This window comes from Azolla caroliniana, unplaced genomic scaffold, assembly GCF_043228905.1.
Source record: "Azolla caroliniana isolate FFs.n. ecotype wild unplaced genomic scaffold, voAzoCaro1.0.p SCAF_6, whole genome shotgun sequence".
In the NCBI taxonomy this organism is placed as follows: domain Eukaryota; kingdom Viridiplantae; phylum Streptophyta; class Polypodiopsida; order Salviniales; family Salviniaceae; genus Azolla; species Azolla caroliniana.
In genome coordinates, this window is record NW_028230441.1 from 13,153,373 (window position 1) to 13,225,461 (window position 72,089).

General features: G+C 43.4%; 1 protein-coding gene across 4 annotated transcripts; it reads left to right on the top strand.

Annotated features, from left to right (window-relative positions):
• The first annotated feature begins 18,414 nt into the window (after positions 1-18,414).
• On the top strand, positions 18,415-41,579 carry LOC147863157 (uncharacterized). 4 transcript variants are annotated; one of them, XM_087320966.1, is made up of 19 exons: positions 18,415-18,826; positions 18,948-19,005; positions 24,626-24,793; positions 24,881-24,940; positions 25,091-25,206; positions 30,740-30,812; positions 31,054-31,101; positions 31,258-31,379; positions 31,462-31,575; positions 35,636-35,703; positions 35,789-35,859; positions 35,993-36,035; positions 36,153-36,256; positions 36,345-36,527; positions 36,638-36,704; positions 40,334-40,402; positions 40,751-40,856; positions 40,949-41,005; positions 41,399-41,579. In XM_087320966.1, the coding sequence occupies exons 1-17, from the start codon at positions 18,429-18,431 to the stop codon at positions 40,774-40,776; spliced, it is 1,788 nt and encodes a 595-aa protein (XP_087177092.1). In that variant the 5' UTR covers positions 18,415-18,428; the 3' UTR covers positions 40,777-40,856; positions 40,949-41,005; positions 41,399-41,579. The 4 variants fall into 4 exon arrangements, with proteins under 4 accessions (XP_087177092.1, XP_087177090.1, XP_087177091.1 ...); XM_087320964.1 differs by lacking the exons at positions 40,334-40,402; positions 41,399-41,579 and adding exons at positions 37,973-38,719; positions 39,617-39,688; positions 41,121-41,194 and having other exon boundaries at positions 40,751-41,005; XM_087320965.1 differs by lacking the exons at positions 40,334-40,402; positions 40,751-40,856; positions 40,949-41,005; positions 41,399-41,579 and adding an exon at positions 37,973-38,754.
• Positions 41,580-72,089: the final 30,510 nt, after the last annotated feature.

Here is a 72,089-nt window from a genome sequence, read left to right on the forward strand (position 1 = left end):
AAACGGGTGAAACGGCCTCCCTCCTTGACCTATAAAAAAGAGGGAGATGAAGGGGATAGGGGGACATCGCACACTAGAGGGGACGAAGTGCTGTCGGACTAGGACCGAGCTCTTCTCCTCTGTCGTTCTCCATAGCTTTCTTTGCGCAGGTTCTCGAGAGGCTGATTCTGCTCCGTGGAACGCCCGTGTGCTTCCGACAGAATCTCCATCTTGCTCCCTTGTGTGCGTGGGTGATCAGGCGTCGGCACCCGTCTCGTCGACCTGATCGGCTGTAACCGTTCGAGTCGTCTGCATACATATATTTATTTACGCGTCCTTATACCCTATCTCCTGCTCAATTTGTGTCTCTTGTGTTGTTGGGCTGCGTTCCCGCGCGCTTCTTTGTCTATACGTGTGTGAGCGTCTCTCTCTCTCTCTCTCCTTGCGCTTCCTCACCTATTCCTCGGTCCAAGACCCCAGTGGTCCCGCCTTGTTCTCCACGCACGCACGTACAACGCGACAATGGTCTGAAGCAAGCCCCTTGAGCTTGGAATGCGAAGATCACGCACCGGCTGCGTAAGATGGGGTTTGCGGCCTCAGATTTTGACTCTTCATTGTTCATCTGGAACGGTCCGGTTTGCATTTTGCGTTATGTAGATGATTTAGTCATCACCGGACACGGACTCATTGAAATCGGCCAAGTGAAGTCCTAGCTATCGGACACATTTGAAATGAAGGACCTAGGGGACCTTCATTATTTTCTTAGGATAGAGGTGATCCGAACCCCCAATGGCATATTGCTCTCACAATGCCATTATGTGTTCAATATGTTGTACAAGTTCGGCATGACTAAATGCCGACCGATCTCCACACCCCTGGACCAGAACCTGAGGCTACGTCCCGACTCTGGACCGGCCTGCGATGAGAAACAGTTCCGACAAATTGTCAGAAGCCTCATATATTTGACAATCACTCGACCCGACATCAATTGCCCGGTTGGAGTGATCAGCTAGTTCATGCAGAAGCCGACTGTCGAGCACCTTCAGTGCGCACACCGGATACTCCAGTATGTTCGGAGATGTTCGGCCTACAACATCTTGATGTGCCACACTTGAGGGGGAGAACGGGAACGGGAACGGGAACGGATGGCACGGGACAAGGAGCCGGAGAGGAAGAAAGAACCAAGGGGGGAGATAAGCAGAAAAAGGAAGTTGAGCCGACCGAAGGAGTCAGCACATCCGAACAAGATGGAGCAAGCGGCAGTGGCGGCAAAGTCAAAAAGGACAGAGCCGATCGGAAGAAGAAGGCCAAGACCCGGACGTGGTCCGATGTCGTGAAGGGCCTAAAAACGAAAGACGAGTTGGAGACTACCAACTCAGACAAGATCTGGAATGAATTGGAGGAAGCCGATTCGATTCAAGATTCGGAGAAACCGGATCAACTAAAGGCCAAGCAGACGAGAAGGCAGCCTAGTACGTAGGCATATTTTTGGGAGTCAGTGATAGTCGCTCATGTGAGCATTGAAGTACCTGTTAGTACTTATGTCAATCCTTTATGGACTTGTAAAAAAGTGCTCTCTTAGCACATTCTATGTACAGAATATTGAGAGTATTATTTTGAATAGAGTTTTATGTTCTGCTCTCTCTCTCTCTCTCTCTCATGTGTATGCTTATTCTCTGTGTTAAGCTTCCATTAAACCTTCTTCTCTTTATTGCTATTATCCGGCAGAGCCGGCTTGGCATAAGCTTCCGCACGCTAACTTTCACACTCTTCCATGCAAGGGTGAAGTCTCTACTCATGAGCATGTGATAGAGTTCCCAATATTGAGATGCTTCCCAAACTCGTCTTTTACGACGTGTCATCTTGCACATCTCTTTGCGAGCCTGTTCTGAGGAAATAGTACCACTAAGTCGCGACACTTTAAGTTTTCTATACAAGTCTTGTAAAAGAATACGATTGTGGAAGCTAAGACAAAATTGGCTCGTCCGGATAGCAAAGGAATACAGACATAGGTTTAATGGAAACCTTACACGGGAGAGACAGAGTTTGAGTAGAACATAGAAAACGTGTATATTCCAAAACACTAAAAACTCTCTGTACATACAATGTGCTCTATGAGCACTTTTATACAAGTCCTTAAAAGGACTCACAAAAGTACTAACAAGTACTTCAATACTCATACAAGCGATTGACACTGACTCCTAAAAGTGTGCCTACGTACTAGGCTAGATTCATAGGCCTCTAACGGCCTACCGGCTACAATCCCATCACCAGTTGTCTGATCCGGTTCCTAGTTCTAGACACCGATCCGGTTCTTCGTTCCGGATTCCGATTCGGCTCTGGCTTATTCAGTCGATCCCGATCCGGTTGAGCTTGTCCGCTCAACACTCCCCCTCTAGCTCAAGTTGATGTTTGATCGCAGTATCTATGTCTGTGGTAACTGGTCTTCTCCTCCGCCTCCTCCTGGCGTCCTCCCGCCTACCTTGCGCTCCTCGTCCGGTCCGGTTCTGCTACCTATGACACGTATGGTTCCACACACCTCATACCTTCTTGGTCGTCTTGTCTGCTCCCTTAGCCCTTGGCCTCCAATCGATTCGGCTCCTCCGAAACGAACATCTCAAACGAATCGGTTGTCTCTAATTCGTTCCCGCTCTTGTCCGAGTTGGCTGTCTCCAACTCGTTTTCGGTCTTTAGACCCGCACAACATCAAACCACATCCATGTCTTGGTCTTCTTGCCCTTCTAGGCTTTACCTCCCCCTTTCTCGGTTGGCTCCGGCTTCGGTTTTCCGTTCCGGTGGCTCCCCTTGCGTCTGGTCTCAGCTTTCCCAATCGACCCATGCACTCCGACTTCTTAAGTCGGGCCGGAGTCTAAATCGGTTTCCGACTCGGCTTTTTGGTCATCTTTCTCATTCCTCCCCCTCAAGTTCAATATATGAGGTATTGCACACCCACTACACCAGAAAATTGCCACAACTTGTCTAAGCCGAGGGGTTTGGTGAAGATATCGGCCACTTGCCAATCCATCGAAGCATGCAGCAGTTCCACTTCACCAAAGAGAACGCACTCTCAGACAAAATGATAGTGCACCTTGATGTGCTTAGTCCGGTGTCGTGAATATTTTCGGCAACGGTATGAAAATTGTGCGCAACGAACGAAATCGAGAAGGTGCAATGTGCACGTGTGAAAGGGGTGAAGGCCACATGCATATGCTAGCATGTTGTAAATAGGATTGAAATGAGAATCGTAAAAGAAAAGCTAGATGTAAAGTTAAACATGTGCATGTGTGATGTGCGCTCAATTGTAAATATAAAGCCTAGTAACATCTAAGTGCATACGTAAGGGTGAAAGCAAGGCTTGAACCTTGCACCTCCAAGATAGGAGACAAATTAACTTACCACTAAAGCCATTACTAAGTGCTTTAGAATTTGTATATTTTCTTTTTCATATTCAGTATTTTGTAGGAAGCAAACATATAGAAACCGTGGGCACAAAACCATGGTTTTAGCCCGTGCTTTTAACCCATGGTTTCAGCCCGTGGGTTTAGCCCATGGTTTTTGCATGGAGAGACCTATAAAAGCCTATAGTTGGGCTTGTGTAAGTGAGGCAAGGGATGTAAATAAAACAGAAACTTTTAATCAAAGATCCGAGTTATCCTAATGGTGATGTATCTTGTCTCGTAAAACTAAAGTCAAGGGTTCAATCTCTATCTTAATCTCTCTCTCTCTCTTCCTCCATCTATCTATCTTCAATACTTTCTCGCTTATGCAGCTAAAAACATTGAATCCTTCCGGTCCAGGACCCCGGTGGTCCCGCTTCATTTCGCGAACACGCGAGGATTTCCTTGACACCGTGCATGAAAGACGAGGTTCTTTGCCAACTGGATGATGATGAGGTTCTCACGATAGATCATCGTCGGATCAGACACCTCCACTCAATGATCTTTCAGGAGCCTCTTGAGACGATGAAAAGCGAAGAGTCTGATTTCGACGAAACAAACCCATCTAAGGCAGTCTCTACATGATCTTCGTGTTCCAGGCGCGCGGGGCTTGCTGGAGTCCATAGAGGGACTTCTTCAATCGGCATACAGTCGATGTATTCACTATGGACTAAAATCTGGGGGGGTGAACCATAAACACTTGTTCGTCAAGATCACCTTGCAGGAACGCATTTTTCACATCCATCTGATGTAGATGCCACCCCTTCGCTGCTACCACCGCAAGCAAAATACGAACAGTCGTTATCCTCACGACCGGCGTGAAAATCTCATCATAATCGATGCCTTGTTGTTGCACGTAACACTTGACCACTAACCGGGCCTTGTACCTATTGACGGAGCAATCGGTGTTGTATTTAACCTTGTATACCCATCAACGACTGATCGGCTTCACTCCTTTCGGTACGCCCACTAAATCCCACGTCTCATTTTCCGCTAGGGCAGGCAATAAAATCCATGGATATACTTTCCCACTTATTACATCCCTTGGAAATTCCCAATAATAAGTGGGAAAGTATATCCATGGATTTTATTGTTAGCCTTCCTCGCACCCAAAAAGGCCATGATGCCATATGGGTCGTGGTTTATAGACTAACTAAAATGGCCAAATTTATTGCTACTAATACCACGGTAACAACTCCTGAATTGGCTTACCAATTCGTTGACGAGTTATTTCGTTTTTATGGGTTACCAATGGATATCGTGAGTGATCGAGATCCAAAGTTTACTAGTGACTTCTGGACGCAAGTCTTTATGAAGTTAGAAACTACGTTGAGCATGAGTTCCATGAATCATCCTCAATCCGATGGACAGACAGAATGAGTAAATCAAATTATTGAGGACATGCTTCGAGCATACATTGCTGCAAAACCAACAAAATGGGAACGTTATCTCCCAATTTTGGAGTTTGCTTATAACAGCTCCAAGCATACGTCGACGGGATGTAGTCCTTTTATGTTGATGTATGGTTTTCAACCACGAGCCCCGATTGATGTTAATATACATCATGATGAGTTGCAAAGTACGCAAAACTTTATTCGGGATATGCAAGATATGTTGCATATTGCATGACATAATATAAAAACATCTCAAGATAGAGCGCGTTTTTACGTCGATCATAATAGGCAACCTCGTGTATTCAACCTTGGACAGAAGGTATTTTTACGTGTACTTCACAATTCTAAAACAATGTCTACGGGTAAGTGCACAAAGTTAGCCCCATAGTTGTGTGGACCTTTTCAAGTCCTCAAACACATTGGTTTGTCAGCCTATGATCTCGCTCTTCCCGATGGCGTTGAAATTCATCCATTTTTTTATGTAAGTCGTCTTAAAGAAGTTCTAGGTTCTGGCGACAATACAATTACAACTGAAACTTTGGTTACTTCTGAAGAATTATATTCTAAACCACATGTACCAGAAAAAATTCTCGATGTTAAACAAAAAATCTACATACTAAAATAATCCGAGAATTTAAAATTAAATGGATGGATAAATCTATCAAAGATGCCACATGGGAACGCGAAAATACTCTTAGAACTAACTTTTCATTGCAAGAGTGCAATGTTTTAAAGAGGGGGAGTATGTTACGAGCATGACCATATAATATCCTGTGGTGAGAATTTACCATAGTATTCTATACACGTGGATAAGTGTGAGGGTTAAATGAGAGTGTAAAGAAGGGTAGGATTACTTTTAATCCTCGGGATTGAGACAACCCATTAGGCCAAGTGTGAACTTGCCTTGGGGCCTTGGGTATCAATATAAATATGAGGCCTAGCTACCCTCATTTCATCATCTTTTGACTATGTCGAGACTCTAACGTTGTGGTGGGTCAACTCTTGTAGCGAGCGCGCTAGCACCAAGTATGACTCGACGCCACGACGGTAGTATGGGACGCCGATCGAGGCTCGAGTCCGTCTCGATCCCTCCGCTCGGGGGTGGTCGAGTGGATCGGCACATGCTATTGGTTTACTATCTTGATATAAGACAACAGCTATAACACATGTCCTTTCGATCTCCTTGCACTTAGTTGTGTCTACAACCTTCAAGTTGTCTGACTCCTTCGACTTTGTCATTTCAACTTGTTTGGCCATGTCTTTGTTTGACTTACCTTCTACTCCTCGTTCGACTCCTCTTTACTCGCTCGTTTGTTGTAGTCCCATATGTTTTCTTAGTATGTTGAAGCGTTGATCTGGGAGAGGCGTGGTCAGGCTATTGGCGATATTCACCTCAGTATCCACCTTTCAAACTTTGAGCTTCTTGTTAGTAACGAGCTCCCAAATATGATGGTACCTCACCTCAATGTGCTTCGTCTTACCATGGTATACCATATTCCGGATTAGGTGTATTGCGCTCTATAAGTCACAATGGAGAGTTGGCACCGGATGGTTGATTCGGCTTTTAGTTGAAAAGTCACATGTTAGTTGGTGCAACCAGATGGCTTCTTTGGTTGTTTCCGATGCGGCTATATACTCGGCCTCTGTTGTTAAGAGTGTCGTGTAGTCGTGTAACTTCGACTTCCATGATATGGCGCTGCCACCATAGGTGAAGACTATAAAGAATTGGATATGATTCTTGTGCAGCGGAAGAGATGTGTGTTATGTGTATGTGTGAGAGGAAAGAGAGAAGAGAAGAGAAAACACAAGATAGATTAGATAGAATGGAAAATAGAATACTCAAAAAGAAGATGGATATTCACAAGGAGAATATGAGATACAAAATTGTAGCATCACAAGGAGTCACAACCAACACTATATGAAGTAGGAGGAGGGTGCTTTATATAAGGTCACCCTCTCTCTTCATTAACTCACTACAACAACTACTCTCTCTTGGGGAATATGAAGACTCATAGTCTTGGGGAATATGGAACTCATTAGTTATGTGCCATAGAATAAGATTATATGACACATAGTTAATGTGTAGAGAGTAGTGGTGTGACTCTTAACCTTTGAGTGATCATAGATTCTCAAAGGGTGTGTTCACGCGTTGCACTAGGTTGAGCTTGATTCTCAACACACCCCGTCAAGCTCAAATCGGGTCGGTTCCTTTGGAGTATATTCCAAAACACTAAAAACTCTCTGTACATACAATGTGCTCTGTGAGCAATTTTATACAAGTCCTTAAAAGGACTAACAGAAGTATTGACAAGTACTTCAATGCTCATACAAGTGACTGACACTAAGTCCTAAAAGTATGCCTACGTACTAGGCTAGATTCGTAGGCCTCTAACGGCCTACCGGTTACAATCCAATCGGGCTCTCCAATCCGACTCCTGGTTCTGGATACCATCTGGACACCGATCCGGTTCTTCGTTCTGAACTCCGATCCGGCTCTGGCTTATTCAGCCAATCTAGATCCAGTTGAGATTTTCCGTTCAACACTTCCGTTCAAGCTCAACTTGAGGTCAGATCGCAGTGTTTGTGTCTGTGGTAGCCCGTCTTCTCCTCCGGCTCCTCCTGGCGTCCTCCCGCCTGGCTTAGAAAGAATAGGAAATAGAATACTAAAAAAGAAGATGGATATTCACAAGGAGAATATGAGATACAAAAATGTAGCATTACAAGGAGTCACAACCAACGATATATGAAGTAGGAGGAGGGTGCATTATATAAGGTCTCCCTTTATCTTCATTAACTCACTACAACAACTACTCTCTCTTGGGGAATGCGAAGACTCATAGTCATGGGGAATATGGAACTCATTAGTTATGTGCCATAGAATGTGATTTTATGACACATAGTTAATGTGTAGAGAGTAGTGGTGTGACTCTTGACCTTTGAGTGATCATAGATTCTCAAAGGGTGTGTTCACACGTGCCCCCTCAAGCACATTCATGAAGAATTTTCTGTTTTGCGTTTGGTAAATCTGGGACACAGACCTTTCCACTACAGTAGAGCAAACCGTTTGTAATGTGAAAGGTCACCTTCGAGGGTAGGGTGCTACTAACGACATCTAAACCAGATTCGGCTTTCGTCTAGTATTTTGAGAAATAACTGTCATCAAGGTATTTCCCTCGAAGGTGGTCTAAAAGTTCAGATTTTATTTCCGTGAAGCTAAGCATGTTAACTTCTTTAATGCGACTAAGAGCCTCTGCAACAATGTTCATAGAACCCTTGCGATACCGTATGGAAAAATCAAAATCTTGCATAAGGTCAGCCCAACGGCCTTTACAACCAACAAGATCTGGCTGGTCACAAAAATACTTCAATGATTGATGGTCTGTTGTAACCACAAATTTATTTCCATAGAGATAGTGCCTCCATGTTTTAAGTGCATGTATTACCGCAAACAACTCTTTCTGTTGAACGGAATACCAAGATTGAGCAGCATCAAGCTTCTTACTTTCAAAAGCAATAGGCACCCTTGTATTCGACCTCCGTGCTCGAAAGTGCGACGGTAGGCTGCTTCTTACTACTCCAAGATATTGCTTCGTTGCCGAGTGAGAAGACAAATCCGGAGGTCGGTCGTCGATCGGCTCTGTAATCGGCCTAGTCACATCCGTATACCTTCAAGTTGAATTGGTGTGGTCGATTTGTAGAGAATACCAAAATCCATTGTGCCTCTCACATATCGTAATACTCGCTTAGTGCAATCAAAATGAATATCCCATGGAGTTTTCATGAATTGGCTAAAGAGACCGACCAGATAGTTGAGGTTGGGTCGAGTGATCATGAGATAGATGAGGCTCTAGATCAGTTGTCGATACTGAGTCGGCTCGCACTCGTCTGTGTCGGAGTCAGCATCTAGTTTGAGGTTTCGATCGAGAGGGGTTGCCACATATTTGCACTCAGTCATCCCAAACTTGTATAACAACTTGAGGATGTAGTGTCGTTGAGAGATCATAATGCCGACTAGAGTCCGAATTACCTCGATGCCAAGGAAGTAATGGAGCGCTCCTTCATGTCCGTCATCTCGAATTTGTTGGAGAGGAGGGACTTCACCTTGTTGATGTCGAGTAAATTCTCACCTCCAATAACTAGATCATCCATGTATAGGATGATGACAATTGGGCTTCTAAAGTCGTTTCGTACGTAGAGGGAGTTGTCAGATTTTGACATTCGAAAGCCGATTTGATGAAGATTATTGCATTATCTTCGAATGCCAAGCATGCGGTGCTTACTTAAGGCCGTAGAGAGGCTTCTTGAGTTGGCAAACGACTTAGGGATCGATGATGGATTCGAAGTCGGGTGGTTGTACCATGTACACCTCCTCTTCTAATTCGCCTTGAAGAAAGGTGTTCTTGACATCCATCTGGTGGAGGTGCCACCCTTTCGTCGTTGCAAGTGCAATTACGGTCCGCACAGTCGTCATCTTTGCCATCGGGGCAAAGGTCTCTTCATAATCGACTCCATGTGTTTGTGTGTATCCTTTTGCTACAAGTTGAGCTCTGTAGCGGTTTACGGAGCCGTCGGCATTATACTTCACTTTGTAAATCCATCTACAGCTGATTGCCTTCTTGTGCAGTGAGTGGGGGACGAGATCCCATGTCTCGTTCTTGCATAGTGCCCGCATCTCATCTTTCATTGCTTCGACCCATCGTGGATCCTTGGCTGCTTCCGAAAAACTTTCTTGTTCTCGAACTGTCACCACCTTCATCATAAAGGCATAGTGGTATGCCATTTAATCGTTGTAGCCGAATCGGCTAACAAGATTCTTCTCACAGGTGGAGCGACGGAGTTTTTCATTTTTCACGGCAGTGGCTTTCTTTACGCCAGGTGTCCTCATGATAGGTACATTGAAGCCACCGAACTCACTGTCGAGGGAGTGAGTCGATTCATTTCCGTCGAATTGATCGTCTTCATATTCCAGCATTTTCACCTTGCCTTTGTCCATCTTCGGACTAGGCCGAGATGTGCTTTGGTCACTCGGGGCCTCTTGTGGCCCACTAAGACTTTTCGTAATGGGCTTTCTTCGAGCATGTGTTCAAGTCGATCTCCATCTTCTATCTCTTTTTCGGCGGATTCCAGGTTGACTAGAAATTATTCGGGAGGAGTCTGCTCGGGTTCGTACCATGATGTTGATTCGTCGAAGACTAGATCTCGATTCACACGAACCTTTTGAGTCGAGTGGTTATAGCACGTGTACCCCTTTTGCTCCAATGAGCATCCTATGAGGATACATTTCTCCGACTTCGGGTCGATCTTTTGTCACTTCTCGTCGGGGATGTGCACGTATGCAATGGAGCCGAATATCCGAACATGTGATAGATCCGACTTCTTTCCGAAGAACTTCTCGTGCGGGGTAACCTCATGCATGCCTGATGTTGTACATTGATTCAAGGTAGACGATATTATTTGCTGCTTCGGCCCAATACGACTTCGGCGTGTGCTTTCCGTTTATCATGGCCTGTGCTACTTTGAGGATGTGTCGATTTTTGTGTTTGGCTACTCTGTTTTGTTGTGGTGTATGTCGACACAAAAACTCTCGCCTAATTCCTTCTTTCTGGAGAAAAGCCAAAAATTCGTCGAAGAAGTACTCTTTTCCTCCATCCGACTGAAGACATTGTACATGTCGACCTGTTTCCTTTTCGACTCCACTCTTGAATTTTTGGAAGTGTCCAAACACTTTGCTCTTTTGCCGCATGGGGTAGATCTAGGTGTGCCTAGAGAAGTCGTCGATGAAGGCCACATAGTATCGGCATCCGCTGAATGTAGTCGTTTGAGTTGGTCCCCATACATTGGAATGAATTACGTTGAGTACGCCTTTGCTCATGTTCCTCTCCTTCGAAAACGGGTGCCAATGTTGCTTGCCGAATTGGCAGGTTGCACATATGCCTTCAATCTCTTTCGCTTTGAAGGTCGGGATTCCAATGATGACTCCTTTCGATTGCATTGCCTTGAGCTTTTGGAGGTTGATGTGGCCAGTCCACTTGTGCCACAACTCGTTGTCGGTGTCGGCTTTGGTGCCTTTTGCAAACATGGCCGATTTCATCTCGTGCGAGTCGAGAATGAAGATTCGGCCCTCTCTTCATCCGCGAGTGATGAGTCGACCTTCTTTCTCGATGAAGCAACTGCCTTGATTAAATCGAACTTGCATCTCTTGCTCAACAATTTGGCCGACGGAGACCAAATTCGTCGTAATGGTTGGTACATGCAAGACATTCTTAATGTAGTTTTGGTTAACTTCTTTTCCGAATGGAACATTGCCAATGTGCGAATCGGATGAGTAGTGTTGTCTCCGGTTTCAACATAGCCAGGTCGATCCAGCTCTCGAAGTTCTCAGAACCATTCTTGATGAGACGTCATATGGTTTGAGGCACCGGAGTCGACAAACCATACGTCTTCTGGACCGGAGGCACGAGTTGAAGTAGAAGACGACATAGAATTTTCTCTATGTCTCATCACGAACATTCCACCATGATTGTCATAGTCGAAGTTGGTGGCGTAATTGGTGAGTTGTCGACTAGTGGAAACCAACTTGTGCATCTTCTTTCGGCACTCTTCTTCGTGGTGGCCGATTTCGCCGCAATATCCGCATTCGATCGAGTTTTGTCGGCTCGAACCGGAATGGAAGCTCCCCCTTCTTCCAAAGGTTCCTTAATGACTTTCGTCTTGTTGCCGAAATTGGGAGTTGTTTTCGTAAGGCGAACCTGGTCCGCCTCGTCCTTGGTCGAATTGGCCTCTTGCTCAGTTGCGTCCTCTTCCTCCGTTCAAATGTGTGTAGAGCATGTGACCTTCCGAGGCGTTGCTCCTCATTAGAAAATGGTTTTCTTCAACCAACAACATGGATTGAAGATCGAAGAAAGAGAGAGGATTCTCCCATGCTAGTATGGCAGTCCTCATCGTGATGAACCGTGGTGCAAGGCCGCCCGAGGCATATTTGCACCATCTCATCACAAAGCTCCTTGATCTTCAAGGTGTAGCTTGTGATGGACATATCTCTTTGTTGGATGTCGTTCAACTCTTTGTGGAGTTGAAGCTTTCTTGCAGTTGTGTTGACCACAAAAATCTTATGTAGATTCTCCCACGCTTCTTTCGGTTTCTCGAATGTAGCCGAGCATGTGATCATGAACGCATGTCCCCAAGCAATACATCACTCAGCTTGCCACTTGCTCCCATGTTGGGTAGTTGGCGTCTTTCGGGTTGGGTTGATTTTCTTGTGCTCCTTTGATGTAGCTCCAATATCCTTGGCCGACACGGTATTGGTGCATCTCGTACTCCCAAAATCCAAAGTTATTTCTATCCCACTTCTCGCTAGGGAGAGCGCTCCCCATTTGAGTATTCATTATGTCGATGAAGCTTTCTTTCTTCTTTTCCTTCTCTCTCGAACACGAGCTATGTAGTGGCACTACGATAACGATGGACCAGTTATTCTCGAACGTCAGCATAGATCACAACACACCTGGATGGGCTAGATTGAGCTACCAAACCACTCTGATACCATGTAAAGAATCGGATATGATTCTTGTGCAGCGGAAGAGATGTGTGTTATGTGTATGTGTGAGAGGAAAGAGAGGAGAGAAGAGAAAACACAAGATAGATTAGATAGAATGGAAAATAGAATACTCAAAACGAAGATGTATATTCACAAGGAGAATATGAGATACAAAAATGTATATTCACAAGGAGAATATGAGATACAAAAATGTATATTCACAAGGAGAATATGGAGAACGTAGGAAAACGAACGTTATGCTAGACGAACACGAATTTTACGTACTATGGGACTCTAGCATAGAATACATTTCAAAATCAGAATATTCTAGTCATTATTATATTCTAGAAAATTGTACGATATATTCTATATGGGTATATTCTAGAGATTTTTGTCGAGTATATTATGTTACGGGCATGACCATATAATATCCCGTGGTGAGAATTTACTGTAGTATTCTATACATGTGGATAAGTGTGAGGGTTAAACGAGAGTGTAAAGAAGGGGAGGATTACTTCTAGAGATATTCAATCTCGAAACTTGTATAAATACTTGTAACCTCCTTGGTTCCTTTCAGGGGATTCAACACCAACCATTGACATATCAATCTAGTATTCTTGTTTCGCCCCATCTTGTCTCCTTGGTCTTTATCTTTGTATTCATGCTCTTGTGTCGTTCCCAACTTCTTAAATTCCACGCTCTTAGCCCCATCATTCGTGCTCCGTCCGAGTTCGCGGTTGGTGTGTTTGTGACAGTCTCGTCGAGTCACCACCATTGCATACATGAGACTTCCTACTACCAATGCATAGATTATTCTACTCATGAGCTTTCTCTCCTCTTATGTGGATGGAGAGTCTCTGTCCAATCGTCAGAATGACATTGGAAGCGGTGTTGGTGCTAGTTTCACGTTCTCCATATTGTAGTGCCTCGGCACCTTTTGGATGTAGTCGAACTGGGAAAGCCGGAGGAACTTTGTCATCCGATTTCACTCTATCCCTAGTATGTGTCGAGCTCATCCGAGTTCCTTCATCGCATTCTTTTTGTGAGGGTTCCGCTTTAGCTTTCCAACTTCGACTTGATCGTTGTTGTCGATGAGCATGTCATCAACATATAGGATCAAGTAGATTTGGGACTCATTGGCTAGTTGTTGAATGTACATACACGGGTCGAAGTCGGACTAACTGTAACCAAGATGCATGATGTAATGATAAGGTTTCGACCAGCCACAACTGATTCACATGAATGCGTATGCAGGTGCAAAGATTGAAAAGGTAGAAATAACAGAAGACGAAAATGAAAGTATAGAGACACAAGTATTTTAACATGGAAAAACCCTTGAAGGAAAAACCACGGGAGTCCACAGACTCCGAAATGTATCACTATGGGAGAATGAATACAATAAGAATCTACAAGGTAATGAACTTGAGTTCTTCTTCATCAGATCGACGGTTACAGAGGAGTATCTCTCTCTCTCTCTCTCTCTCTCTCTCTCTCTCTCTCCCTCTCTCTCTCTCTCTCTCTCTCTCTCTCTTATTCCCTCTTTTTTTACAAAGGCAACAACCTACAACAACTATATCTTCATCATCAGATTTTTTTTTTTTTTTTTTTTAAGGAAGATACACCTTAGTATATTACTTGAAAAGTCTACATAAGAAAAGCATAAGGAGACATTTCATCATCGGATAATTAATTGCCCTAGTTGTATTTATACTAATACAACTTTAGGACTATTTATAATTCTAGCCCAAATGGGTGCAACAAAACTTGTTTACAAATATGCCCTTTTCTAGACATCTCTCCAGATCCAATGTCGTTTCTTCATCGAATCCAACTAATCCGGCTCACTCTCCTCATTTGGTTGGTTCCACGGACTTCACTCCGGTTCGTGCTCTCCTTCTCATTCGGAGGGACCTATTTCCTAACGTGTAGGAGTCAAAGTTTTGGTACCACGTCCTTGATGCTTGTTTTTAGCCATAAAGGCTTTTCTTCAGTCGATATATGAGGTGACCTTCCTCTCCCATCGTCGTGAAGCCTGCCAGTTGAGACATATAGATGTCTTCTTCCAAGTCTTCGTGTACGAATGTCGTCTTTATGTCTAGTTGCTCGAGCTCTAAGTCTTCTGTCACCATGACGAGCAAAAGGGTGGTCATCTTGACTACCGGCGACAAGATCTCATCGTAGTCAGCCCCGTATTCTTGTTTGAATCCCTTGGCAACGAGCTGAACTTTATATTCGGGCTTCTCCAAATCAAATACATATTTGTATTTGAAGACCCATTTGTAGGGCAATGACTTCCTTCCAATTGGTAATTTGACCAACCCCCATGTCTGATTCTCTTTTATCAAGTCCATTTTGGATCTCATGGCTTGTTGCCATGTTTTGACATGCAATGTGGTTATAGCTTCCTTGTAGGAGCTTGGTTTGCCTACATCCGTGTAATTGACGTAGTCAAGGCCTGATTGATAGAACTATGTCAGCCTTCAGACTTGTCTGAATCTCCTTGGTGACGATTTTGCTAGTTCAAATTCTTCAATCAGTTCTGGTGTCTGATTGACATTCGTTGAATTGTCGTTGTAAGGAGTCCATTGGGATGATCAGTTGTGGTAGTTCTCTTGCATTGTTTTCAGATCCACCTCTCCCTCGGGAGTTGACCAATTTGTGAGTGCCTTGGCCGATACGGATCAACCAGTGATCAATTTAGCCAATTGGGCTCTAGTTGGTCTTTCAGCCAATTCAAAGTCGGCTATTGGACCTTTTTTCGATTCAGATTTGATAAGGGGGTTGATACTCAATTTGGCTTTAACATTTTGCTCATTTTCCGATTGGGATTGAGTAATCGACTCATCCTCATCTGATTCTTTCCCGAAAAGATCAAATGTGACTCTTTTGTTGATTTTTTTACTGGGATCAATCGGAGAGAATCAAGTCTTCGTTAAAGACTACACCACTATTCCGGATCAGTTTCTGGTTCTACGGGTCCCGTAGTCGATATCCTAGTTCTCCATTGGTTCCATAACTGAGAAATATACATTTTGTTGAATGGGGCGCTAGCTTGGTCCTTTTCTCCCACTGGATGAATGCATAGGCTTCACATCAGAATATACGAGCCTATTGTAGATCAGCTTCTTGTTAGACCATAGTGCATGAGGCACTTTGAGCCGAATTGCACTTGATGATGATAGATTTATCATGTATATTGTTGTCTACAATGCTTCGGCCCAAAATTCCAACTTGAGTCCGGAAGGCAAGAGCATTGTTGTCACTCTCTCTTGGATTATCCGGTTGATCTGTTCTGAATGGGAGTGTAGTGAACGATCCTTTGGTGCCGAATCTCTTTGTCAGATAGGTATTGTAATGATATGGCCCCAAAAGAAATTGAACCCATGACTTTATGTTACACGGTTCGAGGCCATACCACTAGGATAACAATTATAATACTAAACATTTTTATTTTCATTGCTTATTTCATTATAAAAAAATTATGTATACTTTAGATTACTCTATAACATTCTATAAACTTCAGGAATACTCATGATCATACTATCAATAGAGGCATATGGTATTATTCAGAACCAATTCGGTTCAACGCTAGTAATTAAGCCTCTTAGCTATCCTTGTACTCTTTCCATATAATATATTCTCTGTTATCATACTTCTTTATTCCACTTTATCTCTCTCCTTTTCTCTCTCGCGATTCTCCCATAATCTCTCTCCCTTCTCTATATATCTCGTACTAATTTTGATAGTACTATCTCTCTCTCTCTCTATATATATATATATCTACTCTATCTCTAGTACTAATCCTCTCAGTCTCTAGTACTACTCCTGACATTTTGAACTGAATTCTCCATCATCTTATATTCCCTTCCTCTAATATTAAATGGCAATTGTTAGCGCACAAGAGTACCAATTTACTTGTAGAAAGTACAATGGAAATATTGTGATGATGATGATTGACTATATATTACTTTTCAAATGTATTTGGGATCACATGCGTAAATTCTCACTTGGTGAGTGGACACCGGAGTCCAATCATAGGACTTTAGGTATTGACCTCAAATGTATGCATGGGTTTGATTCTGAAAATGCTAATGAAGATAATAAGCAATCACACTTGAGCATGAACAATAAACCAACCCCCATGTATTCCAAGATGGCTAATGATATGTTACAAATGACAAAGATACAATATTGTGCCACATTAAAATGCAAATGGAAAGTCATTATCAAATGCACAAATAAATGTTTTCGACCAACCACACGTCTTGGAAATGCATAAAGCACACAAGCTTCAACTACATCAACATCACTTCCATGACCATTGTTCATCCCCCCACTTTCACTACCATGGCCCTCACTATTCAAACTCCCTTATTTAATGCATTTGCATCAACACCATCCTCCCTACCCCCAACTATCAATTAGCCGAATACTCCATAGTCTTTTGATTAGTGTGATGATGATGATGTCATACTTACCATTGTTGAGCTCTCCCCTCTGGATAATCTGCTTCCAATCACCTCACTTATGGGTTCATTGTTAAGAATATGTCTCTCCTGTGGGAGCAGTTGACTGTTTGGTTGAGTAAGAACTGACAGTCGAAGACAAGGAGTGGCCGACTATTAGTCGAAGACAATGAGCCGATTAGTTGGGCTGAGTCATAGCCGACAGTCAAAGACATGAAAGAGTCGACAATAGAAGATGGAAGTCAATGACAAGATTGACTAGTCAGGCCGACCGGATGGTCGACGACAAGGCCGAGTAGTCGAGCCAACTAGACAATTGACATAGGAGTCAGTTAGTCGAAACGCCTAGTCGATCAGTCGGTTGATTAATTGTTACTGTTGTTATTATAATGCCAATTATAGTAATAGTGACTATATTTATAAATATTCCATACTGTGTATAAGTATATATATACCTGGGGCAAACATTATGTATGTAGAATAGAACATAACGACACGATGTGTAGAGCGTAATAAAGTGAGAGAGAAGAAGAGTAACGCGTGAGAGAGAGCTCGCGCATAGACACAGTCAGAGAGGTGCTTGTTGTCTGAACCCTAAGGGGAATACTCTGCTATGCAGAGGTTGTAATCTGTTTTCCTTCTCTTGTACACCCACTATTATAGTGAAGATATGTTCTCCCGTGGTTTTCCCTTGGTTTAGGGTTTCCATGTAAAACCTGTGTATTTTGCGTACTATGTATATTTTGTCTATTTGCTGTTTTCTGTTTCCGCGTTGTGTATTTCTAGCAGATCTATCTCGTCTACTTACGGTCCATTACTCATCATTCATTTGTAGACCCCTTTGTCCCATAGTTGTGCCACGTATTGGACGTTTAACCCACCTAAAACATATAAATATCCATGATTACAACACTTAAATTATGTGTGTGTTTTACGCTTTCTACCTTGCGTGTGATAAGGACAACAATTGGACAAGATACAATCATCGAAACCCACACCATCGGCTTGAGATGGGAAGAGAACATAGTCATTGGCAAACATGAGAAATGTGGGTCCATGTTATATCTAGCCACATAGGAATCCCTCTATAAAACATGGAGACCAACCCAACATAAATCCAAGTTGCATTGATAATCAATATGAGGAATGCTCTCTGCTTGTTTGGGTCTCGTTGACCATAAAACTACAATTAGGGAAGAAAGAAGCTTCTTTTTCCATTTCTTTTCATTTCGACTTTGGCTTTTACTTTCTGCACCACAATTTTAAAAAATATTATGAGGAGAGTCCTCTCTGACGACGACTGTTGGTCCCCATGGGTCATGTGGTATCCCTCGGGAGGTGACAGATTTTGATAGTGTAAATGTATGTACATCGTTATGGTCACCTCCCCGGCTTCAAAGTGGTGATAAATAATATAAAGGTAAGGAGTTGATAAAATAAGAACTAAGATGAAAATGTTTTCATCTCGTTTTCTTTTCTTTGTCGACCCAAAGTAACTAACTCGAGTCAAGTCAAGTCAAGTTAAAGAAGAGATTGAGGGCACTCACTTACTCTTCTTTTATTTACATTACTTTGTCTGTCTTGTCTGTTTTCTGAAGCTGCTGCCTGCATTGCATGCATGCCTGCCTGCCTGCGCGCGCCTGTTTTCTTGGAATCTCCGCCTCTTCCTTCCTCTGCCTCCTCCGTCCGCGTCCCGTCAATGCGGTCTGAGAGAGCCACCAAGAGGCTCACAGACGAAGGCTCCGGCGCTGTTTCTTCTTCTTCTCCTCCTCCTCCTGCGCTTCTTCCTCATTCTGGCAGTATCGCTCTTCCTCCTCACAACATCCATCACCATCATAACAGCAACAATCAGGGGAAGCTTCTGGACCAGTTCAGGGCTGCCTTAGACCACAAGGAAGCGCAGATAGAGACCCTGAGGCTTCGGTCAGATGGCCTCCTCAAGTCTCTCAGGCTCAAAGATCTCGATGTTCAACATCTGCAGCAAGCTGTGGAAGATCGAAACCTTGCTATAATCAGGTATTACTTCTTTGTCTCTATCGCACTTGTTTTTTAAATTTTTTTTTTGTTATTGTTTGTTCCAAACGTTATGGTATATGACTTGGTCTTTTTTGCTTGTTATATGACTTCCGTGTCGTAGTCGGGAAAAATTGATAGATCAGACAAAACAACGACTCCTTTTTCAGAGAAAATCAGAGGTGATTCTTCAGTAGACATCTCGTAAATCTTGAGAAATTTGCATTTTAGGAAAATTTTGCTTTTCATTAATGCATAGGATGAATCTGTTTAATCACAAATTCAGAAATTTACATGCACAAAGCATCCATAATGATTTCTAATATTTTTCTATTCTAATGTAATGCAATGAAATATGATTATCATGAGGAGTTTGTGAATAATGTTACTCCGAGAATCGTGTTTATGCCACCATTTTTACTCACCCAAGTGAACCAAGGAATGTTACCGCCCCATACTTCCACCCCATAGAGAAGCACTGATGTCACCAAAGTGTTGAAAAGGTGTTTCTTGAAGACTTAACACTTAACTTTTCCATGTCAAATGCATATGCTCTCTTTCCTGCCTTTAGGTGGCAGTTAACACATTCATTCTATCTATGTTTTGAAGGACCTTCAAGGCCAAGGTATTTAAAGTTTTCCACAGTTTCAGGTGGCTCATTATTGTACATAGTTCGTGGTGTATCCTTATTTTGGCTTGTCACTATCATAATCTTTGTTTTAGAGCTATTGACAGTCACCTCTGTATCTTTGTAAAACTCTTCCAATGCCCTCATAAGCTGTGTGCATCTCCTAAAGTGTTTGCAAAAAGTACGACATCATTTGTATACAACAAAAGCATAATGACTACATTCCCAATGACAATTTCATCCTTAGCAAACTTGGCAATCATTTGTTCTAATTCATCAAATGTATAAACCAAATAGAGTTGGAGAGAGTGGGCATCCCTGCCTAACACCAATAGTGCTATTAAAATTTTTGAAATTTTCATTGTGCATACGCACACAACCTATGACCTTCTCATAAATTTGAACAATTGCAAGCGTGTATTCTTTTGTCACTTGAGTTCTTCCATGTGTTTCCAAAGATGGTCACTAGGTACCATATCAAAAGCTGTACTGAAGTCTATGAAGCAACAACAAACCCATACCTCTCAAGTGACTTTCCACTATTAACACTCAAAGAGTGACAAGGAGATCGATGGTGCTATGGTGTTTTCGAAAGTTAGCTTGTCTATAAGCTCTCTTTCCATTTTTTTAGCCCAATGCACTTACCTTTGATTCTGTTATACATCCAAATAATTTTGTCATTAGTGAGTTGACCATGATGGTTCAATAATTGTTTACATAACAAATGAGCTTGGGGCTACGTGCACAACAAATTGCAATTGCTTGATTTATTGCAACCCCTTTGTTATGTTTTGTTTGGGAGTCCATTTGTGTAGCCTTTGAGTGACTTGTAGCATGAGTAGGAGTGATGGGGCGTAAGAAAGTTGTGATTGTGCTTTGTTGATGAGCTTGTGTGGTTGTGTTGTTGTCCTTCAACAATCTCTCTTTGTGTCTCTTGAACTCTAGCAAGAAAAGCTCAAAGCACTGTTGCTCCTCATATTCCATTATGTTGTGTGATGGGCCAAAGCCTTGCTTAAATATGCAATGGTATCTCCCTTTTATTTCATTAAAAACACTAAAATGACAAACATATTTTCTTTAGATTTCCACTCCCTAATGATACAATTGGCAAATTCTATCTTCTAGAGGTTTTTGTGCATATCGGCCTATCTCAATCTCTAATTGATGTGATGAAGTTCACGAATGCTGTATCATGGCACACAATTTATATTATAGATGTATGTCCAGATATGATGGTCTCATGATGATCTATCCTTCGATGCGTGCAAAAAGTGTCTTATAGTGATCCGTGTTGTCTTGTTTTCCAAGTTAATAATGCCAGTTCAGATCACTCTATTATTTTCCACATTGCTCATTATTTTGATGGGGGCAATCCAAGGTATATTGGAATGGAGGCAGCTCATTTATGTTTATGCTATGTGACTCGAATCATTGTTGCATTTCAGCATACCAACAATGAATGCATTTGTGGACTATTGTAAAAGTAATAGAGTCCAATTGGAAGGTGACCTCTATTGTTTCATCGTCAACACCCAGACAAGATGCAATTGATTCTTGGCAAGACCAAGATGGTTGCGTGCATGCTTTCATGCTCTTCAACATGAAGCCTCAAGTTGCTGGTCAATTTCTTGGCAAAGATGACGAGACAGCAAAAGAGTTGTGGGATGCAGTCCAACAAAGGTATCATAGAGCTAATAAGGTTCGAATGATCGCTTTAGGGAACCAACTAACCAATCTTCAAGTTTCTAATAGCCCTAATATTATGGATTAGATCACACATTTTGTCTCACTCCAAAAGCAGGTTGTGTCCTTAGGAAGCAAGGACACTGAAGAAGAGTTTGCACATTGCTTGATAATCAAGCTCTCATAATCTTTTTGAGGCATTTTGTGACTATATTTCCATTTTTCCCGTTACGTTCTCTTTGTATACCTCTGTAGGCATGTTACAAGATAGGGATGTGAGGCAAACTAGCACCTCAAGTTTTGGAGAGACTCTTCTCCATGTTCAAACCAAATGCAAATGGAATGCCTCTCATAATAACAGCAAATCTTCATCGTAACCAACCAACAATCCAGCCCACAAGGAGCCTGCTTGGAAGTTTCATCTACGACAACGTCTTTATGGAAGTTATGCTTTGGTAGCTCAAGAAGATCATTACTTGGCACCTCAACTATGACTCTTCAAAAGCTTTGTTCACCTAAATGGTATATTGACTTCCTCATTTCAATGTCTCCAATATCTCCAATGTCTCTTATGTGGTTAGGTTAGTATACATGGGAAGCACCACTGCACCTTTTCCTTCTCAAGCTACTCATCATGCCACATCTATTTTGGAGTTAGTGCACATTTATTTTCGTGGTCCAATGCGGCACACAACTCTTGGAGGTGTGGGATATTTCATTCTTATAATTGATGATTTCTCATGCCAAGTTTGGGTTCACTTGTGTTCAGCCAAATTTGAAGCATTCTCTAGGTTTCAAGAATGGGTGTCTAATTGACGCGAAAACCTCCTAGAATGTTTGAAAAATCAGATCTGACAATGGTGATGAGTTTATTTCAAATGCCGTCCATAACTTTTGTTCTCAAAGAGGTGTTGCTCGTCAGTTTTCTGTCTCCAACTCTCCGCAACAAAATGGATGGTAGAAAGGAAGAACAGGCCTGTTCAAGAAATGGCTCGAGCGATGCTGTCTCAGTCTGATATTCCCCTTAAGTTTTGGGGTTGAAGAAGTTCACACAAATGTCCATATCATTGACTGTTGTTCTACTAAGACAGTTGCTGAAATAACCCGTGAAGAGGCGTTTACAGATCATAATCTTTCGGTTTCTCACCTTGGTATGTTTGGATCTGATGCGTTTGTTCATATTTCAGATACTAAACAGATTAAGTTTGAGTTCAAGATCAAGAAATGCAAGTTTCTTGGGTATCACAGCCATTCCAAGGCATATCAAACTAAATTATTGTCATTTCTGGAGCTTTTTGTTTTTTAGAGTCATAATCTGACAACTCTAGAATTATTCCAGAATTTGTTGTGAGGTTCCAACTCCATCTACATCAGTCGTCCCACCGTTGCTCTCAACTACCATCTCAACTACTGAAAGCTCATCTTCTAAGTCACCTTCCCCTATTCAACCCTCATCTCCTACTGCTCAAGAACCTATCCCTCCACTTATTCCCCGATGGCAATACCAAACTCTTCGCGATTACCATATTTTTGATGTTGATAATCATCAACATGCAGCCAGCTTATCTACACCATTTGCAAGAGCTTATACAACCCAACAGCCTCGAAATACATGCAACTTTACCTTCCAATGTAATGTCATACAAACGTATGAGCCTATTAGAGCAAAAGAAGCCCTTGCTCTTCTCAATGGAAGGCAACCACGGAGGTAGAGCTTGATTGCATTGAGATTATCCAGCTCTACCTCCATAATCTTGAAACCCTTATCCAAAGTACCATCAACATGGTACTTGGTCTTGAAAATCCATTTCAGTTCATTGACTTGCCTGTGATGAGGCTGAGGAACCAACTCCCATGTGTAATTCCTCTCAATGGAATTAAATTCAACTTCCATTGCCACTTTCTATTTTAGAAGAACACGAGTTTCTTTTGTTGTAGTGGGTTCTTGTGATTTAACAGCAGTGCATAGTAAGGCACAATTGCATGAGTGTAGAGGCCGTTGTGACCTGCGTGTTTGTCTTGTGTTAGTAGGAGAACCAACTATATACTCATGACGTTTAGCATCGGAGAGAAGGGTTTTAAATCATGAATGGTGGTTTGAAGCCACCTCGGATGTGGTGGAAACTGGTGTGTAGAGGGAGGGAAAACAATTGGAGTTGAGGGAGGGGTTTGAGTCGGAGGTGAAGTTAGTGTTAGACTGGGAGTGGGGGTGGATATGGGGGACTTGAACTAGAATAGGAGATTCCGAAGCAGCAAGGATTTCAACCATGAATTCAAGTAAAATCCTAGAGTCATTCAACTTAGACTCCACAAAATGAACATCACTAGAGATGAACAGGGACTTTGATTCTAGATCCCATAACTTGTAAGCTTTAGATTGTGGGTTGTAACCAAGGAACTTGTATTTCTTGGTTTTGGACTCAAATTTAATCCTTTAATAATCTGAAATGTGAACATAAGCATCACAACTAAAGAGTTTTAAATAAGAAAGTGAGAGGTTTACTATGAGCTCTCCTGGACTATCCGGTCTCCCTCTGTACCACACCATTTTGTTGAGGAGTATTGGGTGTAGAAAATTAGTGAGCAATTCTTGGTCAAGAGCAAAAACAGTGGAAAGCGTGTGAGATAAACTCTCCACTAGTGTCGGACCTGATCTTTCGAACTTTCTTTGATGCCTCATTCTTGACAAGAGCTACCCATTCTTGAAATTTGGTGAAGGCTTGAGTTTTTTCTGCAAACAAATAAAGCCAAACCTTACGTGAGAAATCATCAATGATAAGCATGAAATAGCATGCACCGCCAAGAATAGTGATTGTACTGTAGCAAAGCCTTTATCTGCAGTTCACTACCATTATGTTTGTGAGCTTGTTGCTAGCCAGATCATCAGATTGGGTGATCGTTCAATTTGAGAAAATGGTGGCTGATCTCTTTACCAAACCTGCAAACTACTGATAAATTCCGTACTCATCTCAATGTAAGAGCACCTTTCTGGAGCTGAGAGCTGTTGGAGGGTGACAGCCCCACAACTGATCTCTCCCTTATGCAATCTCTCTCTGCACATTCCTGACTATGGATTTACTAAGTTCATGATTTACTACAGTTGACTTTTAGAATGTACCACTACATAGAGAAGAGTGGGGGTGACAAGTGTGTCAAATAGCCACAATTTAGTTTGTGGCCCTGGGAACTGTAAATGTGCTGATTGTCTTTCATGTTTGGCAAGAGCTGCATATCCATTAGAAAATTGAACACAGGCAGTGTCATGTAAGGAGAACCGAGGCCCGATGAATGTTACTCCTCGGTATGTTTGTGATCGTGTGTATGCTGCCTTTTGCTCTCTCAAGAAGGATTCTGGTTCTGATCTTGTTACCATGCTTTACTGGTGTTGAACACTTATCACTTTAGTTTTATCTATGTTCACAATCAAATCTTTGTTTGTAAGAAATCATTTTAAGGCATCTGGAGAGAAAGACAATGTTTTATATGAGCAGAAAGCACAAATCGAGAAAAAGGACCTTGAGATTGCATTCTTGAAAGCGAAAAGTATACGACAACATAATAAACTAACAGAGCAGTCAAATTTACTGTCAACCCTTCACAATCAAAAGGAAAAGATGCAGCAGGATGTGTATGCATACTCTCAACATGTAAAAAAGAAGGTAAATTAATTGCTCCAGAGACTTGAAGCATGTTAACTTTGTGGAGGAATTTTGACATAATAATTACCTGTGGCCTCTGTTATTCAGGTGCATAAGCTGAAGGAAAACCTGCAATTTGCATTAGCATCCATACAACAAAAGGATGAGGTGACCTGTTGCATGTTTTTAAGAAGTCAAACATTCTTCTGTTGAATATAATTTTCACACTGTAGAGCGAAACTTTTTTCTTGAGTCAATGCCATTTCAGTGATTGGTCTGACGTCATAAATCCTTATTTGCATCCGCTCAAGAGATCAGGAACTTGAGCTCCAATCAAAATGCATTGACGATTTGAAGGCTGATATTTGGAAAATGGAACGATTGCTTCAAGATATCAAGATGGAGCAAGAGAAACTTCAATATAATCTGGACAGGTGCTTTTTCTCTGTACTTATTATATTTATTGTTCTAAGTTTGTAATCAATGTTGGATTGCATTGCTCAATGTTTGGGCCCTTTTACCTGCTATGCCAAATGGACATGAGCACATGCTCTCGTGTAATATTGACCCTTTATAGCAATCGTTCAGTGATTTTACTATACCTTGGTGTCCGCGAGAAATGTCGGATTCGACACTTACAAGCTAAAATCTAGCTTTAGGAAGGTGTGCTTGTTATATGCTGGTGTCTGCCAGAAATGGCTTTATATTGAGCCTTTATAGCAATCATTCAGTTGTTTCGCTATCTATACCTTGGTGTCCACCAGAAATGACTGGTTCCACACTGAAAAGCTAAAATATAGCCTTTAGGGAGGTGTACTTGGTGTGAAAACTAATATCTAGTTTTTGGCTGGAAAGTGATGGATGATGTTCTGCAAGCAGTTTCTCTAAAGTGGTGTTTTCTCATAGGAAAAATCTCGACATAATCTCAGATTCTCTCATAAACCAATGTTTCCAAACCTTCCTGTTTCAGATCTATTTGCGCAGTCTACATATTTTGTTTTTTCTCATCCTATTGAAATATACATATCATTTTTTTAATCTACAGAGTCTTCTCACGTATTCTCATCATACCAGCACCCAACCATTGAGTCTTGGTTCTTGCTGAGTGAGATTTTGTCATTGCAATTGATGTGTGCTTGAGCAAATTGCTGTGTTTGCAAAATGTAGTTATTTGCTTTTAACCATTTGATGTGAAGAGTATTCTGTGTGGTTACATGAAAACGTAATTGGTGTTCTATGTCCTTTCCTTCATGTAATCACTTCAAATAGCCAAGACATCATTCAAGAGAAAGACTACTAATTCCTCAATCATATCTTAATGATGATCATACGTGATCATGAATGTTGAGTTTGCCATCTACGTCCTGTGGAGGATATTCTCTAAAACCAAGAAAATTCTTGAAGCTCGGCTTTTTTCTGCGTGCCTAGCTTATTTGATTTTTTAGTTTTTAAATTATTCAAAGATAAGAGGAAAGTCTTTACAAATACCGTTTGAACCAAAAGCCCAAAATTCTCATCATTAGCCTCCGGCTTCCCAAGAAGGAAGGATGATATTTATGCTCACTAAACCATCATTGTTCTTTGCTTCCATTGCTTTTGAACAAGCAGTGATAATGCAATTTGAACCAAAAGCCCAAAATTCTCATCATTAGCCTCCGGCTTCCCAAGAAGGAAGGATGATATTTATGCTCACTAAACCATCATTGTTCTTTGCTTCCATTGCTTTTGAACAAGCAGTGACAATGCAATTTGCTGGCAATCAGCTTAATGGTTACTCATCTGATATAGCAAAACTGCGGAATTGTGACATTGACTATCCCTCTCACAATGATAATGAACCATATAAACTCCCTAGGATAATGTGATGAATGGAACTTCTTGGGTTATTGCACAACACATCTTAATGGAACATACTAATAGTTGAAGTAGAAACTACCAAAAGATGGCTTCTTCTTCCATATATGCAAGCTCCTGGTGCGGCAGGGGATACTATCATCCTTCCTGAATGTCAAAGCATTTTACACTATCCATGGCATCTTTTCAAAGACAAAAGTCCCTTGATAAGTCTCCAACAGTCATCCATCAATAAAGATCTAAAATAATCATCACTCTCTCAATTGGCAAACCTGTCGCAATCATTGCAATGTTAGATATAATCAATGATCAACCCCAAGTTGCCAATTTATCCCCACGTGTATTCTTAGAGTGCACATTTTGTGATAGCGTCCCAAATGAGTAGCTATTGTGCAACCCGACCATATGGGTTGACAAGGTGTCAATGTAGGAAACCTAAATTGAGTAGCACAGAATGTATTTCAGAAAGAGGCCAATAGGGTAATAGGATTGACTGGAAGAATGTTTTGTGGGCAAGTTAAGATATACATAGCCTTGAAGGACGTGCCATTGACTTTAAGATAAACACTATCTAGCACTAGCTTGTATCTAGGGAGCTAGGTAAATGACAAGTCAGTCGACAGAAAAGGAATATCCCACTACTATAAACTGACTTGCACATTTAATGTGACATAGACCAAACAAAGAATATAATCCTGTCTCTTTCTCTTTCTCTTTCTTCTTGGGAGAGGAAAAGGTGGAATACATAACAATCGGCAACGGCTTAATGGTTTCAACGGTTTGGTTCGGTTCAGGTTTAGGTTTTTATTAACGGTTCGGTTTCAACAGTCAAAAACCGTGGTTTAAACGGTTTAACGGTTTTTTATTTTTATTTTAAAAAAAATTTTAAAAACATCCTAAAAAATTAAAAAAATTGTTTTTAAACAATCTTTTCATTTTTAGACCTTATTCTCACATTTTAGGAACATCTTAAAAATTTTAAAAATTTTAAAAAAATGAAATATTATAAATTTTAGAAAATTAAAAATTAAAAATTAAAAATTAAAAATTAAAATTTTTACATATGTTGAAAACCGAGACCGAACCACGAAACCGCGGTTTTTACGGTTTAATGGTTTAACGGTTTCGTGGTTCGGTTCGGTTCGGTTCAGTTTTCAAAAATTTTAAATGGTTCGGTTCCAAACCGGTTCGGTTTGGACCCTCTCAAACCAAACCGAACCGAACCAAACTGTTGCCGATTGTTAGGAATACACACGCTCCTACACATTCCTAGGAGTAACATTTACAGGACCTAGGGTCTCCTTACAGGAGGATGCTTGTGCCTGACTTTCTCGTGGATATGCAGCCTTGGTGCTCTCGAGAGACAATGTGCACATTTGCAGTTCCAAGAGCCACGGACTAAGCTATGGTTATTTGATACACTTGTCACACCAACTCTTCTCTATGGAGTAGAAACATGGGGACCGAGTCTTAACAAGGCAAATTATTGGAAAGATTTAGAGAGACCTTTAGTGTCAATGATTGCTCGCATGATAAGGAGCAGAGCATCGGTGCCCCACGATATAATTCGGGCAGAGATGGGAGCAACACTTGTAATGTCACTGTTCCAATCAGTGACATTTATCCAACGTCTTTGGGAGCTCCCTAAGCAAAGGTACCCAAGGTTGGCACTTATGTCATCAAGACAATTGGTTGAAAATGGAGACACTCATTGTTGGTATGCTGAAATGCAGCAATGGTTCAAGTCACATGGCATGAGTATAAATGCAGTATCCCCATTCCAATATAGCTTGGACTGTCCCCATCTAAATATGACCAAAGCGGAAAAGAATAGAGTGATCTGAACTGATATTATTAACTTGGAAAACAAGATAACATGGATCAGCCCCAAAATACCACTTGGTACAAAGATGGCCCACTATAAGACACTTCTTACATACATCGGAGGATGGATTCGTCATCAGGCCACCTTATATGGACATACATCTATCCTATGCGCTGCGTAGCGTGATAGGGCAGCTGCGAACTTCATCACATCAGCTACAGATTGAGGTAGGCAGATATACACGACTACCTCTAGAAGAGAGAATTTGCCAATTGTGTCATCAAGGAGTGGAATCTGAAGAACACTACGTTTGTCATTATATTGTCTTTTATGAAATCAGAGGGAGATACCATTGCCTCTTTAAACAAGGCTTTGGCCCACTACGCAAGGTAATGGAATATGAGGACCAATGATGCCTATGACTTTTCTTGCTAGATCTCAAGAGACATCGGGAGAAGTTGTTGAAGAATATAACCACACAAGCTCATCCACAAAGAACAATCACAACTTTCTTTAGCCCCATCACTCCTAATGCTACAAGTCAATCACGGGATACACAAATGGGCTCCAGACCAGGACATAACAAAGGGGTTACAATTGATCGGGCAATGGCAATTCGCCGTGCACGTAGGCCCCGGCCCCATGGACCACGACCTCAACACCCTTGTCATCGACAGATAAAAGCCATTATCTCCCGCCATTGTAGATGCTTACCACGCTTCGGAGACATTTCCATTCTCGATCGACCTATGATAGAGATCTTTTGAAGACAAAAGCTACAATATAACTAACTCGAGAATTTCACATGTGCCAAAAACTAGATTCCCTTGTTTCTTTTCTTTTCATCTTATTTACTTTTATATTTACTGTGTAATATTTATTTTATTTTGATTTGTTCTCAAAGATGAGACAACACTTAAGATGTAATCTCTTATTTGGTCTTATAGGTCATTTTGGCCTCTTAAAAGACGTTAATATATCTTTCTTGCTTTCTTTCTTTCTTTCTTTCTCTCTTACATAGTGATTGTAACTCTACATGCCTATCTAATCTATTCTCAATATTTCTAACATGCAATCCTCCATATTACCCTTATTGATATCTTTCTTTGCAATAAGAGTCTTATTACAAACTTCTTGTTCTATTTCAATATTCCAACAAAGACCACCATTATCACATATTTAGTCTACTTGTGTCTCCATAGGAACTGCATAAAAAATCAGAACATCAACCTTGGCATAATCTAAAACGTTTTTATCACGCATGTCCTTAAATACTATCTTATGGGCCATTACTTCTAAAACACCTAAATCCTTGATTTTCTAATTTTTGTCATCACACACTAGTTTAGAATCCATTTCATTGGTTTCAATAGGGTCTATTATTTTTATATTTACTGAGTAATACTTATTCTATTTTGATTTGTTGTTCTCAAAGACGAGACAAAACTTACGATGTAATCTCTTGTTTGGTCGTATAGGCCATTTTGGCCTCTTAAAAGACATCTCTTTCTTTGTTGAACCACTAATCACTTCACAATACTTCTCTTCACATCTAGTTGTCTTTATGAAATCATAACTGTCGATATCAAAATCATTGACCCCTTTCAGAATTATAGTCTCCTAAAATTGTAGCACATATTGACATTTGATTGATTTTTCAAACAAATTTTCGCATTTAGATAAAGTTATTCTAGCCAAAAGAGGGGAAACACTCGTCTGTGATTCTGACAGGGGACCTTTTTGACATATCTCAATCTTTTCTTGCCAGGCCTTTGGCTGAGAGACTGACCTTGCAATTTCTCTGGATTCGGAAGGAGAAGCATGCACCATTAGCAAGAATCTCTGTATTTGAGGGTCTGTTCATGATTTTCACCTACACAAGAATCTCATTAAAATGGCCGTATACAAATGAGATGAAGAATGACCGCATAGTAGAAATCATATTGTTAGTGATATATGGCGTGGTGTTCAAGTACAATGTTTGTTTGTTTATAGAGGAAAATCAATGGTCATATTCTAGTGATACGATAAAAAATATTACAAATGCAGCAAAGGGTTAGGAATAAAATTTAAACAAGAATTATTACTCTTTAGAGTAAAGTCAGAGATTTGAATTATATCTATCAAATGAATGGTATCTTGATGCTCCTTAAACTGAATTCATTCAAGCAAGAAGATAGGAGTCAACATATTGTATGTCATGCCATTCGATGTTCCAAGTTATATCATTGATCTTGGTCAAAAATAATTTCATTACTCGTTATTCTGCTGTTTGCTTCATGTTTTAGGAAGGACATGGTCTGCAAACAGCTTCAACTTCAAAATAAGAAACTCAAAGATGAAAATTTAAAAATTGAAAAGGTTGAACTCTATCTATGCATTCTGCGTCACCATGTTTAAAATATTGTAGCTCAATGTTTTTAATATGAACATGAAAAATTAGCAAGGAGAATGTACAAGAAATTATACTTTTGTCTAAATAAATTGGATGTCAAAGAAATTGTGACTAGTAAACCAGTGCAAAAACTGATAAACCATTGCCAGGTTCTTATTCAATGTAACAGTATAAATTTTATACAATCTCTTTATTTTCTTTATACAGAGCCTAGGAGATCTAAAACAAGAGTTCCAGAGAGATTCTAAGTTGCAGGTAGGACTTGGAACAAAACTAACTCTTGCACTATATAATATTATTTGTTATAAACAGACACCTTTTTGCATATATGCTCAGAACACAGAAAATTCTGAAATTGTTTACTTCAAAATTTACCTCCGAATTACTTCTAGATTAGAATTGGGATTTCAGGTATCATATTTGCAAAGACAGAAAGATCAAATTCGAAGATTAGAAATAGCTCTCAGTAAAGCGGAGTCATTGTTTCATGCAAATAACCTTGAATTGCAAGCTTGCAATGCAGAAAAGATAAGGTCTGCTTACAATTGTCAAGATTTGACGGAATGGCTAACATTTTGATACATTGGCTGAGTTTAGTTTTGGAACCTTTTATAGGTTGCTTAAAGAACATGAACTGTTGAATACAAAATATGACGCTATGACTCAAGATCATGTACAGTTGCAGATGAAGCTAATGGATCTGGAAGAGCAAATGAATATCACCCAAAAGTTAGTCTCTGTCTGCTGTTTTCATATATATATGCACAATTTAGTGTGTATTGAGGTGCTATCTTTATCTTAATGCCTGCACTTCTTTTTGGCTGGTTAATGGGAATACCTACCTTTTTCGTCAGCAACATGGGATATTTATATATATAATCTTCGATGAATGCATGAGCATAGCCAAGGTACATGATATAATTTTACTAATCCCCAATATTAGGCACCATTTTCAAATGTAATCTAGCATTCATTCTCACTCAGATTTTCGAAAGACGTTTACCACTTTCTATCATGCATTGAGGAGGGAAGAGCCCTACACTGTATCATGTGCTACACTGTATGGGCTCTTAAGATTTTTGGATGCCCTACACTGTATCATGTGCTTGGTTGATGCAGCGAGTAAAGGCTCTTGGAGTTCCACTAGATACGCAAAAGGAATCTATGTATGGGTGAGGAAAAAATGGCATACACATGCTACACATAACAAGACCTAACATTCACAATGGCTCAGTTCTCTCTACAGGAGGTGGCCTGTGCTCGACTTTCTTGTGTATACGCAGCAGTCGATTGTCCATTACGCTCAACAACTCTTTGCTATGAGATGGAAACTTGGGGATGAAACCTTCATAGGACATATAACTGGAGAGATTTGTAGAGGACTTTATTCTTGATGATGGCTCAGGGCAATGCATCGGGGCCAGGTGATACAATCCATGCCGACATCAGAACAGTTCCAATTGTGACCAAAGCACTTTACCTTTCATTGAGCTGTATTTGGTGACCAATGCACGTTCCAATTGTGACCGAAATCAATAGAGAGAAGTCTTTGGTGGACGGATATAACTGCAAAATGTCATTAGAGTAGAATAATCACAAACTTAGCAACATCACTCCTGATTGTACTGCAAGATAACCAAGGTCAACACAAAGAGTATCCAAGACACTACCCAAAGAGTTCACAATATATTTCGTATTAACAATTTGTTGTGCATGTTGGTAAGGCTTATCCATAGAACCCCTCATACTACAACCGTCTAAGTCTCTAGATGCTATCTCAACCTTCTTCACCTCATACAAGATGGAGAAGTCCAGCATGCGCCTTCAACATGGATGTTTTGCCTGACCACACAAGAATCCATGATGAATATCCATTGCAAGCACAATTTCCCTATCCTTGCAGAAGCTTTCCACATGGCCTTCCCAGAAAATGCACCATGCACACAATTGAGCCTATTTGTATGTCAAAACTATCAGACTATCATGATTGGTCAAATGATTGCCAAAATCTATGAAGCGATACTTGAAGTGAACAGTTATTACAAGGTCAAAGATCATGTAGGATTCAAGTTACCCTCCTATATGTTGCTAGGTAAATGGAACAAAGGTCTTTAAGAAAACTTTTCGGGCTGTTTTGTGGATTTCTGCAAAACATTTGGTATTTTACCAAGAAGGAAACAACAAAGAAAAATATGTTCACTTCTTTTAAAAGGCCACAATGTCCTATGAAGGGACGTGTCCTAATACTCCAGGCACTCACAATCCTCTCTTAACAAAGGGGTTATAATAGATAGGGCAATAGCATTTTTTCTTGCACGTAGACCTTGGCCCCACGGATCACGACCTCACCACCCTTGTCATCGATAGATAAAGGCCATTATCTCCCACCATTGCAGGTGCTTCCCTTGCATCAGAGACCTCTTACATTGTAGACCTCTTCATGTTGGATCGACTTATGCTAGAGATCTTTCAAAGCCAAAAGTTATAAATAAATGTGACTTGTGAATCTTACATGTGACGAAAATCAGATTCTTTAGTCACTTTTTATCTATTTACTTTTATATTTACTTAGTAATATTTTGATTTATTGTTCTCAAAGATGAGGCAACACTTAAGATGTAATCTCTTATTTGATCTTATAGGCCATTTTGGCCTCTTAAAAGACGTTAATATATCTTTCTTTCTTTCATTCTTTCCTAGAGACATAGCAACATATGCATTATATGAGCAAGTATTGAGATGAGTTGGATGTCCAAGGGGGATATCAAAGGTCATTGCAAGAAACTTTAATGTGAAACAAGGATGCCCCACCCACTTTGTATTCCACATTGACAATGTATCATATCACAATACATCTGGAGACGAAGGGAATTGGCATATCAGGTGCACTTGTCCAACCACATTGCTGCAAGTATATTATAGGCCCTAGATGTTTATTGCCACTATAATAGAAAATGTGATAGCTAGCCATTTGAGAATGGATGAGTGCATGAATGAAAAGAAAGACGTATTATCTTTTAAGATGGATGAAATGGTGTATGAGACCAAATGAAAGATTACATTATAAAATGTTCTGACATCGATTAGAAGTGTAAACCAAAATAATTTTACTTAAATCAGTAAAACTGATGAAAAGACCAGATAATTTCCTTCGTTAAGTACTAAACCTTCTGAGCTTTGATGGTATAAACCTTCTGCCATCGAAAGTCTGTGTTGGACTCATCCAAGATGGAGAGGGTTCTGAAGTGATAAAAAAACCTTTGGTGTTAAGTAACAGACACTTTACAAGCTCGTTGCATAAGAATACAATAGTTGTCGATCCTTGATTAGGGTTGTGGCCAGGGTTGTCTAATACATGTCTGAGCTGTGAGCAAGTCGTTGTCCATGAGGAGGTGATATAATCCAAATACAGTGCTTCCTCAATGTGTGCCTATTCAGAGATCAAGGACCCTCATTTGCTTGTAGGCTACTTGTTTGAACACTACATATGCAGTTGCATAGTCTACTGTAGTGTTCCACTATCATGTTCGAGAGTCGAGGGCTTCTTTGAAGCACCAATGTATTACAGCTTGGGAAAGATGTGAAGGCTCACATTTCACACATTATATTACATGTATTGCACCAAACTACAAAACTGTCTTCTTCTCTGTATCCCTTTGTTCATCATCTGCACCATTGCTTCCGCGTGACTTAGCCTACATTCTTTTGGATGTGTGATAAGGATTTGGGGCATATTCTGATACAATGCACAACATTCAACCATATACATGTTTGCATTCCACATGTTGTAAACTCAGTGCACTCCTTACAGACATTCCTCTCACAATCTGAACACGCATTCTCGATTGCAATATGTAAAAATTTTTCACTTTTGGTACTATACGTCATATGTGGCAATTTGAGAACAATAATGAAATCTATCTGTCTATGTATATTTTAAGGTCATGGTTTTTGTGCTATGTTTTTTCAAGTCTTCCATAGATTTAGAGTCTCTCATGAGGAGTAGATGACCAGAAGACTCTACTTAGGAAAGCTGTCAATGTTCTTTACATGGTTGTTCCAAGAGACCTTAGAACAAGCACATCCACTTGACTTGCTCAAAAACACCTGAGGCTAGACATCATCACATAGAAGAAGTTGATTGTATCAGATGATGCATAGTATTATTGCCCAATGTGTAGGAATATTCCCAAGTTTGTAAATTATAAATCAAATTATATCATCCTATGATAGCGTCCATAGCTGATCCCACTCATGCTCTACCTTCCCAAGAGATATATTGTTTTCATTTACTGTACCATGGTTCATATTTCTTGTACTTGTTTGATGACGCACTTGTACTGGTTCATATTTTTGCTTTATTTTACTAAACAATTTTAAGATTCACATGGATATAAAATTCATCTCATTGGTCACTTTGTCCTTTTGAGGGTGTTATTATAACATTTCATCTCTCTACTCTTCTTGCAGGGTGGTTTAAGTTGTAATAGGATGGTTGAATTACAACTGCTTCTAGTAACTGTAGATAATGAATGGATGTTTCTTGAATAAAGAAATTTCACTTTTGTGCCAAAGCATAGGCTAATGGGAACATCTAAAACAGAGTCAAATAGTCTAGTATTTAAGACTGTGGGATCATCTAGTAGTGCTGTCTTCAAAGTGATGTCTACTCAAGCATTCCTTACGTTCCTTACTGGTCACTGTTTAGTCTTATAATGAAAGCGGGAAGATTGCATTGCAAATTTCGTAATTAATTGTGCCATATGCTCACAAACTCTCAACATTGTAGGTATTACAGCGAAGCTGGGAAGCCAGTTGAGTTCTTTACTTATTTTTCTGGTGAACATCATTGCTCAGGTATACAAACGGACTTCTAATACCCATATTTTATGTTCCAATTCTGTATTTAAAAATATCAAGTATGGATCCATTTCTTTTATAGATAGAAGCGCCAAACAATTAAACTTTGAAAATCCATCTCTAACAGCCCCTGAACCTTCCAGTTTTGCTGAGGTATGTAATTCTTTTCTACAGAGAACATTTAGTGTGACCAAAAAAATCTGAAGACTGTAGAGTGTATCTTTAGTACCTTATCATGCAACAGAAATATTCAAACATCAAATTCTGACACTTTATTATTTTGTAGGACTACTACAAACATCAAAGATGTGTAACTAACTATTCATCTGGTAAGATATCTGAAAAATGTGAGACGCTATGAGCTGTATATTTTTGTACTTGTAATTTTGACAGAAAAAAGAATAAGGAATGAGTTTTTGATTCATCTTGGCTAAATTCTGATCTAGCCTTACTAGATAAAAAATTGCCGATCTCAAACAGACCTCAGTATGATGCACAATCTAATTCAGCAATAATTGATGACATCCCTGTTGATCTTGCAAGGATAGAGGTAGTTTTCCATAAATGCTTTTGAATATTCTCTTCAAATGGATTCAAGATGTCAGATTTAATGGGCTTTGGTTTTTTTCTATTGCTAGAAAAATGATTCTCAATTGAGTGAAACAGACAATACTCCTATGATAATTGGATCAACTGTTAATGATTCTCCAAGATTGCTAAATGTTGATGTTAATGCTGCTGGGACTGGAGCTTTCCATAGTAGCTGTTTTTCAGAAATAAATCTTGGCATTGATGCCAGTGGTGATTGTGTCAAAACTAAGGTATCATTAGTGAAAAACAGGAATTGCAGTCTTCTAACAATTATTAAATGTGAGCGATTGTGGTTGACCATCATTGCATGTACAAATCATGTTTGGTCCTTTTTATATAGGTAGATTCAAATGGTATAGTTGATAATGTGCATTACAGTGCAAGCTTGGAGCTCCAGAAAATTCAAGGTTCTCTCTTTGTTCTCTACTATCAATTGAATGCTACTACTAGATTATCTGCTAAAATTGCTTCTAGTTGTCCAAAGCTTCATAGGTAAATAATGAAACATGTTGTAAAAATCAAGGCAAGCTTCCTCTCTTCCCATTCCATTTCCATTTCCATACTTGTAAGTTGTAAAGCTGATTTCTGTCATTCCAGGCCCAATAGACCATGTGATGGCCAGAACCTGTTTCCAATTGATGTTTATATCTTTGTTAACTGCAGAAACTTTTTAAGAGAAATGTTTGGATCACTTTTGGATTATTGGGCAATTGAGCAATCCAAAAACATAAACAGTGTTGGTATTCCTTGTGAGGAAACTAGTTCGTTTTCCCACAATCCAACAGTGTTGTCTTGTGGACTGGGCGTTGCCAGCTCTACAAGATAATTTGCTTCAGAATGAGAGATAATGCTGTGCAGATTTTCTGCTTCAAATATTAGCAATGCCCAGTCAATAATTTAGGGCCCACAAAAGTTTTCACTTCATGAATATAAGATACTTCTGCAGTACCTCATTACTCAAACACAACCATAGAAGTCCTCATTGTGAGGATAGCTGTACAATATGCATTATGAGGCCAAGCTTTTGCTCTAAACTGTTACCTATGATGCATGCAAGAATTGACTCTAGATTTTTTCCAACTCCCTATGAGCTCATGAACATATTTTTTAACTGTTGCAATGGACTGGGTTGTGAGATGAACATTTTCTCTCTAGGTGTTAGCCATCAGATGTGTACTATTAACATCAATGATAAGTCATGTATGAACATCAAGGATAAGTCCTGACCCCTGTTAAAGGTGATGCTTGATTTTGATAGGGTTATTGAGGCTCCTACCCCAATGACAATTATGCCTGTTACTGGCTTTGCCACTGAGCTGAAGGTTTAATTACTAGTTTCAAGGATATGAAACACAAGCTTCACCACATGACTGTCACGAGCACCTTCTTTACTGTCCTGGAATTTCTTTCTCCCTTGGATTTGCCACTATATTTTCATTCCCTTATTCCTACTTCTACATGTTTAGTCTTGCCAAAACACTGGTGTCCTCAGGAATGCTGTGCAGAGTCTAATCTTTAACTATGCTTGAGTCACAGTCTGTCATACTGTGTTTTTAAAGATCTGGTGGTAGATTGGGAAAGAAGAGTAAGTCATAGCATGAAAGTCACCTGATAATGCATTTCTATTAGCCAACTAAGTTTATAATGTGTGTAAGGTGTTTCTCACTTAATACAGAAGAAATAAAGAACAGGGAGAAAAGCTGGAAACAAATAGAAGCAAGAATGAGAGCTGAGCTGAATAGGCGAGCATCCCAATTTCATGAGGCAGAAAAGGGATCCTGGTCTCTCTTTACTAAGGTGTTGCTTCTTTTATCAGGATTAATGCAATTCTCTTAGTTTTCCATATCAACGGATTAATGTCTAATTATGTTGAACGTGACATGTCTTCGTATGTATAAGAAAAATCTTATATAAGAGACCAGATAGAACTCAGAGAAAATGGACTCTAAGAGAAGAACTTTGGTAGCTTCTATGGAGGATGGATGCAAAAGTATGATTCTTTATGTACTTGCTTCTTTTATCAGGATTTATGCAAGTCTCTTAGTTTTCCATATCAACAGACTAATGTCTAATTATGTTGAACATGACATGTCTTCATATGTATAAGAAAAATCGTATATAAGAGACCAGATAGAGCTCAGAGGAAATGGACTCTTAAAAGAAGAACTTTGGTGGCTTCTATGGAGAATGGGTGCAAAAGTATGATTCTTTATGTACTTGGATAAATACTTTCGGTTCTAGTTTTCATCCCACACAATGGCCTCCACAAACATGTTTTCTAGTGTATCTATGAGAGGATAGAAAGCAAATAAAAGAAAGAACGAGAACAAAGCTGGAAACTACAGAAGCAAGAATAAATGGAGAGCTGAATAGGCAAGCACCTAACTGCATGAGTCAGAAAAGGGTTACTGGCCTTCTATTTGTAAGGCGTTTCTTCTTTTATCCGGATTAACATTAAGTTCCTCAGTTTTACATAGTTACGCTTGAATTAACATTTCTTCATATTTTAATTAAATTCTTGGTTTTTTTATACAGGAAACAGATATAAATCAGAACAAAAATGTTAATGAAGGATGCATGCAGAAGCATAATCATTCATATACTTAGGTAAATAATTTGTAAGGTGTTTCTTCTTTTGTCCGGATTAACATTAAGTTCCTCAGTTTTACATAGTTACGCTTGGATTAACATTTCTTCATATTTTAATTAAATTCTTGGTTTTTTTATACAGGAAACAGATATAAATCAGAACAAAAATGTTAATGAAGGATGCATGCAGAAGCATAATCATTCATATACTTAGGTAAATAATTTGTAAGGCGTTTCTTCTTTTATCCGGATTAACATTAAGTTCCTCAGTTTTACATAGTTACGCTTGAATTAACATTTCTTCATATTTTAATTAAATTCTTGGTTTTTTTATACAGGAAACAGATATAAATCAGAACAAATATGTTAATGAAGGATGCATGCAGAAGCATAATCATTCATATACTTAGGTAAATAATTTGTAAGGTGTTTCTTCTTTTGTCCGGATTAACATTAAGTTCCTCAGTTTTACATAGTTACGCTTGAATTAACATTTCTTCATATTTTAATTAAATTCTTGGTTTTTTTATACAGGAAACAGATATAAATCAGAACAAATATGTTAATGAAGGATGCATGCAGAAGCATAATCATTCATATACTTAGGTAAATAATTTGTAAGGCGTTTCTTCTTTTATCCGGATTAACATTAAGTTCCTCAGTTTTACATAGTTACGCTTGAATTAACATTTCTTCATATTTTAATTAAATTCTTGGTTTTTTTATACAGGAAACAGATATAAATCAGAACAAATATGTTAATGAAGGATGCATGCAGAAGCATAATCATTCATATACTTAGGTAAATAATTTCCATTCGAGTTTTTATCCCGCACCATGGACTAGAAGATGTCCTGCACAAATATGTTGTCACTGTATCAGGGACATGATAGACGGAAAGTTAATATGCAAGATGATTTAAATGAACTCTCCTGATGCTGTACTTGGTATGCCATGATGGTCATTGACATGCAGCTCCTCCCACAAGAGGGCATTCACTGAGATAGACCAATAAAATTGTTCATGGGATCATATTCAGTAGTGCAGCTAATATTGTGTTTTCATGTTGTGATATGTCTAAAAAGGGTCAATACTCTTTTATTACACTTCATGATGGAATGGGTGTAGTATTTGGAGGCAATTGGAAACCTCATTTTGATTTATTGTAGTTATTTTTTATTGCTTGCTTTATTTCCAACCTTCATATCAGTATTTGCTATTCTTTCTGGCTTAACCTTGTGATTATCATATGGATCGTTCTTTTTCGAATTGTTGCATATTGATTGCTATTCTTTCTGCCTGAGCTGAGTTTTACATAATTAGATGAACGCAGATTAAGAGTGTTTTATCAAAATACTGAAGCTAAAAATAGATTTGAAAACAGCATACCCTTCACCATCTTGCAATGTTAAGTTGTAAACGTTGTTTCAACTATCTTTTTGATCAGTTGAATCGCTGGAAGGTTCACTTGGAAAGCAGTTTATTTTAGCAATGTATGTTCACATGAGCTGGAAAAGTATGCAGTAATCTGATTGAAAGGGAAAATATCTCAAACATTTTTCTCATTCCTCATACGTTCAGAGCTCCTGAAGTTGAGAGAAGTCTCATGAACAGCATACCATCTCATGTGAATGAGGGTTTAGGGTTTAGGAATTGTCACTGATGGGTCTTTAAACTATGTAATATGGATGTCGATTTTGACATCCAAGTGCAAAATCTGTGTTTTAAGTACACATTGGTATATAGTTGGATTGAGCAAGCTGCCTACATCTTCGAGGTATGGGTACATGATGGGTGTACCTGCATTATCCATAATGTCTCAAGTCTTAGTTGAGATGATTAATGTTTTTCTGTTTCTTTCCAGGTGTACCTGCATTGTCCATTATGTAGTGAGCAGTGGTGAAGTTCATTGGGACTCTTGGTTTGAACATTGGACTCTCAAAGCGTGGCTATCTGTGCAAGTTGGTTATGTGAGGTTTTATGTCAAGTAACCAATGTTGCATTTTCAGGAACTTTTAGCATATGACGCAGACAGATTTGGGCTGATGATTGCCTGGCCTAGTAGATAGGAGGGTCATTTTAAAGCAAAACAAGGCTCTTCTATTTGATACATTGCAAGGTAACACAATGTTATTCTGCGGCATTCTCTTATTTCAACAGTTCATCTGCATTTTGCTCATGGTTCTGACTATCTCTATTTATACTCAGTTGTACCTTTTCTCATTGTTTTACAGATACTATATGGGGATTGTGATGTGTGCTGATGCTGGAAGAAAGAAAGAAAGAAAGAAAGAAAGAAAGAAAGAAATATTAATGTGTTTTAAGAGGCCAAAATGGCCTATAAAACCAAACAAGTGTTGTGTTTTTGAGAAGAACAAATCTAAATAAAATAAATATTACTCAGTAAATATAAAAGTAAATAAGATAAAAAGAGATGAGGGAATCTGGTTTTTGGCACATGTGAGATTTTCAAGTTAATATATTGTAGCTTTTGTATTCGAAATATCTCTAGCATAGGTCGATCCATAATGGAGAGGTCTCTGAAGCGAGGGAAGCACTTGTGATGGCAGGAGATTGGCCTTTATTTATCAATGACAAGGATGCTGAGGTGGTGGTCCATGAGGTTGGGGCCTACATGCATGACAAATTGCTAGTCTGATGTATTGTTATCCCTGTGTTATGTCATAGTCGGGAACCCATTTGTGTATCTCTTGCTGTGTTATGTCATAATCGGGAGCCCATTTGTTTATCTCTTGATTGACTTGTAGCATTAGGAGTGATGGGGCTAAAGAAAGTTGTGATTATTCTTTGTGGATGACCTTGTGTGTCTATATTATTGTCATTCAACATTCCCTATGTCTCTTGAGTTCTAGCAAGATAAGTGCTAGGCAATAAATAAAGGTGGAAAGTTAAACCAAAATTTTAGATTAATCGAAAATTTCTCCAATTCTTTTCTTGTATAGAGGATGATTCCCTCTTTCTCTCTACATTTCACATTCATTTGGTCCCAATCATCTTTGATCTTGGAAGGGCAATAATAAATTTTAGATTTGTATAGATGGGGTGATATGCATCGAGTTTTTTTTCTAGTTCTTTTCATGTATATAGAGAATGATTCCCTCTTTCTCTCTACATTCGACATTCCATTTGGTTCTACAAATCATCTTTGATCTTGGGAGGGCAGTAATGAAATTTATCGTCAATTTATCTTTTCTTTGACATTTGAACTTGCCTATGGTAGTATGCTATATTTCTTTCATTATTGAAGTGAAAACCAATACAATGTTATTACTATTTGAAGTTCTCGTAGATTTGATGACAATTACAAGATATCGTTACAAGATATCTTGGTAAGAGTGAATCTACGAATGAAGCATGTACAATGTTCTCTAAAGATGAAATTTTCTTGTGAACCATGGTTTAAGGATTGGTAGTTTGAAAGCATAGTAGCTAGTAAAGCATGTAAAGGTGGAATGAAGGAGTAACAAAATCCATGCATTAGATGTTAATGCTCTTTCGTAATGGTGTGTAATGTGTAAACTCTTTGTTTTGGGCTTAACAATAGGTTGTCATTATCTTTGCTTGGGTGAGGCTCTGTTCAGAATAAGGTTCGTAAATCAATTGGTAACCCCCCTAATTGCAATTAAACTATCATGCTTCACATTGACTAGGGTGGGGTGAATTTGTATTGATGCATCTTAGAGTCTACAATAGTAAGAGGGGATTTATGAAAGCTATAATTATACAAAACTTGGGGCATATAAGGAGTGGTAGTACAATGTCTTCATATGTCTTTAATGCTAATGTTATGGGCCCTCATGGTTTTTGTTTATTTCTTGTACACATCAATAGGTCCGAATGGTTTCTGTTTATTTCTTATACTAATCTAGCTAGGCCAATAGCTGTGGGTTGTCTATGATAACTATTTAGGTAGGGCACTATTTTTATTCTTCTTGTTGCTCTAATTATCTCTGTGAATTTGTTTCTAGCGCTCTTAGTATTCCCAATTAGGTTAAAGATATCCAAGTTGCATAGGTTGATCCTTTAATTTAGTCTAAGTTGAGGTTGCATCACCCATCAACATAGTGATGATTGTACCCAACATCTATTGTTTGGTTTGTGCATGCTTCATCATATCATAAATTGGAATATATTCCCTCGTGTAATCTCCACATCAGCTTATCATGTCTTCCATGCCTATGGTGCAAAACCTTTGTGGCAATGTTAGAGTTAGAATATTCGATATATCTACCAAGACATTGAATAATGACTTGGTCATCATTATCTTCTTGTCAAACTTCTATTTGTAGCCTTATTGGGACCGGAAAAGAGCCACCGTGGGGACTGATCTATAACTGGTCACCAACCGAGCTTGAAGCTCTTCGAGCCTACATAGAGGAAATTTTGGCAAATGGGTTCATTCGACATTTGAAATCTCTAGCCAACGCACCTATTTTCTTTGTGCCACATAGAGATAGAGGATGAGTATCACTTCACATGCAAGTGTTGTTAACCATTCTGTTGGAAACACCTTCGATATGCCTACAAGCTATTGGTATCAAGGGAAGTGTAACGTGAAGACTTGTGCACGGAGGCGTCGTTAGGGGGAAGAAAACAGAGAGCATACCCGGAATAGAGCCTGGGTCGTATACGTAATTGAGACCTTAGAAATGACAGCATACAGATGAAAACAACAAGAGCTAATAGATATGTATTACTGCAAACACTTATCGATGATTACAAAAACATGGCCCACATCCGGTGACCTTACAAAGCTCTTATAACTATGAAACGACCTCGCCTAGGCTCTAGATATCTCTCCCTTGCCGAGGTATGCAGACCTCGGTTTATATACTTTTTCTTCATACAGAGCCGAGTGGTCGGCTGACTGTGAGGCTCGAAACTCAGCGTTTTCCTAACTCTACCTTCCTTACCTACTCGCCTTACCTACCGGCGTATTACAGTTAACTAATTTATATTTCTGGCCTATGGACAACACTTGCCACACCCGTGGGACAGGACTTTGTCCGTCGGACCCACGGTTCACCATGGATTTAGCAAAACAACACAAATTACAAAATTGCCCGTTCCTACGAGGGCTTATAGGTTGGTTTTATTCCTCTTCCAATATGCCGAGGATATCCTCGGGGGCGTGGGGTTGGGCTGGCTGCTCAGCAGGTGGGGTTGGTGATGGAGGTTGTGTTGCCGAGTTGGGGATGACGATGTTGTTGTGTGTGCCCTCCTCTGTTGGGACCGATTCAGGCAGGGTCGGGGTTATAGTCTGTGGCTCTGGTCGGATGTGGAGGTCTATAGGGGTAGGTTCCTCCGGTCTAACTGCCGTGGTGAGTGGCTCGGTTGGGATGTGGAGGTCGGTAGGGGTAGGTTCCTCTGGTCGAGCTGCCGTGGGGAGTGACTCGGTTCCTTGCTCGGTGGTGGTGGGAGCTTTGTGACTCCTGGTAGCGAGTTGTTCCTCCTCGTACGCTTCGGCTTCTAAACGAAACACCATTAGATCGTCGTTGAATTCCTCCAAGAGTTGCTCGATGGCCGCAGTGTGGGATGTTGCCAAGGTATGATATTCCTCCGTTAAGTCTTCACGGAGGGTCTGGATGCTGGTGTCAACCATCTTGTAAAACCCTCGGCCCTCCTTCCGTCGGTTCTCGGCATCCGCACGTAGTATATGTAGGTCCGCGGCTTGGGCTGACCACCCCTGCCAGACATGGCCAAGCGTTTCTTTGATCTTCGTGGTGAATTGCTGGCAATACTTGTTGATTAGGGTCTTGATTTTGGTATCGTCCATGCTGATGCTCGCGCAGTGAACTTCCAGTGCCTCCCTTGCGGCCTTGGCTTCTGCTTGGCTTTTGCGGGCGAAGAGTGCTAAAGTAGTTTGATTATCTTTTGCTTTTTCAGTGATGAGTGCGATGGTCTGCTCATAACGGTTGGTGAGCTGAGCTACAGTTTCGTCCCTTTCCTGTCGCCAAGCGTCCCGGTGTTGTTCTCTGACGACGATGTGCTCGGTTTGCAACTGGTGATATGCATTGAAAATTTTTGCTCGTTGCTCCTTCGAGATCCTCCACTTTTGCATATGTTTGTTGGCCATGTCCTGGAAGGCTCTTTGATGGCGTCGTAATTCCTGGTTGTTTGCGAAGAGCTCTTGTTCCCGTTGGCTATTCTGCTCGGTTTCTTTGATGAAACGTTCTTTAGCCTTAGAGATAGAGACCTGGAGGGTCATCACCTCTCGTTCTCGTGCTTCAAGCGTGGCTGACCTTTCAGCAAGCAGTCGCTTGAGGTTCACTTCGCGGCTCGTGGCTTGTTCCCGTAGCTGGCCAAGAATGTTGTTGTGGTTCTGTTCTGCCAACTCGGCTAGAGCGATCTGGGCTTGAAGCTCCTCCTGGTAGTCCTGAAGGGGAGGCCCTGTCTGGGTTGCCGCTTGCTGGATTTGGGCTGAGGACTCCTTGTCTGTTTGTGTCGCTCGTTCCATGACGACTAGAGGTGGTGGCGTTTGCATGGAGGCTTGGCTGGTTTGGGGGTGCGGGCTGATATCTGCCCGTGACGATGGCTCACTTGTTTGTACCGAGTTCGTCATTGTGTTGGCCTCGGCCGTGGCTACCTTGGGGTGGGCGGTGTCGTCTTTGTGTGCATCGGTACCTTCAACACTCGGGCCCGGGTTCGGAAGAGTGGCTGGTGAGACAATGTCACTCGGTGCAGGGACGCTTAAGGGCGGCTATTGCTGCGTGAATGTCGCCAGTTTCTCCTCGACGGCTTGCCATAGGTCGGTAGCCCGTTAGGCTTGCTGATGCGCCGTTTTGATACGTCGGGCCATGTCCTTGGCTGCCCGAGTAGTGTGGTGTAGATTGCGATATGCCTCGACCAAGGCCATGTTCAGATCTGGTAGTTCCATGAGGAACGAAGCATTCTGTGCTTGCTTCTTCCGTCCTATCTTCTGTAAGGCTCGATCCTCGTGTGGTTCAATTTCACCCATTAGAGCGTGTTGAATCATCTTCGTTTCGGCGTGCTCCTCGGCCATACGAGCGATGACAGCTACTTGGGCGCGCGCGAGGAAATCCATTAACTCATAAGTTATGCCCAGTTGAAGTAGTGCACCGAACTCGTATGCCTCCTTGGGGAGATCTTTGTAAACGAGGACTTCCTCCTCTGATATCTGCGTGGTTTGTCCACGCTCGATTGTACCGACTTGGAGCCATGACTCCGTTGGTACTATGTCCGTGGAGGTGGGGCTGGCCTCTTTTGATTTCTGACGCTGGTCGCCTTCGGTTTCGGTGGTTGCCTCTCGAATGATGCGGCGTCCTTTTGGCGGCTGATCCTGTGTGTCCGGGGTCGGTGGTGTTGGCTCCTCGGCATGTTTCCTCTTTTGCTGCCGGATGGCCGAGGGCTGCTGGCTTGTGGGCCGTGGGCTCGGTTGCGGAGAGGTCATTGATGTCCTTGGCAGTTTCTGCCATATGGTGACATCCTCGGGGAAGGGCTCCTCGGCCTTGTCCCATTCGACACGGGTCGCTGCTACCGCCCGTTGTCTCTGTGTTTTTGGTGGGGGTGATGCCGAGGCGGAAGCGGGGTTCCGAACGCCTGAGGGAGGTGGAGAAGACGAGGGGTCTTCCCATTCTTCTTGGGTTATCTCCAAAATCTTCTCCTGTTGTTTCCTTGGTGGTGGTAGAGAGGTCAGGATGCGACGAGGGGAAACCGAAGGAGGTGGGTAGAGCACTGTAAGGAAGTGATTGATCACAGGCAACAAACGCTTACCGGTTTGGAAGGATTCGAGCGCCGCACGGACACCTTCGCCTGTGATGATTCCCCAGTCGATTTTGTTTCCCTCGTAGGCACTGATAATGATCGCCGCTTTGCTCTGTGGCATACTTGTAGGGTTGGTATGCACGAATGCGTACTCCATCAGGATACGAGCGAGTTCTCTGAATGCCTTGTTGGATCCACCGTAGGTGCGATAGGCTTTACCAGATATGGAATACGCACCAAAGTATTCCTTCAGGGTCGTGGAATGGGGAATCTCAACTTCATGATCACCTCCTCGCTTCAGGTCCAAGGCAACACGAATCATATTGTTGGTGACTGTATCTGGGTGGATTTGGCGTGCGACCGCTTGGGCATCAGGGTGTGCAGGGGTATCGATCACCTTTAAATAACCACCCAATCCTCGTTCCTGAAGCCAGGAGCGGGTTTCCTGTGAAGCTGCAAGAGGCATAATGGACTCGGGGTTCTGTTGTGTGGAAGATTGGGGAAGGAGGATGAGACCATGCCGAGACAGAGTGAGGGAAGGAGATGGTTGTGGTGTAGCAAAGGGGCTACGAGGACAAGAGAGGGCTTGTGAGCAAGAGCGGTGGGAGCGATGAAAGCGCTGAGAGCGAGAGGAGGGTTGAGAGCTTGGGAGCGATGAAGGCTATGTGTGCAAGAAAACGGCTGTGTGTGGGGTGTGCTTGGGGTAATTGTTTTTTAGCGAACGCCTAGGGTTTTGTGCATGAAGAGGAGCTTGAAGATTCTTGGTCGTGGATGCCATAATAGGATATTATGGCCACGTGTCGTAGGGAGTTAGTGTGGTGCCTTGGATGCTGTGCATGTGCCTTTAAATACTTAAGTGAATGTGAAAGTGACTAGTGTGTGCCTCTAAACATGACGTGATTTGGGTGATGTGGTAGGTGGTTTAGGTGGAACTAACTAATTGCTAAAACTATGCCTAATCCTACCTAATGTATGCTTTGGAATGTTGGTGGGTTATTACCAAGGGGAACACGTGGCCTCCTTTGTGGCATTGTCCGTGCCGTGAGACTCGACGAAAGGGTTGGCTGGGGTATTTCCCTGGTACGGTCGCAGTCGAAATCCATTCACCCAGCCTTTGACAATTTCCCCGACAAGGGTGCCGAGCTGGAACGTGCCGTTAAACTCGTCAATAATCCAGAAGGGGCCGGTCCATCGAAATCGTAACTTTCCTGGCATAGCACTGAGTTGTGTTTGAAAAACGAGGACCGGTTTGCCTATGGTCAGTTCTTGTTCCAATCCTTTCCGATGTCGGTCCACAAAGGCTTTCCGTTGTCATTGGCGTTGTTCAAGTTGGGCCATGCTCGCTACTCGGTCCTCGCCAAGTTCGAGGAGTTGTTCCAGCCTCAATTGTTCGGATTGGGCCTTGGGGAGCCGTACTTTAACTTGAACTCGGAGACTCGGAACTTGGAACTCGATAGGCATTACGGCTTTGAGAGCAAAAGCCATCTGAAAGGGGGTGGATTGACTGCTCATTTTGAATGTAGTGCGATAAGCCCATAGTGCACTTTGGAGCTTGTCATCCCAATCGGTGCAGTTCTCGTTGACGATCTTCTTCAGGATTGTTTGGAGAATTTTGTTAGTTGATTCTGCCAATCCGTTTGCCTGCGGGTAGTATGGTGTACTTTTCTTATGTACAACCGCGTAGTGTGTCGTAAGCTTGCGTATTATATGGTTTATGAAGTGCCCACCTTGGTCACTAATGAGCTCAATTGGGCATCCATAACGGCACCAGAGATGTTCGTACACGAATTTGGCCGTGGATGCTATCGTGTTGTCTCGTAAAGCCATTGCCTCGACCCATTTTGTGCAGTAGTCCGTGGCCACGATGATATACTTATTACTGGTTCGGGCTGCGGCTGGTTTGAAGGGTCCCACAAAATCTAACCCCCATTTTTGAAATGGTTCCAATGGAAGAATGGGTTGGTGTGGCATTCGAGCTTGTTCCATCGGCTGTCCCAACCGTTGGCACAAGTCGCACTGTCGGCAGAACTCATGGGCATCCTTTTTCGTTGTAGGCCACCATAACCCACTCTGCCATACTTTCCTTGCCGTGGACTCTCCGGCGTAGTGTCTGCCAGCGATTCCTAGGTGGGCCTCTTGGAGGATGGCCTTCTTCTCGAATTTTCGAATTGCCCGACGCCATATTCCGTCCGAGCCTTTGTGGTAGAGGATGTCGGAAACGAGACAAAAGTTTCGGCTACGTACTGCGAGTCGTTTCTGCACATTGAGGGCCATGTGGTCGGGAGGCAAGCCAGTACTAAGGAAATGGGTCATCTTCGTGATCCATTCATCTTCTTTGTCCTCTGGCAACGTTGTGAGATGAAATAGGCCGGCATCGAGTAAATCGTCATACGTGGACTCGGCAAGGTCTCCTGACTCGAGGCGGCTTAGGTAGTCAGCGACGACGTGTTGGACTCCGGGTCGATGCTGTATATGAAAATCAAACTCTTGTAACAGGAACATCCATCGAGCCAGTCGACCTGTCAGGGTTTGTTTATTGACCAGGTAAAGGAGGGCCGAGTGATCGACGTGAAATGTGAATTTTCGGCCTAGGAGGTAATGGCGAAATTTACTGATGCTGTAGATCATACCGAGGGCCTCTCGTTCGGTGGTTGAATAGTTCTTTTCCGCAGCCGAGAGACGTCGGCTAGCATAATACACTGGCTGATACCAATTTGGGGGCGTGCATTGCATAAGTGCGCTCCCGATGGCGATATCTGATGCGTCCATGAAGACGTGAAAAGGTTCCGACCATATCATGGGCTGTACAACTGGGGCATGCGAGAGCATTAATTTCAAACCTTGGTAAGCCTCGTCCTCGATTGAAGTCCATTGAAAGGGGAGTCAATGCCCCGCCGTGTGTAGTGTTTGTTGGGAGACAGGTCCCTCCGGATGGGAAGAGAAAAGAACAGTGCTGATGAACAAACTCGGCTACGGAGAGCCGGATGATGCAGACCCGGTGAAGACCGGATAAGGAGTACCCGGCTACGGAGAGCCGGATGATGCAGACCCGGTGAAGACCGGATGAGGAGTACCCGGCTACGGAGAGCCGGATGATGCAGACCCGGTTAGGACCGGATGAGGAGTACCCGACTACAGAGAGCCGGATGGTGCTAACCCGGTGAGGAATGCTCACTGGACGAAGAGACATATTCGTAAATATGTTTCTAAGAGCCCATCGAGGCTATATTTGTAAATAACCGAAAAGTCATATTAGTATAAATATGACTTAGGGCAACCTTTTATGTTATTATTGTTATTCTTGTTGGTGCAAGAAAAGAGAGAGCGCGTAACTGTGTACAGAGAGAGAGAAAGTGGTCGTTGCCTCTGGTGTAACCGCCGCCTGTGGCGAAGATCGTGAGCACGAGGTTGTTGCCTCCGTGAACTCACTGTTGTACATTCTAGCATAGTGATAGTTTGTAGCCTGTGGGCTGCCGTGGTTTTTCCCTCTTTGGGTTTTCCACGTAAACATCCTGTGCACTCGTTTCTTCTTCGTGTCATGTTTTATTTCCCGTTTTTCTGTGGATGATTCTAAGCTCGGTTGTGGCCGAGCGTTGTGCAAAAGGAGCCTTGAGTTCCCGACAGTGTTGTCGCGAAATCGGCCAGGTGGCGTATCATCCAGCTGTGCCATATGATTTGTCCCAGAAATCGGCTGAGGCCTTTTGCGTTCGAGGGTGCGGGGGCGTTTAGGATGGCTTGTACTTTATCTGGGTCCATGGAGATACCTTCTTGACTGACGATGTGCCTGAGTAGGTTTCCGCTTGTGACCAAGAACGCGTATTTTACCGGGTTTAAACTTAACCGAGCCTGGCAACATCGATCAAGACAGAGATGTAACTGGGTCATGTGTTCTAGTCGCTGACCATATACGGCGAAGTCATCGAGAAAGACTTGCATGAACGCCGGGATATACTCGTTAAAAATTTCGGTGATGATGCGCTGGAACGTGGCCGGCGCCGTTTTTAAACCGAACATCATTACTTCTGCCACGAAAACACCCCATTCCGTGACAAATGCTGTTTTCTCCTGATCATTCGGGTGCATTCTGATTTGGTTGTAACCACTGAACCCGTCTAGAAAGCTGTAGCATTCGTGACCTGCCACTGTGTCGAGAATGCTATCCGTAAACGGGAGAGGGAATCCATCCGTGACCGTTGCAACATTAAGCTTGCGGTAGTTGACGCAAACTCGGATTTTCCCTTTTTCTTGGGGACGACTACGATTGGGCTTAACCATGTGGCGTGTTTTACAGGTCGTATGAACCCAACTCGGAGGAGCTTGTCTATTTCTTCCTTGACCTTAGCTGCATAATTGGGGTTCATCCGGTATCGTCTTTGTTGAACCGGCGAGCGGTAGGGAGAAGATGGATCTGGTGTTGGTAGTATTGAGGGTCCAAACCCTTCATATCCGTGTAAGACCATGCGAATACATCCTGGTAATCGGTGAGTAAGTGTATGAGGGTTGCTCCTTCGCCGGCTGGTAAGTTATTAGCAATCTGTAGGGTGCGAGGGTTCTCGTCCGAACCGAGGTTCAATGTTTCGAGCGTTGATGCCTTCACTCGTTGGCAGATGGCGAGTTCACGTTCAAAAGCGTCCCGAGCGTGTCGTAATTCTGCGATGGTGGTGGGATCGGGCTCATCCTTGGGAGGTGTATTCACCGTGACCTCCTCGTCTAGAGGTGTACCGATGGCCGACATGGCGTCGATTTCGAAGAGAGGTATGATAGTGGGATGGTCTTCTAGGAAGTCATCCACCTCGTCATCGGCTAACCCATTGAGCATGTGCACACCTTCCGCGTATAACGATCGTGTGTCTGCCATCCGAAGCCAAAAGGAGCAAGGTTCCCATTGATTCAGGCTGAGTTTATGACAGGTAGCCTCGCTGATGACATTCACGCAAGAGCCTCTGTCGATTATGCAGCCATGCAGGTCCCGTCCTTTAATCATAATTTTTATGGCTGGATTCTGCGCATCCATGAGGGGTGGACCCGTTCCTGGCTCGGTCAGGTGCACAAGTGGCGCGGTGGAATAGGTGTTGGTCGTGAGTGTAGCCAAGGTGTCCCGAAAACGCGGCATGAGTGGTAAGAGTTTATGTAGAGGCAGGGAGATCTTGGAACTGGTAAGGGCGTCCCAAAGCTGGTCATCTTCTGTCGACGTGGATGGTGCCGAGGACTGTGTTGCTTCGATGGTCGCGTCTCCCATTTATGTTTGCATCCGCACTACATTGTTTTTGTTGGCCGTATCAATCCATTCTTTGGCTGCTTGCCGGACTTCATCCTGTACTTGCCATGGGGTGGCCTAGGCTTTACTGCATGTTGTGACGTTTTGCACGTCGGCCATAATACTATTCACGGCAGGAGCCTTTCTGCGGTCTGTTATTGGGCATTGCGTAGCGTAGTGACCGGGTTGGTTGCACTTGAAGTAGGTAACGACGGCCGAGTTGCTGGTGCCAGCCCGATCTGTGTGTGTGTGTGTGTGTGGGGGGGGGGTGCGGTTGATTCCCGGCCTCATGTGTTGGTGGGTTGGTCCAGGGCGCGTTCGAGCTGCGCAGTTCATTTTGCGTGGGGTCCCGACGACGGTTGTCATTATTCCTTTTGTTGTTGCGCGATCCTCGGTGAGAGTTGCGCCGATCATTACGGGAATTTCTCTGATCGTATTGGTCATCCCGATCATCTTCATTCCGATCATAATCGTCATTTGCCCGATACTGGTCATCGTGATAGCAATCATGGCGGTCGTCCGATCTCCGTCGGTTGTCGTTTCGGTAACGGTCGTCGTCCCGACGGTAATCATCGTCATAACGCTGTCTATCCGGCGATTGGGGTCATTGGTTATCCTGGTTCCGGTAGGATTGTCTCTCGTCCTGACGAGAGTATGTATCCCTGGGCTCGATCTAGTGATCCGAGGCCGTCATTGTGCGGTTGAGCATATTGTATTCACATTGCTCGACAGTGTGAGGTCGGGACTGGCAGATCAGACACTGTGGCCGGTAAGGACATTCGAGGGCCAAATGGCCCGATCCCGAGCAAACTGTGCATTGGAGGGCTTGGTGGAAAGTGAACTCATAGAGAAAGCCGTGCTTTGCTGAGTCCAATCGAGGGCGAGGACGTGTGCTATGACTTGCTCGATCATTTGGTTGGCAAAATTAGTAAGTGCGAGAGTCGTCCGTAGAGGCTCCCATAAGCTGGACAGGAATGCGTCCAGAATGTGCTGTGCAGAGACATTGTCGGCCACTTGTCTGTAGAGATCCCGGAACCGGATCGTGAATTGTGCGACTGTCTTGTGCGGTTCTTGTCGCATGGAAAAGAACTGTCAGAGCAATTCTCGTTTGGGCACCTCGCTTTGGAATAGTTCTAGGAACTACGTGCAAACGTCGTGGAAGGTGACAAACTCCCCTGCGTCGAGGTGAGAATACCAGCGCGCAGTTGGTCCATCGAGGGATAACGTAAACTCGGAAATTTTTGAGGCCTCGATTTCGGCAGGCGAGAGTCGCTGTGTTGAGTGGTTGGCCTGCTAGGTGGACACGAAGGCATGGATGTGCGACTCCACGTCGGGGTTGTCGATGTATCGTGGGTAAGGATACGGCATGGTATCGAATTCAGGATCTTCCGGTAAAACCGGAAACGGGTTAGGGTTAGGGTGGGTGACCTCTGGAGGGCTTGGTGGAGAGGTTGGTGTGGAATCAACTCGTGACCGAGTAGCAGGTGGCGAGGATTGCAACCGGTGAGCCTCCGATATTTCTTGGAAAGACTGGTTCATGACCGCTGAGTCGGAAGTTCCTTCGACTGGCTTAGGGCGTCGGCCAGATGGCCGAGACCGCTTGGTGCGATTGGGCGCCGTAATGGCGGCTGAAGGTTGTCTTCAACGTAGTTCGCTGTGATCTCACAGTTGTAACCGGGCATGCCAAATTGTGTTAACCGTTCTGCTGGAAACACCTTCGATATGCCTACAAGCTATCGGTATCAAGGGAAGTGTAACATGAAGACTTGTGCACAGAGGCGTCGTTAGGGGGAAGAAAATGGAGAGGATACCTGGAATAGAGCCCGGGGGTCGTATACGTAGTTGAGACCTTAGAAATGACGGCACACAGATGAAAACAACAAGAGCTAATATATATGTATTACTGCAAACAATTATCGATGATTACAAAAACACGACCCATAGTCGGTGACCTTACAAAGCTCTTATAACTATGAAACGACCTCGCCTAGGCTCTAGATATCTCTCCCTTGCCGAGGTATGTAGACCTCGGTTTATATACTTTTTCTTCATACAAAGCCGAGTGGTCGGCTGACTGTGAGGCTCGAAACTCGGCGTTTTCCTAACTCTACCTTCCTTACCTACTCGCCTTACCTACCGACGTATTACATTTAACTAATTTATATTTTTGGCCTATGGACAACAAGTGCCCAACTTATGCTGAGATCTGAGTGGAATACCAAGACATATTAGGACCCTCTCCCACTCTCTCCAAACTATTAGATACCCTGGATGTAAAGAGACTAGGTAGGTATATCTTAGAGCTAAAACAACATAGGGAGAATAAATTACAAGTGTTAAACATACCCTTTTACTATTCATCAACTTGTAACTAGTGTAATTTTTTAGGAACAAGGGGAGACGATGAATGTGGATACACTTACGCCGCTCGGCCTCTCTCTTGAGGAAGCCGAAATGCAAAGAACAACCAAATGCCCTCGGATGTTGGTCTTCAAAACAAGTCGGCACAAAGTAGAGAAGATTAAGAAGATAAGGGAACGTAAGCTATGAATAAGGTCACCATTAGTAATAGGTATGCACTTCCCCCAATCTCGAGTCTTTTAGAAAGAATTAATGGCGCAAAGTTTTTTACCAAAATCGACTTACGAGGAGCATATAACCTCGTACAGATTCAACCGTGAGACAAATGGAAGACAACTTTCCACACCCAATATGGGCACTTCGAGTATACGGTTATGCCATTCGGCCTCACCAATGCGCCAACAGTTTTCCAACACATGGCAAATGATATATTCTGAGATCTTTTGGACATCTGTTTGATCATCTACTTGGAGGATCTGCTAGTTTATTCAAAGACACAAGAGGAGCATGATTCTCATGTACTATTAGTACTAAGGTGACTACGAGAACATGGTTTTTATGCAAAGTTGGAAAAGTGTAGTTTTGACTGTGACTAGGTGGAATTTCTAAGCAATGTCATCTCATCGGAATGCATCTCCATGGATCCAGCTAAAGTCCAAACAGTGTTGGAGTGGCAGACTCCACGTTCATTGCGAGATGTGCAATGCTTTTTAGGATTCACAAACTTCTATCGCAACTTTATACAAGACTACTCAAAGCTTGTTTTGCCGCTCACACAACTTACAAAGAAGGGGCAATCGTTTGTTTGGACTAAGGAAGCAAACACAACTTTTGAAGGTCTCAAGAAAGCATTTACATCGGCTCCTATTTTAGCTCATGTCTCAAGAAACCATTTATCATTGAAGTAGACGCGTCTGATTTCCCCCTCGGTAGCATTTTGTCACAACAAGGTAATGACGAGAAGCTACATGTTAATGGGTGGGTGGGGTGGGGGGGGGGGGTGAAGCCTAGAATGGCTCCACCTTCCCTCCCAAGGGGGTTACGATAGAGAGAGAGAGAGAGGGAGAGAGAGAGAGAGAGAGAGGGAGAGAGGGAGAGGGAGAGAGGGAGAGAGGGAGAGAGAGAGAGGGAGAGAGGGAGAGGGAGAGAGGGAGAGAGGGAGAGAGAGAGAGGGAGAGAGAGAGAGAGAGAGAGGAGAGTGAAGATAAGAAATGACACAAAATGGGAGGGAAAAATCTCTATTGGATTACATGCCCCATGAGGGGTTTATATAGTACATAATGTAATGGCTAATAATATGGCCGTTACAAAAAGAAGACCATTACATTCTTCTCACATGCACATAATTGTGCATGTGCTCACACATACTCATCCTCACACACTATATATATTACACATATACATCAACCACATTATCGTGTTCTACCCTTACACTGCCCCGTATACTCCTACGGGTAACATTACATCCCTTGGCTTTCCACTCACGCAAATTTGACGCTGCCGAAATCAACTACAAGATACATGAGAAGGAGCTCTTAGCAATAGTGGACTCTTTTGCACAATGGAGGCATTTTTTAGAAGGATCTCCTCATCAAGTCACTATAGTTAGTGATCACAAGAATCTTGCCTACTTCCAGAATGGTCGTGTATTAAATACATGACAAGCTCGGTGGGCCCAATTCCTCACTCATTTTGATTTCAAGATTACATATAGTCTAGAAAAGCAAAAGGGGAAGGCAGATGCATTATCACGATGCTCGTATCTAGCTCCTCGTCATGGTGATCCGGCCTTCAACAATCAAAAGCAAGTAATCTTGGGTCCGGCACGACTTCAAGCAACGTGGGTCTTTGACACTCCATTGGATTCCCGCATTATCGATACTGTTGAGAGACAAGCTCAACATCGGCCAGATCGGTTGAAGAAGCCAAGGACCGGATCGGTTGGGACCGATCGGTTAGGCCGGTGCGTAAACCGGGAGGCCGTTAGGAAAGATATTCCATGAGGAATATATTTGGGAGTTAGTGTAGGAGCTCTCAATGAGCATTGAAGTACTGTCAGTACTTCTGTTAGTCCTTCTAGGACTTGTATAAAAGTGTTCATTGAACACACATATGTATAGAGTGGTGAATAGAGTGTTGAATATAGTTCTCGTGTTTTTCTCTCTCTCACTCTCTCTGTCTCTCCCGCGTATACTGCGTAAGCTCAAGCTCTCCATTAAACCTGAGCGTTCTTCCTTCTGTTCAGTCGTCATACTTGCTTCCGCACGCTACTTTCTACAGATACCATACGTGAAGATTTGAAGACGGATGTTTTCGTTCAAGCTATTCTAGATCAAATTGATCCTTCTCAGGCATGGTGTTCATGATCACAACAACCAAGTATAGATTATCAGCAATTCAAATGTCATAATGGATTACTCTTCTTTAAGAAACTTTTGTATGTTCCCAATGGTTCGTGTCGGCTTCAAATAGTACAAAATTGTCATGACACATACATAGCTGGACATTTTGGTAGGACTAAAACGTTGGATTTAGTACAACGATCATTTTGTTGGCCTCATATGAGAAGATTTGTCGAGGACTATGTTCGTAAATGTGATACATGTTGTAGAGCGAAGATGCAACATCATCCATATGGTTTGTTGGAGCCATTAACGATCCCAAGCAAACCATGACAATCTATTTCTCTCGATTTTATCACAAATCTTCTGGACTCGAGGGGCTTCAATGCAATCTTAACAGTGGTAGATCGATATACTAAGATGGCACATTTCATGCCCTATACTAAAGAAATCACTAGTGAAGAAACCGTTGGAATTGTTATGCGTGAAGAATTTCGGCATCATGGTCTTCCCGACAGTATCATCAGTGATCGTGGACTGCAATTCGTCTCTAAATTTTGGAAGCATCTCTTTAAAATGCTCAAGGTCACCTACAATCTCTCCTCCGACTATCATCCCCAAATAGATGGACAAGCAGAACGTACCAATCAAATGTTGGAACAGTATCTGTGGTGTTTCCTAAGCTATTAACAAGATGATTGGGCATATATTCTACACTTTGCTGAATTTGCTTATAATAATTCTATCAATTCCTCTACTAGGGTTACACCATTCTACGCTTATATCGGCTATCATCCTCACTGGTGTGTAATAGAAACTCCTGAGCTACCTACAAATCCTAATGTAGAGGATCATTTGGAGCGGTTACAACAAATTCAGGCATAAATATCTACCCACCTACATTGCACCCAGCAAACATAGAAGGACTATGTGGATCATCATCGGCTTCCATCCTCTTTTAATATTGGAGATCAAGTATGGCTATTACGATGACACATCAAGACTACTCGACCATGTGACAAACTGGATTATCGACGGTTAGGTCCTTTCCGTATTATCGGAAAAATTAATGATGTTACTTTTCGTCTTGATCTACCTCGACATTTATGGATACATATGGTATTTCATAGTTCTCTCCTAGAACCCTATCAGGACATCACTATCCCAGATCGTATTACACCGCCTCCACCCCCGATCAAACTTGAAGATGGACCTCAGTACGAGGTTGCTGCCATCCTCGACTCCAAGATTGTTCGCAACAAGCTCTATTATTTGGTCGATTGGCTAGGATAGTCCAAGCGAGCATACTTGGGAACTAGTGATGAATTTGGCAAATGCTCAAGCTCTTCTGGAAGACTTCCATCGTCAATATTCGGACAAACCAGGTCCTCAATCAAAGACGACTCGTAACACTCGTCGTTTAAAGGGGGGGATAGTGTCATGATATGACATGGTATGGCTCCAAAAGGATTCAAACCCTTGACGTTCTGTGACATGGGTTGAACCCTTACCATCAAACCATGCATTGTAATACAAAATATATAATTTTCATTTATTATTTCACCATAGAAAATTTATGTATATTCCAGATTACTCTAGAACATTCTAGAAACTTCAAGAGTACTCTTGAGAGTACTACGAATAGAAGCACATGGAATTTTTCAGAACCAATTTGGTTCAACACCAGTCTTAAACCTCCTAGTTGTTCTTATATCTTTATTCATATAATATAGTATACTTCTTGTTGACATATTCTCTCTCTCTCTCTCTCTCTTCCTTCCCCTCTCATGATTCTCACACACTCTTTCCCTTCTTAGTACTAATCCTCATTCTCCTCCTCTATCTTTAGTACTAATAGAAACGGCAAAAGACGCAACCGCGATGGAGGAAGAGATGCAAGCACTCAATGCCAACGACACGTGGGACCTGGTTGACCCACCTCGACATTGCAAACCAATCAGGTGCAAGTGGGTTTACAAGGTAAAGTACAATGCTAACGGTTTGCTCAACCGGTACAAGGCCCGGGTAATGGACAAAGGGTATGCGCAGACCCACAGAATCAACTACAACGAGACCTTCGCTCCGGTAGCGAAGATGATGACGGTCCGTGTGGTGTTGGCAGTTGCTGCAGCACGGGTGTGGCATCTTCACCAAATGGACATGAAGAATGCGTTTCTTCAAGGCGATCTTGAAGAACAAGTCTACATGATCCAACCCCCCGGTTTTTAGTTAGAGATGAACAAGTCAATAGTCTGCCAACTCAAGAAGTCGCTTTACGGCGTGAAGCAAGCCCCCCGAGCTTGGAATTCAAAGATCACGCACCGGTTGTGTAAGATGGGGTTTGTGGCCTCGAATTCAGACTCTTCGCTATTCATCCGGAAAGGTCTGGTATGTATCTGGCTATAGGTGGATGATCTAATCATCACTAGACCTAGCCTCGCTGAAATCGGCCGAGTGAAGTCCCAATTGTCGGATGCATTCGAAATGAAGGACCTGGGGGACCTTCATTACTTCCTCGAGATCGAAGTGGTCCACACCCCCGACGACATATTGCTCTCACAACGACACTATGTGTTCAATATGTTGTTCAAGTTCGGCATCACCGATTTCCGACTAGTCTCCACACCCCTGGACTGGAACCTGAAGCTTCGTCTTGACTCCGGACCGACCTGCAATGAGACACGATTCTAACAGATTGTAGGAAGCCTAATATATCTTACTATCACCTGACCCGAGATCAATTATCCGGTCGGGGTGATAAGTTAGTGTAGTGTAGAAGTTGATTGTGGAGCACCTTCAGTGCGCGCACCGAATATTGAGGTATGTTAGTGGCACTAAGGACTAGGGATTGTTATATCGACACAGTATAACCGAAAAGCTAGTTGGATATACAGATGCGGACTGGGATGGTGATGTGTTGGATCGTCAGTCCACTTCCAGTTACATGTTCTCTCTCTTTATTGAGCACTGAGGCTGAGTATCGAGAGGCGCTACCATTACTACCTGTGAAGTCATCTGGCTTTGGTAGTTGCAGTTGGCCAAGAACCCGATCAACTGTGACAACATGAGTAGCATGGAGCTGGCCAAGAACCCCGTGTTGCATGCTCGGACAAAGCACATAGAAGTGCATTATCATTTTGTGCGTGAGTGGGTCTTGAGCAGTGAAATCGAATTCCGGTATGTCCGGAGAGAATGACAGGTTGCTGACATCTTCATCAAGGCACTTGGAACCGACAAGTTGCAACATTTTTCGGAGATGCTTGGTCTTCAGCATCTCGACATGCCGTGCTTGAGGGGGAGAGAGGAGAAAACCGGAACGGGCATCCGACAAGCAACCAGAGAGGACGAAACAACTTAAGCAGGGGAGACAAGAAGAAAATGGAAGCTGAGTCGGCTGAAGAAGTCGGTACATCCGATAAAGTCGGAACAAGCAGCAACGATGACAGAGCCAAGAAGGACAAAGATGGCCAGAGAAAGAAGGCCAAGACTCGGACGTGCTCTGATGTGGCAAAGGGCCTAAACATTGAAGACGAATTGGAGACAGCCGATTCGGAAGAGGAGTTTGACTCGGAGGAGCCGAATCAATAGAAGGCCAAACAGAGGAGGAGGCAGCTGAAGTCAACACTGACATAGAGGAACCGACGGGTCGAGAAGTGCCAAAGTCGCAACAACAAAGGAGCTGAGATGGGCATGTTGAGCAAACAAGCCGACCGAGAAGGTCGAGAGGTGTGGAGCCAGACGAGTTGTGGAAAAGCGGAACTGGATGGGTCGAGGAGCGCGAGCAAGGCGGGAAGACGCTAGGAGGAGCCAGAGGGAAGGACCGACACGATCCGACCTCAAGTTGAGCTTGAGGGGGAGTGTTGAGCGAACAAGGTCAATCGGATCCAGATCGGCTAAATAAGCCAGAGCCAGATCGGTATCCGGAACGGAGAATTGGATAGGTATCCGGATCGGTATCTAGAACCAAGAGTCGGATCGGAGAGACAAATCAGATTGTAACCGGTAGGCCGTTAGAGGTCTACGATCCTAGCCTAGTATGTGGGCATATTTCTAGGAGTCACTGTCAGTTGCTTGTATGAGCATTGAAGTACATGGTAGTACTTCTATTAGTCCTTTTAAGGACTTGTACAAAAGTGCTCACTAAGCACATTGTATGTATAGAGTGTTATTATTTTGAATTTAGCTTATAAAATTTCTCTCTCTCTCTCTATCTCTCCCACTCTCTATCTTTGTGATTCAAGCTTCCATTAAACCTGTGTGTATTTTCTGTTGCTATCCGGCTAAACCGGTTTGTCAAAGCTTCCGCATATTAACTTTGATAGGTAGTATTGGCTCTTGACACTCTGGGAACATACCCCCTACTTTTGGGGTGACCATGGTTGCGCTCAGTGAACATTAAGCAGAATTGGCAATACAACAACATTAGCTTTCGCCGAAGCCAAGAAAAAATTCAGGTGCCGACTCAGGAAAGTGCACTACCAACAAAAGCAATGACTCCGCTATACACGGAGGAAATCAACATGTTAGAGGGACTAGATGATGAGGAATTGGATAATTATTTGGAAGAAAACCCTCAAATCGTCCCCTTGTTTGAAGTCGACATCATCAAAACAGTCGACGTACACCACTCCTACAACAACAGGAGAAGACGAATGCGAGCCAGACACCGAAGCATTCATGGAGCTCCGCAAGGCGCATGATGCATTCAAATGGGAAATGGACATTTCCTGACGAGTCACGGCATCAACGTTGGAAGAAATCAATGTCGAAACTACCGAGGAGCTGCAACCACTCTCCATCGCAAAGAATGCGAGCCAGACACCAAAGCATTCATGGAGCTCCGCAAGGCGCATGATGCATTCAAATGGGAAATGGAGATTTCCTGACGAGTCACAACATCAACGTTGGAAGAAATCAATGTCGAAACTACCGAGGAGCCGCAACCACTCTCCATCGCAAAGGATTTACCGCCTTCCGAAAAGACGGCTATGATTGAACTACTACGAGAGTACAAGGACGTGTTCACATGGTCACACGAAGATATGAAAGGGCTGCATTCAAACTTCTACTAGCACCAAATAAACCTCTCGACGGACGTGAAGCCAATTCAACAACATCAATATTGAATGAACCCGAACTACGTGGTTCACGTAAAAGAAGAAATAGACAAACTTTTAAAAATCGGATTCATTCGACCGGTCAAGAAGGCAACCTGGCTAAGTTCGATCATCGTGGTGCCGAAGAAGAACGAGAAAATCCACATATGCATAGGCTACAGGAAATTAAATGTCGTTATAGTAACCAACGCATATCCTTTACCGTTCACGGATGGGGTACTGGACGCGGTAGCCGACCATTAAATATACAGTTTTTTAGACAGCTTCAGTGGTTACAATCAGATTCATATGCACCCGACCGACCAAGAGAAGACGATATTCGTAACAGACTGGGGTGTATTTGTAGCAATTGTGATGATGTTCGAGCTCAAAACCGCGCCGACAACTTCAATGCATCATCACGGAGATTTTCGGTGAACATATACCTGCCTTTTTGCAGGTCTTCCTCGACAACTTCGGGGTTTATAGCGCGGGAAGAGAAAATATTCGGCATTTGCAGTTATGTTTGGAATGATGCCGATCTGCAAGGCTTATCCTCAATCTGGTCAAGTGTGTGTTCGGCGTCACAAGCGGTGCACTCCTTGGCCATATACTAATGAGCGAAGGCATTGTGGTTGACCCGGGAAAAATCAAGGCGATCATGGAAGCACCGGCCCGGAAAAATGCAAAGGCCTCGCTTCCTCGGACAGATCTGATGGTATAGTCGGATGTTGCGCTAGCTAGTCGACTTCGCTACACCTCTACACGCGGCAGTGCACCAGATCCCATTCCAATGGACGGAAACAGAGGACAAAGCATACATGGCTCTGAAGGTCATGCTAACACAATCAGCAGTCATCCAACCGCCGGATTGGACGTGCCCATTCAACGTGTTTGTTGACACGTCGGAGATCGCAATTGGCAGTACTCTAATGCAACTGACCGAGCCGAACTGGTAAAGGTTGGTCTATTATTCGAGCCGAAAACTTTCGACTGCTGAACGGAACTACTCCATGATGAACGGGAAGCCCAAGGTATGATCTATAACATAAACAAATTTCGACATTACCTACTGGGCCGGAAGTTCGTGTTTCACGTAGACCATGCAACCCTCCTATACCTTTTATCCTAATAGTCGCTCACAAAGAAGCTGGCTAGATGGATGTTGTTACTGCAAGAGTTCGAATTCGAAATTCAGCATAGCCCACGAACTCAGCATGCAGTAGTCGACTACCTGGGCCGCATCAATATTGGAGAGGACACCGCGAGTTGTGATGACGATTTCCCGGATAGCGTAATGTTATGAATTTTGGTGTTAGAGGCCGAAGCGAACACGGTGTCGCCAGCAGACAAATGGCTCGAAGAGATGAGTCATTTCATGACCACATGATTACCTCTCCCGCGGATGCAGATAGACGAAAAGAAGTGTTTGGCCATCTGCAGCCGAATGTTTTTATTATTAGAGGGGACACTTTATCATGAAGGCAGTGGCAGAATTTGGCGCTGATGTGTTCGAAGTGACGAAAAGGCGTTGATATTGTGGGATAATCAGCGCACATTACATTGGTGACACGACGGCTCGGAAAGTCTGGTAGAGTGACCTCTGGTGGCCAACTACATAAAAGGACGTGGAGACATATTATCGATAGTGTGATCTCTGCCAGTGAATGGGCCAACCAACGGATTCCAGAAGTGTTGCCCTTGGAACCATTCCAGAAGTGGTGCCTGGATTTCATCCGCCCTTTCACCCGAGTGGCAGCACGTATAGGGAATCGATATATTCTCGTGGCCACAGACTATTGTACGAAATGGGTGGAGGCCAAAGCACTTCATGACAATACAGCAACCTCGACGGTGAAGTTCTTATACGAAAACATATGTGTTGAGCGAACAAGCTCAACCGGATCCGGATCGGCTGAAGAAGCTTGAGCCGGATCGGTATCTAGATGGTATCCGGAAACAATCGGCCGGATCGGGGAGACGGATCGGAGAGCCGGATTCGAGCGGGAACCAAAAGCCTAGTAGTAGCCTAGACTACTAGGTAATCATTTTCTCGTAGTTGGTGTCAATCGCATGTAGGAATATTGAAGTACTTGTCAATACTTTTGTCAATCCTTTATGGACGTGTATTAATAGTGTTGTTTAGCACGTTGTATGTACAAAGTTATAGAATATTTTCATTTTTTGAATCTACGCTTACGTTCTGCTCTTTCTGTCTCTCTTGTGTATACTCTGTGTGTGTTAAGCTTCACCATTAAACCTTCATCTTGTTCCCTGTTGCTATCCGGCTGAGCCAATTCTGTCTAACGCTTCTACACGTTAATATTGACATGGTATCAGAGCACGAGGGTTGAGAACCTTTGCGGCCGAACTTGCTTTCGTAGACGAACCCTAGAACCCGACAATAACAGACAAAGAGAAGATATGGACAAAGGGATAGCAAGTTCACTTCCAATAGAGAAGCTCGACCGGAGCAACTACGCGTCCTGGTCAAACAAGATGCACCAGTACTTGCTGGGGCATGGATATTGGAGCTTCGTGGAACGAACGAACGAGGTAGTGTCGGAGCCGGCACAGAATGACTTCCTGGTATGGGAGCAAGGAGCGAGCCGAGTATTGTATTGCTTGGCGTCCTATGTGCATGACCAGATGCTTGGCTACATAAAGGATGCAAAAACGCCGAAGGAGGCCGGGGGAAATTTGAGGAAGATTTTCGCCGCAAGTACCTCAACCCATAAGTTGTAGCTCCAGCAAGAGCTGAACAACATCTGGCAAAGAGATATGTCGGTTACGGATTGCACCACCAAGATAAAGGAGATTTGTGATGCACTCCGGTTCATCAACGTGACGGTGGACAAAGACGAGATGGTACAAATTTGCCTCGGTGGTCTACCGCAAAGGTACGGGCCAATCCAGACAACGATCTGCACCTAGGAGAAGCCACCAACTTTCTTCGACTTGCAATCAATGCTAATGATCGAAGAAAACCACGCGAGTGGGTCGAGGACCACTCAATCGAACGGACGGATGTTGTACACGGAGATAGATCGGCCCCATGGACGTGGTGGGCGAGGTGGGTCGGCACGCAATGGACGAGGCTGGCAAGAGCAGAACCGGAGGTACAGAGGTAGTGCTGGCAGCAGTTCCGGACCCTCCACAAGCAAGGGGAGTCAAAACGGCGCCAGAAGTCGGCAAGGAAAAGCCGACACGGAATGTTGGTACTGTGGAAAATAGGGTCATAGGGAAAGCGAGTGTTGGAAGAAGCATGCTGATTCCGATAAATCCAAATCCGGGAAAACTGGTCAGGAAAACCGGCAAAGCTCACACTGTGCAAAAGGTTCGGAAGGATCCAGAACTGGGAAGACCGGTAAAGGACAGCCTTCGTGATGAAGCACAAGGCTAACTCGATGAAGAAGACTACTTCCGGATCGGAGGAAGTATGGTATGTTGATTCCAGAGCATCCAACCACATGACGAGTCATGAAGAGTGGTTCTCGTTTTTGGAGAAACTGGAACAATCGGAAATCGTCAAAACCGGAGACGACACCCCACACCCGATTGTGCATATCGAAGAAGTCCCTTTAAGCCATGTTGGACAAAAGGGGAAGCTGATGAACGTACTACACATTCCGACTATCACAGAGAACCTGGTGTCGGTTGGACAAATCGTCGACTAGGGGATGCAGGTGACGCACCTCGGGTGATTCATCGAGGAAGAAGGCTGGATAATTGTGCATGGGCGTAGGGAAGGGAGGATGTTCATTCTCAACACTAATGATGTCGGCACCGCCATGTTTGCTAAAGGATAGAAGATTGAATCCGACATCGATCTCTAGCACAAGTGGATCGACCATGTCAACTACCGGAGGCTTCAGGACCTGCAATCGAGACAAGTTGTTTATGGTTTGCCGAAATTTAGCGACCGGAAGGCCGAAATTTGTGAAGCCTGCTAACTCGGGAAGCAACACCGGCTTCCATTCCCCACTGAACGAAAGCGGTGCCGTAACATGCTTGATCTAATCCATTCGGATGTATGGGGACCGACACAAAACGTTAGTCTTGGCGGGAGTCGATACTTCATCTCTTTCATCGACGACTACAGCCGACACACATGGATCTACCTCATTGAGAGGAAGAACGAAGTCTTCGAATGTTTCCGAAACCTTCAAAGTTTCGTTGAATGGGAAACAGAGAGGAAGATCAAGTGCCTACGGTCAGATGGCGGAAAAGAATACTTTTCCGGCGAATTCAACAGTTATCTGTAGTAGAACGGAATTTGGAGAGAATTCAGTTGCAGATACACACCGGAGCAAAATGGTGTGGCCGAAAGGAAGAACCGGTCGATTGTTGACGCGGCAAGGGAAATGTTGGAGGAGAAGAGCATGCCCCATTTCTATTGGGTTGAGGCGGTCTAGACGACCCTCTACATCCAAAATTGGATCGGAGACAAGGTGTCATCACATAAGCTGTATTTCGGGCGGAGGCTGAAGTTGAGACACCTTCGGATATTTCGTAGCATAGCATATGTGCATGTACCGGATGAGAAGCGGAAGAAGCTAGATCCGAAGTCGGAGAAATGCATCCTAGTCGGCTACTCGCAGGAGCAGAAGGGGTATAAGTGCTATAACCCCCGGACTCAACATGTCTGAGTAAGCCGAGATGTCGATTTTGATGAGACAACATTATGGTACTCCCTACCGACTCCAACTCCCGACGAAGACCCGATTCCGGAAGATGAGGCTAGTGAGCCCGAGGAGGTCCAGGTAGAAGATGAAGACTTCAACACTCTAGAAGAGAGTTTGATTTCATTCCGGCTCAGTGGACCGAATGAGCGGCTGAGTCGAGATGACCAGTCAGATGAAGAACTGACGAGTATGGAGACTCTGTTTTGCTCTCCCCGCGTGAGGAACCAAGGAGACAGTTCACGCGCAAAGAGAAGGGGAAGAAGAAGATGCCGGAATATGAAACCGGAAACGTTGAGTCGGATCGGAGTGACTCCGACTCCAGAAAGGATGAAGGCGGATCTTCGGGAACGAAGTCCGAACCAGCCAAGAAGGGCCCCAAACCGGGTGATGATAAGTTACAACTGTCTTCTTGCCTGAAGAACCCCGTTACGCGGTATGGGTACAATGAGTACATGGCGCATCACTATGCATACATGACCAAAGTGGCGGAAGTGCGTGAGCCGGAGAGCTACGCAAAAGCGGCAAAGGATGCAAATTGGCGTGCCGCTATGGAAGAAGAAATGCGGGCACTCGATGCCAACGACACATGGGACCTCATTGACCCTCCCCGACACTGTAAACCGATTAGTTGCAAATGGGTGTACAAGGTGAAGTACAATGCCGACGGTTCGGTTAACCGGTACAAGACCCGGTTAGCGGTGAAGGGATACTCAAACCCACGGAATCGACTACGACGAGACCTTCGCTCTGGTAGCGAAGATGACGACGGTTCGTGTGGTACTAGTGGTTGCCACGGCAAGGGGGTGGCATCTTCACCAGATGGACGTGAAGAATGCGTTTCTTCAAGGTGACCTTCAATAAGAGGTCTTTATGATCCAACCCCCTAGATTTCAGTCGGAGATGAACAAGTCGGCAGTGTGCGGGCTTAAGAAGTCGCTTTACGGTCTGAAACAAGCCCCCCGAGCTTGGAATTCGAAGATCACGCACCGGTTACGTAAGATGGGGTTTGTGACCTCTAAATCCGACTCCTCGTTGTTCATCCGTCAAGGTCCCGATGGTCCGGTTTGCATCTTACTTTATGTAGATGATTTAGTCATCATTGGACCCGGACTTAATGAAATCGGCCGTGTCAAGGCTCAGCTATCAGACGTATTTGAGATGAAGGATCTGGGGGACCATCATTATTTCCTTGGGATCGAGGTGATCCGAACCCCCGACGGCATATTGCTTTCACAACGACACTATGTGTTGAATATTGGTAGCCCAGCTATTGCGTGGAGCAGCAAAAAGTAGCCAATAGTGGCTCTGTCGAGTATTGAGATTGAGTATCGGGGCGCTACCGTTGCCACCTGTGAAGCCATCTGGCTTCGGCGATTGCTGCAAGACCTGCGGATTGAGGTACCGACCCCGATCCTAATCTATTGTGACAACATGAGCAACATTCAGCTCGCCAAGAACACCATGTTCCATGCTCGGACGAAGCAGATAGAAGTCCACTATCACTTTGTGCGTGAGTGGGTTTTGGGCAGTGAAGTTGAACTTTGGTATGTTTAAATGGATTGGCAAGTTTCCGATATATTCACCAAACCGCTCAGATCGGACAAGTTGCTGCACTTCACTAAAATGCTTGGTGTTCAGCATCTCGACGTGCCGCACTTGAGGGGGAGAAAAGTGTTAGGAAACAGGTCCCTCCGGATGGTGAAGACCCGGTGAGAACCGGATGAAGAGTACCCGGCTATGGAGAGCCGGATGGTGCAGACTCGGTGAGAACTGGATGAGTACCCGGCTACGGAGAGCCGAATGGTGCAGACCCGGTGAGAACCGGATGAAGAGTACCCGGCTACGGAGAGCCGGATGGTGCAGACCCGGTGAGGAGTGCTCACTGGATGAAGAGACATATTCGTAAATATGTTTCTGAGATTCCATCGTGGCTATATTTGTAAATAGCCGAAAAGTCATATTAGTATAAATATGACTTAGGGCAAACTTTTTCGGGTTGTTGTTGTCATTCTTGTTTGCGTAAGATTAGAGCGCGCAACTATGTACAGAGAGAGTGAGAGAGAGGAAGAGGTTGTTGCCTCTGTTGTAACCGCCGCTTGTGGTGAAGATAGAAAGCTCGAGGTCGTTGCTTCGGTGCTTTACCAATTTTTGTACTTTCTGACATAGTGATATTTTGCAGTGTGTGGGCTGCCATGGTTTTTTCCCGTATTTGGGTTTTCTACGTAAACATCCTGTGTACTCTTCTCTTCACTGTGTCGTGCATTCATTCCCCATTTTTTCTGTGTTTTGATTCTAAGCTCGGTTGTGGCTGAGCGTTGTTCATCGGGAGTGTGTGTTCCTGTCAAAGTGGTATCAGAGCGAAATGACACAGAAGATGGACGAATCGTTGGGCGGCATGTTCAAGCTCACCGGCTCCAACTATTCAGTGTGGAAGTCAAAGATGAGGGACATGCTCGTGGTTAAAGATCTTAGGTTGTCGGTTCAGTTCGGGGACAAGAGACCGGACAAAATCGATGCCACGATATGGGAGGTGATGCACATGAAGACAACGACGTACATATGGTGCTTCATCGACATGCGCCTATACAACAACTTCAATGAAGAGAGCAAGGCTCATGAGCTCTGGGTGAAGATCGACATTATGTTTCAGAACAAAAATGTTGTTAACCAGGTTTCGGTATTCCGGAAGCTAGTAAGACTCCGGTACCAAGATGGCTCCAGCATGGCGGAGCACATGAATGCCTTCCAGGGGCTGATACACCAGGCAACATAATTGGAAGTACCTCTTGCCGATGAGGTACTAGCACTACTCCTGCTCGGTTCCCTCCCAGATAGTTGGGAGACGTTGGTTGTCACCTTGGGCAACGCCGGGCCGAAAGGGAAACGGTTATCCCTAGCAAGAGTGAAGTTGAGCTTGTTAGATGAGGAGGCGCGTTGGAAAGATAAGGATATGAGCTCCGACTCCAAAGCGCTCCTTACCAAATCGGAATGCGGAAGACAAAGGAACCATAGCCCCTAGAACCGGGAAAAGTCGGGGACACAGTCAAAGTCAAGGGGGAGGCCTACTTGCTTCTATTGCGGCAAGCCGGGACACTTCCAGAAGAACTGTCGGCATTTCCGAAAAGACAAGGAAACCGGCGGTACCGATTCGAAGCGGACACCTGGCTGGAACGGTACAGATCGGAGGGGGCCGAACCGGAAGGGAACGACGGAAATCGTGGCAAGTGAAGAAGAGTTGATGCTCATCACTGAGGAGAGTGAGATAAACCTTGCCAGCGACGAGATGACCTGGGTGGTCGACTCCGGAGCGTCGTTCCACCTTACCCCGGACCGGAAATGCTTCTCATCCTACTCAACTGGTGATCACGGCTGTGTCCGGATGGGGAATGAAGGTACATGCCGAATTGTCGGCATAGGAGACGTGTGGTTGACAACACCAACCGGGTGCAAGCTACTGTTGAAGGATGTCTGACACGTTCCGGAGGTTCGTCTGAACCTGATATCAACCGGTTGGCTAGATGATGAAGGCTACACGGGTAGCATCTGGAACGGTGTTATGAAGTTCAGCAAAGGGAGCCTGATTGTGGCTCAAGCCCGGAAAGTCAACACTCTGTACCTGATTAATGCCCGGTTATGTCCGGAGGAAGTGAACGTGGCATCCGACATTGCCGGTGAGCTGTGGCACAAAAGGCTGTGTCACATGAGTGAGAAGGGGATGAAGAGGCTTGCAGACGACAACCTCATTCCAATGAAGAACGTGCACTTGGAGAAGTGCATTGATTTTCTAGGCGGAAAGCAAAACCGGACCTCCTTCCGATCGAGGCCACCGATGAGACGTAATGCACCGCTGGAGTCGGTGCATACTGATGTGTGTCAAGTGGACACGAAGTCACATGCAGGATCACAGTACTTCGTGACGTTCATAGATGACCACAGCCGAAAGTTGTGGGCCACACTGTTGAAGACGAAGGATCAGGTGTTATCCGTCTTTAGAGAGCTCCACGCGAGAGTGGAAAGAGAAACCAGCCGGAAGCTGAAGGTGGTTCGAGCAGATAACGGAGGTGAATACCGGGGGCTGTTCGAGGAGTATTGTCGCTCTAAGGGAATCCGGCTTGAATTTACCGTGCCGAAGACGCCGAAACTAAACGGGCTGGCCGAGAGGATGAACCGGACCATAATGGAGAGGGTCCTGAGTATGCTGGCGCATGCAAAGTTACCCAAGACGTTTTGAGCTGAGGCACTGTCGACAACGAAGTATGTGATAAACAGATCACCCTCAATGCCCTTGGATGGAGACACACCGCAGAAGGTGTGGACCGGTAAGGAAGTGTCCTACCGGCATATGAAGGTGTTCGGGTGTCTCGCATACGTGCATGTAGCTAAGGACCGGAGAGGAAAGTTAGATCCAAAGACCCGGCCATGCATATTCCTCGGTTACGACGACGATGAGTTCAGCTACCGAGTGTGGGACCCGGTCGACAAGAAGCTATTCCAGAGTCGAGATATTATCTTCATGGAGGACAAGACGCTCGCCGACTGGGAGTCAGAGAAGAAGATAATGAACTCCGAGTCGACCGGTAAGGATCGATTCTACAATGAGCAGACCCGACCGGCAAGAGACAGGTTAGCACTCGAGGAACCAGCCGGTTACGGTGAGGTTACCGAACCGGCAGAAGAAGAAGTAGAGGAAGCTGAAACCGGAACCGGCCAAGACCCCGAATTGGATTCGGATGAAGAGCAAATGGAGGAGCCGGTTACCGAAGCCCAGAGACAGAGATATCCACTTAGAGAGAGAAGGGCCCCCCGAGATTTCCGGATGCCGAGCATGTGCTGCTAACCGATGAGGGGGAGCCAGAAAGCTTCGAAGAAGCGAAGGATGACACCCACAACCAAAAATGGTTAAGTGCCATGCAGGATGAGATGGATTCCCTGCATGAGAACCATACGTACGAATTGGTGGAGTTGCCGAAAGGAAAGCGGGCACTCCGAAACAAGTGGGTGTACAAGTTGAAACCGGGAGATGCTGGCAAACCCCCAAGATACAAAGCTAGGATCGTGGTGAAGGGGTTCCAGCAGAAGAAGGGCATGGACTTCGACGAGATATTTGCCCCGGTAGTAAAGATGACCTCCATCCGAACGGTGCTAAGTATAGCGGCAAGCATGGACCTCGAGGTAGAGCAGCTAAACGTGAAGACGTCATTCCTTCACGGTGACCTCGAAGAGGAGATCTACATGCAGCAACCGGAAGGATTCGTGGAGAAAGGGAAGGAGCACCTGGTTTGCCGGTTGAAGAAGAGCCTCTACGGGTTGAAGCAGGCCCCCCGACAATGGTACCGAAAGTTCGATCCTTCATGACCGATCAAGGGTACCACAAGACGCAGGCCGATCATTGCGTGTTTGTGAAGAAGTTCGAAGGAGCCGACTTCCTGATACTCCTTCTTTACGTGGACGACATGTTGATCGTCGGACGGGACCAAGCCAAAATACGGATGCTGAAGAAGGCTCTCAACTGGACCTTCTCAATGAAAGACTTGGGTCCGGCAAGACAAATGTTGGGGATGCATATCATCCGGAACCGGCCAACGAAGCAACTGTGGCTGTCATAAGAGAAGTACGTGACAAAGGTGCTTCAACGGTTCAACATGTCAAATGCGAAACCGGTCGGATCGACACTTCCGGCAAACTGCAGGTCATCCGGTAAGCAAAGCCCGAAGAC

Bases quoted from the DNA above. Each gene is read 5' to 3' on its own strand.
- LOC147863157 (XM_087320964.1), top strand. From the start codon at position 18,429: ATGCCTGCCTGCCTGCGCGCGCCTGTTTTCTTGGAATCTCCGCCTCTT. The intron at 19,006-24,625 runs GTGATTCTTCAG...TTATATGAGCAG, and splicing joins TTTTTCAGAGAAAATCAGAG to AAAGCACAAATCGAGAAAAA. The intron at 25,207-30,739 runs GTGCTTTTTCTC...TTCATGTTTTAG, and splicing joins CTTCAATATAATCTGGACAG to GAAGGACATGGTCTGCAAAC.